The following is a 66,678-nucleotide window of genomic DNA, read 5'->3' on the forward strand; positions in this document are numbered from 1 at the left end:
TTGGAGTTTAGTTTGAATTTTCATATAACTTGTGATATTTTTCGGGTATACAGCTGCCTTTTTCATGTACATATGTGCATGTCATATAAACTACATTCATATCAATTTCCGATTCAATGAATTTAACCGATAAAATTTATTTTCTTAAAATCTATATTCGTACATGCATATACATATGATAGCTAACTAAAAAACAAGTTAAGAATATTCTTAATACAATATTATTTTTTTTTTTTTTTTTTTTTTTTTTTTCCTTCTTCACTCCTAGGAGGAGTATAGGGCTAGTGCATGATATCTATCATGCCCTAGTTTCTATAGTCATAGAGAGTTGGCTAGGTAGGTGACTAGCCTGCCGTAGTTTTATTTATATTAATTATTTGAGGTTATTAATATTTACTGTTTATTTTTCTTAGTTTTTAGTATCGAATATTATGAATATTTGACTATTACTTGTTTAATATTTATTAGTATTGCATATTAAGTTATATAATATTGAATATAATTTTTATAGTGACCTGACCGGGGTTTGAACCCGAGACCCTTCGGTTAAAGGGCCGGTGCCATAACCACTGCACCAATGATCAGATAATACAATATTATAAGTATGCTAAATATTTATATAACACTTATATGTTACCGGTAACAATAAAAAATGAAAGTAAAAAATACCTATTCACTATATATGTTATGTATGTATGAAACCTCAAAAATAAAATACATACAAACCCATATTATTATGTCTGACTAAGAACAACTTTTAAGTAAAGTTTTTATTTTATTATCATTTTATATACAAAAGTCAAACACCATATTTGTTTTTTTTTTTTCATGAAGGAAAAGAAAAGACAAAAAAATAAAATTCTTATTTTATTCCCCCTTTATTTATATTAAAATTTACCGTTATGTTCTCAACCTTCAACTTTTTTTTTTTTCAAAACATCTGTATACGTCATATATGTATATATTCCTGAATGAATTTTACCTATACATAAAAATGTATAGATACCACAACAATATTTATACTATATTGGTTAGTAAAAACGTCGTGAATTCACAATAATAATAAAAACATTTATAACAGCAACAAAATAAAGAAACAGGAGAAAGAAGAAGAATGACCTAGTTCTTATATTACAGAAATTCTATATACAAACATTCGTACATATACATGCTAATAAAATATACTTATAGTTTAACATTTTATACAATTCACAATAATATTAAACTTGTTCGTCATGTAGGTATTCTATACAGGTGGCAATTTCATACTTTCATACACAGGTGAGAAAAATTATGCATATAAATATAGGTACTATATAATAAGGTAATTCTGTGTTTTTTTGCAACAAAAATTATTGTCTTTATTTTTATAATATTCAATGTAAATGTGTTAAGGTTTTACACTTTTAATTTTAATATTATGAAAAAAAAACTCGTAAAAAAAAGTAACTTAACTTGTAAGAAAGCACACAAAATAAAAAAATTAAAAAATAGTATAGTGAAAGAATGTTCACAATTTCACATAAACATTCACAGATAGCACAGAAGTGAAAAGAAGATAACAAAAGAGAGTAAAGTTGCAAAACAAGTTTTTTTACTAATTTTTTGTGATTTTCGTTTCATTTTTTTTTTTCTAATTAATTTTTTTTTTGTTTGTTAACATTTTTTGTTTTTGTGAATTTTTTTTTGTTACACTTCCGTTATTTTATAAGGTGAATGATTTTTTTATGTAAATTGTAAAAGAAAGGACAGAATTGTAATGGGTAAATGTGTAAAAACAAAGTACATAGGTATAAGCTAACAAGAAATTTATTTTTAGATTGAACCTAGCAGTGTTTTGGGGTTTCAATAAAATTTAATTAATTATTTGCAAGTGTATTGATATAAAAATTTTTAAATTCATTTCAAAATTGTTACTCCACCAAAAACTAATACCATTAACACGAGACTTGTCGAAATTGTTCAAAAAATTGGGTATTTCAAAATTTTCAGGTGCATTGATTTCAAAATTTAGACTAATTTTTTAGAAAAACTCTCAGTATTTTGATCTTTTATACATAATTTTGGTACTGAGTAAGGCATATATTAATCAAATGTAGACGGGACCCATATAAAATTATGTAGAATTTCTATTAGAATTATAATTTTTGAAAAAATGTTTCAAATCAGCTCAACAAATTAAATTTGACGTTCGGTTTTAAATAAAAAATTAATTATTAAAATTATAAATGTTAACATTTTCACCCATAACTTCGCAATTAGTTAAGATATATTAATAAAATTTTGCCAGAATATAGATAATATCGTATAGAATTCGAATTTTAGAAAAACTCAAAAGCTACAAAAATTTGACTTAGCCGGTTATTTGTTTACGTTCATAAAATTCATACAAATTAAACGTAATTATTCCACTAAACAAATGGAATATCATAAGACATATTTCAAAAATTAATGAATCATTTTTTTCTCAAATTTTTCAAAAATATTGTTCTCTCGTTTTAGGAACGAAAATCTTAAATAAAATCTCTAACAGATGTTGTTGCAATTGTAAAAGTATAAATATTACTTAAAATATTTGTATGTGGTTTTGCGTATTTCCTCAAGTCTAGAATTCTTTGAGTATTTCCTCAAGTCTAGAATTTAGATTACATATTATCAAAAAATATAATTCAGTTAGGACCACGCAGTACCCGTCCTCGCATATAAATTTTGTAATTTTGTCTATTATATGCGCATTCATTTATATTCTGAAAGTACCTGTCGTACAATACTGTGAATATACATACATATAGATGTAAAGTATCATTTATATTTTTATTTTTTTGTAATTTTGGTAATTTTATACAATACAATGTATCAATTTTTTCTTTTCTATAACAATTCTTCTTATATTAAATTTAATTTTATACTTATTTTTCCCTTTTATAGTAAATTTATATAATTTCACTTGCTTCTTATTGTCTTATTTTTTAATACCATATACTGCACAAAACATACGTATATAACACACTGAAGAAAAAACTATTAAAAGAAATTTTTTATTCAACAAAACAAAAAGATAATAAATAAGAAGGAGTAGAGAGAGTGACAAGGAGATGGAGAAGAAAAGAAGAACAACGCTCTATATCACGAATTGCATTTCATTTTTGTGTTTTTTTATGGTAAATACTTGATTTTTTTTTTTTGTTTTGAAACATGGAAATATTTACCTTATAGTAGAACGTATAATATAAAATACATTAATAATATAAACATTGCCTAGATAAACTACCAAAGTATTATTGTGTATAGAAAGAAAGAAAGTTTATTATTATTTTTTATTTTAAATCACACAATTTTATATTAATTTCATACTGTAATTTCATATTATTGTTTATAAAATGTCATACGAATAAGATGCGAATTTAACAATAGATTTATTGTAAATTTGGAATGGCATTTATAATGTGCATACAATTATTATATGTGTATGTATGTATATGTGACATACAATATTATTAATATTTCTAACAACTTTTACTCCGTTATTACTTAAATTATTTCTGCGATAATTTAAAATATACTGTTAGAAATAATTTGAATCAAAAGACGGCAATTAATTGTATTATTTGGTTTGTTTTTAGTGAAATTCTCTTGTTCTTGATTGTATAAGATTTCTAACTGTTATACAAACTTTACTAATAGGAAAATTATTAAAATTAAATTCGTGAATTGCAAAAACAATAAGAATGAAAAATAATTGCTATCTTAATCAAAATGAAATTTGTAAATCTCTTCCATTTATAGCATTTTAAATTTAGGAAGAAACAAAAATAGCAGAATATTTAATTTTGTTATTAGCATATTTAATTTTATCAATAGTAAAAATTAAGAAAAAGAGTGTTTTGCTTAAATAGATTGCATGCTTTTTTTATAATAGACCTGTCAATATACCATAATCTGATATACAAGTATAAATATGAAATAATAAAAGTTTAATTACATTTTAACTAATTGCTATACAAAGATGAAAATATTTACGGTACTCGTACAATACCTATACAGTACTAAATTATTTAAAGTAAAATGTATTACAGAAATAACATACATCTAGGGGCACCCACTTAAATATACGCCTTCATTTTTGCATACAAAAATTATTCAACTTTCCATTTAAAATAAATTATTTAAATTTAAAATTTAATTTTAAAAAGTGAGAGTGAAATGTTGCAATTAATTTTATACCAAACAAATTATGTACATATTTTTATAATACACAATTTAACTTCGAATTGCATACTTCTAGGGGTCTTTATCATAATAACAAAATATTATCTTAAAATTAAGTTTAATTAATTTTCGATTTAATTTAAATAGATATTTTTTTTTGCATTTATCTCTTACTATTGATTTCTTACTGTTTCTCTTCTGTATAACTAATTAAAATAATTACATTATGTTGCTTAGGTTCATTTAAAAAAAAAAACTAGCGTAAATCCGCTGACAAAATGATATATGGAATACTATAACCACTATCCATGTAAAAACTATGTGAAATTAGTGAAATTTAACGATAACAACTATAGAAAGACAACAGAACAAAAAAAAATTAAGTAGAATTGCAAAAACAAAAAACTAGCCTTATCTATATTATAGATAAAAACTCAATTGTAATATGGGATTTAATTGAAAATATCAAAACAGCAATTAAAACAGAAAACAGTCAAGTTATTGTAGACAAATAATAGAATTAAATTTAGGTAAAATTAGATAAAAAAATTTTTAAAGCATAAAATAAGTTATGGTATATACGCTTTATATACAAAATGACTTAAAAAATGATTTTAGAGGTGCACACCAATTACACATATTATATGAGATGGAATTACAAACATTTTACTTTCACTATATTTTTTTTTTTTGAATTTTTAACATGAGCGTTTTAATCATACTATTCGCACATTCAGAGGCATATACTTTTTTCTACTTAAAAATAATACAGAAGTACTCGAATATTATAGTGCTCGTGTTAAGTTAAAAAAAAAATGTAATTTTTATCAAAAGTAATTAACAAAAAATAAAAGAAAAAATGTATAAAATTATTTTTATTTTCTTTTACTTTACATATGTATGTAGTTTTAATTTAACTGGGGTAAACAAAGTTATTTATAAAAGTTTTATAATCAAAAAAGCGGGTAAAATTTACTATTAAGAAATTCGTCAGCAAATATATATATATATATATTATACTATGTATGTGGATTATAGTATGAATGCATGTAAATTAATAAACATTATTATTACAATTTTTTAAAATTTAATTGCATAAAATGGAGATATATCCACATATACAAGATGTCCCATTCAAAACATACAAAGTTAAACATACGCAATATACGCAACGAAATATACGCAAGGTAAACAAAAATTTATTTCTATTAAATATCAAAAAACTTAGATAAAATCATGAGTTCGGAAATTTTCATTCAATAAACTGTAAAATATTTTTTTTTTACTTTATTCTCTTAATATCACTTAATATGGCATCTTATTGCATAAGTATAGGATGATAAGATAAATTAAGAAAGAATTTTACATAATGAGTGGCTTTGTCTCTTTTAGATATCGACAGCTTATTCCTTTGAAACTTAAAAACCTTTCCAAATTTCCATAAAATTAAAAAATTAATTAACGGTATCACACTTTTCTAACACCATTTTTCTATTATAAAATGCAAAACTTTATTAACAAATTGCATCATTTTATTCTAGTTCTTATTAGTATAAGCATTTAATATATAGTAGAATAAAATCATTAAGTCTGTAATAAAATACAATTATCTATTACTATAACTAAAATTATCATGATATTATTTTATTAAAGGTTGCTACAAACATAGTATGCGAGTATACAATTTGTTTTCATAAACAAACACTTATTAATATTTTCCTTAAAAGTCAACAAATTTAATTTATTTTCGCTCAACATTCGCGTTAATATTTAGGACTACAGTTGACACTAGTGTCATAATTCTATTGAAACTCAATCATTCAGAGATTCGACATCCCATTTCCCAACGAAATTGTCCTGATCGTGTGTCGTGGTTGTGAATACAATGAACGATATTTTTACGATATAATAAACGTTATAGGCTGATTCTAACTGAAATTTAATAAACAAGAATATAAAAAACGAATACAGCCTCAAGTGATACACTCAGAACTAACAATGTTTAAAATATAAAAGACAAAAAAATTTAAAAGAAATAAAGGCTTACGATAAAGGTCTAAAATGTACATTTAAAATAAAAGTAAATAAAATCACTTTCTTTTACTTTAAAAAAATTACGAAAAAAAAAATAAAAACAATAACAATATCATTATAATAATGGTACTTAAAGGTATATATGAATGTTATAATGAAAGAAAGAGCATAACATAATGGTTGAATAAAGGTAGAAAATTGGTTATTTTTTTTTTACCATTATATTTTTGGTTTTTGCTCATTTTTTTTTTTTACTTTTAACTTTAAGTTCAATGATCATATGATTTCCTTTTATATACATATACTAGATATGTACATTATGTATGTATGCATGTATGTATGTACATTATATTATTGGAAAATAATCTTTAGAGCATAAAGTACTTTACTTTTAATTTTATTTTCAAATATCATTTTTTTTTTTTGCTTTTAAATAAAAAGCTAAAGGAAATTTTTAAATAATTTCAAAATAAAAGGTGTACCGTAAAATGCACACTTACATACATACACAAATATATGTGCGTACATTAGTAAATTGTTAAAAGTCTAAATGACTTGCATAAATTTTTATTTTATTGTTTTATTTTTATGCTTTTGCATGGTATGCGCCTTTGTTGAAAACTCCATTGAACTAATTTTGGCATCTAAATTAAAAAAAAAATAAAAACTAAAAACAAAAATTCGCAATATTGAAAGTGAAACTTGTTTCCTTTTTTGTTGTTACTTTTTAATTTTTTTTTTGTTTTTTTTTTTTTGTTTTGTGAGAAATTTATATAAAAGGGAGTAGTATACCGTATAATTGGGAATGAAGAGAAAAAATTATTACTAAAAACAAAAAAAATTGAGTACACGAAAATATTTTTTTCTTATAATTTCGTGTATTTAAACTAGAAAAGACAATAAAATTAAAAATTTATATAACTTCAAAGTTTTGTAATCTATACCCTCAATATAAGTAAATTGAAGAACGAAAAAGTATCAGAAAGAGAGAACTTCAGAAATACATTGTGTCAGTTAGAAAGTACTTCATTATTAAAGTACATTCTTATATATACTTGAAGAGAGAACTGAGAGAGAGAAAAAGGGAAAATTTTAACTAAGTAAACAAAACTCGTAACCTAATGGCTATTTAGGATACCTTCCGGATTTATTACTTTCAAGCGATGTCGTTATTGGACCCCATTGTATGGTTTATATTGGTAGCTTGGTACTATTATTTTTATTAAAGACTTTTCAAAAATCTAGGTTCGTGTCATTCATATAAAATTTTTCAATTTAAAAACAATATGCTAAAAATATATTAACTTTCGAAAATCGAAGATAGAATTAAATTTCGAAATTTGTAAGTAGAATTAAATTTCGAAAACACTAAGATTAAGTTATTTTGTAGAAGTAATCACTAATTCAAATCCTTGTAAGAATAATTTTCTTAATATTAATTTTAAAATTAATTTTCGTGGCAATTTTCCAACCATGTTAATTAAAGTTCGAAATCATAAAATTTTAATTTCAATAATTCAATAATTCAAAATATTCAATTATTTTAAAATATTTAAAGAATAACTAAATTATTAAACACAGAAGTGAAACGATTTAATTACCGATTTAAGGATCAGTTTTTTTTTTCTATCCTAGAATCTAATAGGTAAGGCACTATTTTCTTTTTTTTTGTTTTCAATTCAAACCAATTGGGAAAAATAAGAGAAAACTATATTAATTAAGGATTATTAAATTTATTACAGGATCATTATTAAATTTAAAATTATTAGTCTTGAAAATTATAAGACATAATAGTATTCGTCTACATAAATCATTGGTTGCGTGAAAGGGTTAAAATTTAAATTGAAATATTTAAAAATATATATATACATGTAGGTAGTAAAATAAAAAATTTCATATATATATTTACCAATTTAAGAAAATCCTTTATAATGATAATTAATCCGGATATAATTGTAAATTTCGCTTTCAATATATACAATATAGATATATATATATATATTTATATTTATATATGTATATTGTTTCGTTTCGAAATTTTAATATTAGTTCAAAACAAAATTAAGATTATCCAATAGAGAGAGTGTATTTTATTGATATAATATTGTTTTTTTTTGTCCGAAATTCGAACAATATATTTAAATATCCTTGCAACTTTTAATGGCACAAACACACAATATATTATTCAATGAAAAATATTTTATATAATTAGAATTTATTATTTCGAAAAATTTAAATCGTATGTACTTAATATCCTTAATAAGTTTTCGATAAATCAATTTGATCTTCTCAATATTATCAACTCAATAGTAATTTATATAATGTTTTATATTAGAAAAATTTATTGTTTTTTTTTTATTATTTTTTTTTTTATTATATTTATAATTTATTATTGTATTTCTTGTGAAAATTGATTTGTTCTAATTTAGATATTTCACCTGTTTTCAATTCAATTAACTGGTTTTATTCTCTCTTTTTTATTTTTATTTATTTTTTGTTCAGCTTCTTCTTTTAAAGTTGATTTGTTTCTTTTATTGTGTTTTTCTTTTATATTCTTTATAGATTTTCTTTAAACGTAAATATGAAAATTTTATTATATAAAAATTTCAATTAAATTTAAAATTTTTCTAATATATTTTGTAATTCAGTATTATAACAGTATAATATTTATTAATTATCACTATAATTAATATTTCGACTTTTTTCGATTATTATTTCGAATTTTCGAATTTATATTTAAATATTAATTTAATAAATAATTTTTAATATTATGCGTTCACAATAATATATTTTTTTGCTTTATTATAAAATTCACAAACAGGATATTCTAAATATACACTTCACTACTAATACAACTACGTATACATATATTTATACTATATTTCACTGTATATATAGTTGAGTATAGAAAAAAACAGTCAATTAAAAGATTGTAAAATGAAAGCTTGATTTATTTTTAATTTGAAAAAATAACGGAATATTCGTAAATTAATTGTATATGTATTTTTGTTTTTCTTGTTTTTTTTTGTTTTACTTTCCTTAATCCTTTTTGTTTTTGTTGTTTGTTATTTGCTTTTTCTTATTATTTTCACAAAAATTTTATTTTATTACTGTAAAATTAATATACAGAGAAAAAAAAAAATATTTTTCTTCTCGTTTTTGTTTTTTTTTTTTTTTTTGTTGTTTTCAGTGTATATTTTTCTCCTATATATTTACTCTCTTGTGAATGTGCAAGCGAACAGCGCTATAGTCTACATAGAAATGCGGCAATCTTCAATATGTAACAAGATTTTTATATCGCGTGAAAGTTTTGACCCCTTTCTCCACTTTGCAATGAATATAATAATAAATATATGTTTGGATGTTTGTATATATTATATCAAAAGTAATATAAATATATATTCAATATAAGAAGTAGTAGAAGAAGAAGAAGAAGAAAAAACGAAAAATGAACAATTTGGGGGGAAAAAAGAGATAGATGGATAAGAAATGAAGAAAATTTTTAAACAAGAAAAAAAAATTTATTTTTTTAAATAATAATAAACAGGTATATTTAATGTACAAATATATGTATACATATGTATTCATAAAACAAAAAAAAAAACAGCACAATATTTTATATGTTAACTTGCTGCTTTTATAAAATTACAATAAAAACAAAATACGCTATACTGCAAGAAGAGTTAAGCTATCCATCCATTCAAATAGAAAGATTTGCTTGAATGGTTTAAATGTTTTTTTTTTTGCATGTACGTACATTTGTATATATACAAGTATAAATGAAATATATATATAAATATTTTAGAGGTGGAAAATATAGAGACGCGCGCATAAATTTTACGCGAATATATATTGGATATTTAGTAAAAGATAAAAAGAAAATAGAAAAAAGAAAGAACAAAAAAAAAACGGTTGATATTTTATTTGTTTTTCTCATTATTCTAATAAGTTTTTACTGTTTTTAGTACATACATATATATATGTAAATATAGTCATAATGCACTTAAAAAATTGTATAATTAAATAAGAAAAGACATACGGCAAGAAAAAGTTAGATTATTATGATCGGTTCTTTTGACTTACGGATTGATGAAAAGTTTTGTCTGAAACTTTAAATTGAAGACTTGCAAATTGATGAAGATTGTTTCCTTCAAAGCTCAATAATATCAACTGTTTATACTGCAATTAAAGTTTACAAATTCAAAATAAGTTTGGCGTGAATCAATTTTGGACGATTACGTCACTGTTTATATCTTTATTCGGGCAGTTTTCGAAAAGTCACATGCACATCATTCTTAACTTGGAAATGAAATTTTTTAAAAATATATAGTTATACTACACAAAATTAAAGTGAAACTAGGTTGCGTTTATCAAGAGCCACAAAAAATCTTGAAAGAACTGCAGTTTAGTCATTCTCTGTTCTACACTAAGCCAAATTTAAAATTTAATAATATTTCATTCATTACATAATTTAAGGCGAATTCTGAAATATTGCAATTCAAGATGATATATGTATAAAATTTTTTATAGTTCACAATAGGGAACTTTTTAGCTATACAATTTCAAGATCGCGTCACAAATTTTCCAACTACTTTCATGACATGCTACTTTCATACATATTAACGAATTAAAAATATAAAACGAAGAATCCTCAATTTCAGCTGCCCTGGAAGATATATATTAAAAGGGTAGAATATAGATAGAAAAACAAATACAATGTATAACAGTTAAATTAATTAACCATCGTTTATTAGTCATTCACTATCTAACTTGACTTAAACCTTAAAATTTTGGGAGAATTTTTTTCTAATTTTTATTATTTTGCTTTTTATACTATACGCAAAAATATTTCAAGTTATTTGATCACAATTTCTTTTACTTATGTATGCATATGTATCAACTTAAACAAATTCGTACATTATGTTTTAATGCAATAATTGTATACTGGAGCTGTCATCATTGTTATAACTTACTGTAATACTTAGTAAAAAATTATTTTTAATCTTGATTTTCGTTTTTGCCATGTTGTTTTGTATATACACATACGAGTTTACCTATTATACTCGTATATTATGTATATCAGTATATGTGTACGTATTGTATTTTTAAAAAATATTTGTGTAAGTACACAATTTTAATACAGTTAAGTCTCACTTTCATTATAACTGCGTGATTAAAATCCTTGACATATTATTGACATATACACATGCATAATAATAATAGGATTTTGTTACACGGTTTACGCAATAATTTTTTAGGTTTTTTTTGGAAATCCTATACTTTTATGACTAATCATATTATTTCGAGATGTTTACCACAATTTTAATGTAAAAATTAAATATTATTCAAAAGTGGTAGCAATATTTTAAAGAGAATCAGTGAATAAGCTCTGGAAAACTCTTGAATATAGTTATATACATATATATATATATATATATATAGTTAACAAAAAGTGACATCTGCAATTTTTTATAGTATATGCAAATTATCGTTACTTTTATGGTTTATTTACACATATATGTATATATGTGTATATTCAAAAAATTTTGTTAATGACATTTTTTTGTATATATACATATGAAAGTTAGTCATATAAAAAAGGAAATAAAATTTTATAGCTATTCATACATATTTATGGTATTAATAGTTATAAAATTCCAAAATAGTTTGTAAACCGGATTTATTTTTCAAAAAAAAAATATTCTCGAAATTTACTCGTATATATAATAGGTATAATAAAATAATCGAAATTCCGCTAGATTTATACTAGCTTTGTCCTGTGTTTGTGTCGAAATCAGACATTCCCAAAATTATACATTCGGTTTGCACTTACTCATACGAGGAAAATTTTTGATATATGCGTATTTATATTTTTTAAAAATATATGTATATATATACATAAAAAAACATCCTCAAATATTTTTAAATGACAATATACTATAGCTCACTTTCGATGACGACGCAGTGAATTTTTGAATTTAATTTCGATTTAAACTTGTTAATACAATTCGAGCTCGATTTAAATCTGTTTATCTTAAAGAAGACGAAGCAGTAAATCCAGGTTTAAATTATTATGAGCGTAAAATACAAGTTAATCTTGTCTTCTCTCGACAAGAATTCTTAAACAATATCATACTGTAGAAAATCCACGTGCCATAACTCGACTTGGAAATTTAAGTTTGAGGTAATTTTAAAAGTGAAATATTGTACCGTGTCGAAGACCGAAATTAGCTTTCCATTTATGCCTATAAATTTACATGCATATGTATATGCATCCGTAAATGTTTAGTTGCTATTTTAAGTATGAGTTTTGCTTCTTAGCGTCCTGCTTATATACGTGTTCAACTGCTTGTTCGATTAATTTTCTATATTCCAGAATAAAAAAATTTGATGTGAAATATAAAAGCTGAATATTTCTTTACGTTTATATCTTATTTGACACCCTAAACTGAAGCTCTTGCTTTCAATACATTCCTTATTGGCTCCTTCAATATAGAAATTAAATTAGACTGTCAAATAAATTGCATTAAACTATATAAGTATTTCGAAAAATATCAAAATTTAAATATACATACATAAAAATCCTTACATCCTGTTATAATAAATATAACAAAATTTTCTCTATATACCATTTATAACAATATTGTTAGTCATACCTTTAAATTCACTATTATTTTTTAATTTTTTTATTTTATTATAAAATTTTCCATTTAAATTTCATAATCCTACGTAATATAGATAAATCTTAAACTTCAATTTATTTAATAGTCTTTATTAATTATTTTTACATTCCAAAAAAAAAATTAATGTTGAAGAAATATTTTATAAATATTTACAATATTTTTGACGCAAATTTAAACCTTAACCTATTATAATTCGAAAAAAATATGATAAATAAAGAAAAAACAATATATATAAACTCTCTTTTCAAAATCTTAAATTTGCATAAATATATGTATAAAATTTATGCACAATACATCATTATACTTACATATATACATACACTATATATTTAAAACTAAAAATATCACAGATGTATAATATTTATGACAAAGAAAATTTTAGAAATTTCATTCCACCGTTATTATTAATTTGAAACCAATCTTTTCAACATTTCTATTCCCCTACATTAGTACGTGCACACGGTATACACACCTAATATTATATACACAAAAAGGTACATTATAGGTTCAAAATTTTAATATGTAATAAGGAGAAAAAAAAACATAAAAACACAAAACAAATTAAATTTACAATCGTTGTGTAACACTGGTAAGAAATTCCCCACAAAAATTCACGTTGAATCATACTGTCATACATGTACACCAACCTAATGGAAAAAAAAAATTCACAAAAACCAAAAAAATGTAAATTTTCTGTAACATTTTTTTTTTTTTGTATTTTTTTTTTGTTCACTTTTCTTTTCACGAAATATAATTTTCAGTGTTTAGTTCCGGATGTTTGGCAAAAAAAAATAAATAATAAAACTTAGTTTCATTGTATGACGTATACGTCAGACAGCTTTTATACTCTATATATATGTATATATGTATATACACAAACATCTTACCTTTACATTGTACAAATCTGAATGTATAAATAATTTTTGGTGAAATAAATAACAAAAGATTTTTAAAATATTGCGAAAAACAAATTTGAATAAAAAATTTTTTTTTATTATGAAAACAAAAGTGAATCAATGAATAATAACGATTCGTATTTATATGTACGTATATACAGTATATATGTATATACTCATACCACACTTATCTAAATTCAGTATTTCGATATTACCATATTCCTCTGGCAATACTATTATGAAAATATTGTATTATTAAGTTCAATCACTATCCGCAAAATGAATATTAAATATAGTGAGTGAAAAAAAAAAAAATTTATGATATTTATTCCTAAAATTAAATAGGTAAATATGTATGCGATATAAAAATAATTTCTGACTTTAAAAGATTTTGTTTTTTTTTTTTTAATAAAAATAAAGAATGATAATAAAGATTTACGGCAACAGATTCTGGATGAAACGTTTACATTATACTTCTATTCAACAAAGTAAATTGTTTTTAATTAAGATATTATTAATAATATAGTTAATTATTTAATGATAATGCTCAAAATTTCTCTGTTCTAGGGTCGAAACTACTTTGCGGAGCCAAGCCACATATTCCTCACAGAGATTTAACCCAAAGAAGCACAATGTAAAAATTTATTAGATTGGGAAAATATGTAATTGGAAATTACAAAATTATGATCGTATACACGAAAATTTTTTTAAAGAGATTGGGAAGATCTCAATATAAGTATGTATCTTCTAGGAGAAAATTTAGGTTCCCATTCAAGTAAGAAAATCGAAATGATATATGGCCTTAATAATACATTCATGACTATGGAATATACAAATTTCTGCCGTGCCTATAAAATTATTCAGATGTTTGGACTTTGTAGGAATGTCATAATATAGGAATGTCTCATACTTAAACCGGATTATAATAGATCCTTAGCGGCAATCGTAATGCATTGATATATAATATATGAGTACCACAATTTGAGCTTTCGTTTTTAACATAAAAATTTTCGTATTACAATCGTAATAAGAAATATTATAACAGTGATTTTTTGAACATGCCAAATAGAAAAATACGTGTGGGTTATAAAAATAAAAAAAAGGTAAGTAAATTTTAACAATAGCAGTTAAAAAAAATAAAATGGAATTCATTTTCTTCGGACAAAATTTATTGCATCTTGTGAGTCATTTATGTATGTATGTATGAACTTTGCCATATATTTTTTTTTTACCATTATAATATTAACGTGTTTTCACTTTCACTTAAAAATAACAAAAAAAATAAAAGAAAAAAAGAAGCATGAAATCACAAAATATTCATCATACCGGTATTTTTTTAATATGCGCAAAAATATATACATATTTAGGTACAGTTAAACGACAATAGTTATTGTATGTAATGGCGTAATTTAAATTTTGATATTGTACTAAATATACAATTATTTATTTATTTATTTTCATTTAACGTACTCATTATTTTTTATTTTTTTAAATTTATATATGTACAATTTACCTACTTACTGAAAAATTAAAATTCTTTATCATTTTTATTATGCGTGTACATGATTTGAATTAAAAAAATTTTATAATTTTTTTTATTTATAATAAGTAAAACAATGAAAGCAATTTAATTAATATTAAATTATAAATTTGTAATTATATAATAGTAGGTTATAAAAGGGATGGGGAACGTTTAAAATTTTTTAATATTAAATTATATAATTTATGTGTATAGCTTAGTATTTTTTTTTTCTTCTTCACTTTCTTTTCTAAGAGAGCATAGGGCTAAGAGCATAGCATAAGCCATACCCAAATTTCGTAGTTGATCGAGTTTACAACTAAGAATAGTTTAATTAAATTTCAAAATTAATTTTGAAAATTGAGAAAGTAAATTGAATTAAACAAGGAATTTTAAGGTATAATTAGTAGATTTTACAAGTTTTTAATTTTAATATCACCATATTTCTATTTTAATATTTCATTTACTAAATACGTATCTATATAATTCATTCATTCATTTAAAATTAACTTTAAATTAACTTTAAATTTATAAAAAAAAAAAACAAATTAACTTAGATTCTGAATGGTTTATTTTGACAATGACATAAACCTTTTTCAATTAAAACTAGCTACTCGTAATATTGTTTTAAGTTTAAAATAATCAAAAATTCGGTTAACTAGTAATTTGCTTTATGAAACATTTAGTTTCCTATTCGACAATATATGTAAGTATGTAATATATGTAAATATATATATATGTATATATATTTCAATTATTAATATTATCTAATTTTTATAATAATATTATTAATAATATTATTAATGTTATTAAATAAAAATAAAAGAGTATTGAATAGACTCTAAGTCACTTTCAAAATAAACCATCCAATATTTTATTGCGTGGCAGAAATTTCTTTTAATTTCCTAATTTGATCCTCTGAAATTGAATCTTTTGAGCTTTTTAATTAGAAATATGAAAGTATTTGTTTTTGGTTAGTAAAATCATTCTGCATCTTTAAACCGTATTTTTATGAGGAGCGTTATACATAATTTTATCTCTGTATTCTCTTTTCCTGTAAAGTTTTTGCATGTCCCCATAATTCTACAGATTGGAACATATGAAGCGAAACATAAAATATATTACTAATAAGGGTTATTCTAAATAATTAGATGAAAAAATAAGTCATTATGCCCCTGAAGTTTTTAAATGAAAAAATTTAACGTAGTGATGATTTTATTTTCAAATTTGCACTATAAAATTCAGATTCTTGTAAGTAGATCTAAGTGTTTGTTTCTAAAATACATAAATAAAATAATTTTTTTAGCGTTTTATGGTAAAAAAAGTCAATAGATCAAAATTCCAATTACATTCTTATACACAAAACATTGATTCATTTTGAATAAGCGAATAAAGTTTACATAATAAAAAGATAATAAGGCTTACAATAAAAATGATAATTAAGCAGCGATAAAAACTCTAGATATAATTACAATGATGCCTTAAAATTTGAAAAAGCAACACATGTATTTTATTGTAATTTATTTAAGAATTTGGGGCTGGCAAAAGAAAAACGAGTGCAAAACTTTTGCACATAAATGTAAAATCATAGAATATTTCATACTTTACATAATTTAGAAAGAAATTTATAGTAGAAATGAACTTGCAATTTACATATTTGATTTAATATATTTTTAACAAAATTTGTTTTTTTTTTTTAAATGTATATTATAAAAACATAATAAATTAATAAGTTATTTTATTTTTAATAGGTTCAAAATATTATGCTGAAATAAGTTTTGCAAACTCTAGCTATTGCTTAAAAAAAATTTGAAACTAATTTTATTCGTTTGTTTTTTAATCTTGCGATTTATTTGTATTAAACAATTCTAAATTTGTAATTTAGACAAACGTAATATCGCCATACAAGGCTATTGAATTCGCGTTTTTCAGATATCTCAAAAAGTTTCAACGACAAAAGGTATTTTATTTACAATATCAAAACAAATATATTCCAATACATAATATTATTAAATCATATTATTACAATAGCACAAGGCATATTCTTCTTTGAATGAGCTTAATCAAAACAGACCTATTTAATTAAAATAGACTAAAAATATACAACTTTTTATATGTTTGTCAATCTTATCACATTGATTTTAATAATATTATTGACGATGTTATGAATATTTACATACATTTTGTGTTTTGTAATACATACAAACTTATTTGTTAGATAAGAACAAGATAACGATAACTGCAAAATAGTTACTTACTGAAACGTTTTGCAATAGAAGTAATCGATTTTCAATATGTATTCTGATATCAATAGAAAAAAAACGCATGCATTTAAATATCGCCTTTTAAGTTTTCCTAATGCTTTACAAAAATTAAAATAAAATTTTTTTAAAATTCGAATAAATTTAAACATTGAAAAATACTATTAATAAGTATTGATAAATAATCAATCAAAATTGCAACTATTTATTTGTTGTCTGTTGATAACATTGTTCGTATACTAAGGCCTTGAATTACCTTGAAAATTTAATAAAAATAAGGAAGTTTTATAAAATTTTATATTTAGTTTCAAAATTGCATTTATGCGTATAAAAATAAATTTACATAGATCTAATTTATTAAAAAAAAACTATATAAACAACAATTTTATAATCTAATAATTGAACTATAGAATTTTTATATTTCGGTATATTATGTAGACCTTAAGTTATTGGAAAAAAAATAAATCAATTTTTGAAACTTAACAGGATATATTTTTTTAAACTATAGGTTTGTTTTATTTGTTTTCTAATAATTTCATTTGATATACCCTATTCATATTATACACTAAAAGTAAATATTATGTTTCTCTTGCATCATTTACTGTAGCTGGTACATTTACTTCCAAACCATTCATGTCTTTTGTTAAATTTATTTGACAGCCTAATCTTGAAGTATCAGTTAATTCATAAGCTAAATCCAACATATCTAATTCTTCATCTCCTGGTTTATCAGGTAATTTATCATAATCTGCTTTCTTAAATATAAGATGACAAGTCGAACATGTAAGTGTTCCTTCACATGCACCAAAACCATCCAAATCTAAATTATTATTAACAACGACATCCAATAAAGAGTCTCCTTCTTTTCCTTTCGCTTTAATACGTTCTCCACTTGCACGTACAAAAGTAACTTCAATGCTAAAATTTTAAAACATAAAATTAATGATAAAACAAATATTAAATAATGCAAAATTGTTAAAATTAAATAAAGATCACCAAATATCAAAACAATAGAAAAAGCTTTTTTTTCTTTGGAGATTTAAACATTGTTTAGCCTGAATTGAAATAATAAAACGAGATTTTATGCTTGAAATGTACACATTCAAATAGGAAGATAGAATTTAAATTATAATTTATCTCGAAAAGCTTTGACTGAAAATAAAAAATGACTTTTAACTTTTTGTTTTTTCATCATTTCAAAAAATATAATTCAAATTAAAATGAATGTAATTATTCCACTTATTCAACAAATTCGTATAAATAGGAGTATACCTATACAATTAGATAAATCAGCATTTTAGTATTCAAGGTATGAATTTACCTAAAAATAAAATATTAATAAAAGGCAATGATTAAATCATATTTAGAAAGCATAACATCCAAAAAATTATATAAGATAGAAGATAAGTACAAAGGTACCTACTACATACATACTACATCCACATGTGCACATCTACATAACATTATATGTATGTATATATGATATCATTAAGGAACTAATTTGTGACTATGTAATTATATTACTTAAGTATTATTAATTTTTAATAAAATTTTAATTGGGTATATGCACAAATTTATCAAAAATTTGGTCATTCATAAATCTTACTAACAAATTTTATTGAATTATTTTTATTTTTTTTAAATTCTGAAGACCAATTTTGAAATATGTAAATAGGAATATTGTTTACTTACTCTGCAGCCTTATTTAATTGAGGTAGTCCAATTGATAAACACCTTGTTGAATTTATATATTCCAATGAGTTACCAAATACATTTTTAGCAATTTTACCATATCGTATTAGACCACTAATTTTCGTAAGACTTGAATACATCTTTAATACTTATTGAAACACGTACATAAAAAATAAAGACTCAATATTGCGACGTCCAATTGAAGACTATATGTACTATATTATGATGATATACTACTTTTTGATTATCTTGGCATTGAATTTTTTTTTAATTTACAATGATATGTTTCTGAAAAGCGAAATATATCGCGATCTTATAATGCATGTGTAATATAAAAAAAAGAGAAACAAAATTTTCAATTTTCTCTATTATTGTCAAATGACGTAACTGATTCATATGACTTTGAAAGTTAATGAGATAAAATTCATTTGACAGGTAGTAACAGGGCTTAACTACTGTAAAATAATTTAAGTAGATACCATTAAATTTTGCATTTATTCTACATACAAGATAATATACCATTTTTTATTTAAGTCATTCCATTTAATATTAAGGGCCTTATCGTCTCTCTCGCTATTTTACTCAGAAAGTGAGAAGAAAGTGAGTAACTATCATATATTTGTATAATGTAACTTTCGAGTGAGAAGAATTATTCGGCATTGCGTATATCATTTTTTTCTAGAATGCATACAAAATTTATTCACTTTGTTTTTGAAACTGAGACAGTTCAATCGATAATTTAAGAAAAAATGCAAAAGTTCAATTAAAAAAATAAGTAATCTTATTGAAAAAGTTAAATATCCATTAGAGTTAGAATTTTGATTCGAAAGTGAACAAAACATGGGGAAAAAAACGAGATACACGATCAGGCCGTTAATTTTTAATAACTTCGAAGACGTATTTATTTTTTTTTATTTAATATTATTTATCATTAATTATTTTTTTTGTGTATGTTTAGTGAAATCAAATTTTTATTCGATATTTATTAAAATAATAATTTTGCCCGTATACCCGGACATTGAAACCCAGACAGTTGAAAACTGTCAGACCAAAATTTTCAAATTTGTAATAAAATGTTTTGATTGCTAAATTATGACTTTTGCCGTTACGTAGGTGTAATTATTCAAAAAATTAATTTGCTAGATCGTACGGAATTAGAATATTTCTGATTTTCGTTATGAATTATTTGTTTTCACTTTCTCTTTTTCTTTTCGATTTTATTAGATTTGACACTTATTTTTCTTTGACAATATTAACAAAACCAACGTCTTCCCATTTTGATGATGTAACATTGTAACCAGTATAAAATGTTGAAAAAATAATGTAGCAATTATTGTGGGAATGCCATTTTAAAAAGTACTAACATTGTACTATTAAAAATAAATTGTACTATTAAAAAATTTTTGATATTTGACAGATTGTATAGTGGCGGTAAGGTTGAGGTATTTGTTTTTTGTTTACAAATTTCATTGAAACTTTAAATCAAATTATTATAGATTATTGTAATTGTTATAATATAAATAGGTCATATTCTTATAAAAAGTTAAGTAATTTAAAACATAAAATAGTGTAATTTAGAATTATATAATTTTGGAGCCGAGATGTCCTTACGACCATCGCAAAAAAAACAATCTTCACTTCTTGGGTTCTTTCCAAAAAGTAAAGAAGAAGAAAAGTAAGTTGCTATAAAAAAAAACATGAATATTCAAAATAACACTTTTTTAAATGTTTTGCAGTTTAAATAAAAACTTAACAAATAGTGATAAAACTAACAAAATAAAACGGAAGAAGTCGGTAAGAAAAAGCTAAAATTTACACACTGGTTACTATAATCTATGCCTTTTTAATATAAAAGCTTATTTTGCTTTGTTTTTAGTCGAGTGTAATATATTTAGATTCAACAGACTCAGAAGATGATGATTATGAAGATTTTGCAGTACCTCCTCCTAATAAAAAACAAAGTCCCCCGTCTAAGATATTAAAAACCAAGGAATTTGATATTACTAATTCGCCAATAAGCAAATCTAAATTAGATGAAAATGATTTATCAATTAACATAGATAATATATTAAATCAGGATAAAAAATATCAATCAGAATTATCAAAACTCGAAGAAAATTTGAAAAAAATTCAAGATTTTAATGCTAGCCCTCAAAAAAATTCATTTTTGGAATCATCATTATTTTTAGAAAATTCTCTTAAAAATTGTACATCTGATTATGAAGAAAAAAAGTCAAATTTAAGAACAGAAACAATTAACAAAAATTATAATTCACCAACTATTACTGAAATATCTACAATTTCCTTAAGTGATTCTTTAAATTCAATCAAATCAATAAAATCAAGCACACCTTCGTTATTAAGGAGTATTAATCAAAATAAACCAAAAAATATTTACAACAAAATTGATGAGAATGATAGTACAAAAAATAATAAGAACAAACTAAATAAAGAAAACAATACGAAAACAGTTATTACATCTTTAGGCAAAAATTGTCCAATACTCACTGAAGACTTGATACAATCACCTAAATCAAATGAAGAAAAGTTCTCGCAAAACAACTTATGTGATAAACCAAATGAGAAGTATACCGTTAACAAAAATAATATCGCGTCGACGCCAGATAGATCCGAAAGCCATTCTTCACAAGCAATTTCTGAACCTGATCCACTTTTAAAGGATACCAAAAATATTGACTCGAAAATATCAGTTAAATTTGATGAAAAGTTAAATGATTTTATGTGTGATTTAATTAAATCTGATGAATATACAAATAAAAATGAGGTAAAGTTAATAGAAATAGTAATTTACTTTTACATAAAATTTTTATTTATTTTAGACTGAAGTAACTGTTCTTAAAAAACAATTGAAATTTTTTCAAAATAATTATACATCTCTTCTCGAAAAATATTGTTCTATTATCGATCAAATTCCATCTGAATTTTTCAAACAAATAAGTGGCTTCGAAACGAACATTTTCTTGAAACTTAAAGTTCTGAAGCAAAAATTCCGTGCAAAAACTAAACTAACTCAAAATCAAATATCGAGAGTGGAAAGAAATAGAGAAGAACAAATGCAATGTGATATTCCATCTTATGAAGAAGAGCAGGAAATTTATGCGGAAATTAAGAACACAGAAAGTCACAATAAAATTAATACTAATGTTTTCTCAAAACCTTCAATTAACACAAATTCTATTCATCAAAATGATATTCCTTCGTATGATGAACAACTTGGCCTAATTGAAAAGTTTAACTCAAATAAAGAATCTAATTTAAAAAGTAATACTCAAATACATTTTAATCCTAATAATTATATTAATGAAGCGACAAAAGTACAAAGCCCAAGCAACTTTCAAACATTAAAAAACTTCAATAAAGTTGTCAATAGCACTATATTGGATATCAGTGACGAGGAAGAATACAACAAAAACAACTCAACGATAAATTCTAAAAGAAAAACCTACAACGGTAATGATGAGAATGACGACATCGAATACATTTTGAATAATGTACGTGATGAAGAATTAAGTCTCAAGGGTAAAAAATCAGATTATAATGATTTATACTATGGTGCTTTGGATCAAGAAAATTCTAACACAAAATATCAGTCACTGAAACCAAGAATTTCGTTTGCAAGTTCTAATATTAACGATACATCTCAAAGTATAGTTGAAATTGAAAGCCAAGTTCCAACAGATGAGGACGGATGGCAACAGTATAATATTGATGATTTTACAGAACCCGTCATATCTAAAATTCTACCCACTTCCTCCAAAAAAGTTAATCCTAGTGCAACGTCCACTATTTGTCAAAAGGTTACTGGAAATTTCCATTCAAACGTACAAAACGATGGAATCACAGGAGAATTCGACGGTCTCAACTATGAATTTTCAGAACGGCTTAAAGATGCATTTTCATTTTATTTTGGTCTTAAAAGTTTTCGTCCTAATCAATTGCAAGTAATAAATGCAGCACTTTTAAATAATGATTGTTTTGTTTTGATGCCAACTGGTGGTGGCAAATCACTGTGTTATCAATTACCAGCATTGATAACAGAAGGTGTAACCATTGTTATTAGCCCTTTAAAATCTTTAATTTTAGATCAAGTTAACAAACTTTCCTCACTGGATGTTAGTAAAAATATTATTAAATATTAGCTAAATATAAAAGTAATTTATTTTTTTCTAATACAGATTTACGCAAAAAACTTATCTGGAGATCAAACTATGGACGAAGCAAGAGGAGTTTATGTGGACCTTGAAATGTCTCCACCAAAAATCAGGGTGCTATATGTGACACCAGAAAAAATTGCAAGTTCACCTAAATTTCAGGTATATACTATAATTTATCGCTTTTGAGTACCTTTAATCAATATTATGTTTAGGACATGTTGGACAAATTATACAGTAGGAATTTCATTAGCAGATTTGTTGTAGATGAAGCTCATTGTGTATCACAATGGGGTCATGATTTTCGACCAGATTACAAAAAATTAGCTGTGCTCAGGCAAAGATTTCCTACAGTGCCAATTATGGCGTTGACAGCAACCGCAACACCTAGAGTACGTCTAGATATCTTACAACAATTAGGATTAAAGAAATGCAAATGGTTCTTATCAAGCTTTAATCGTGTTAATCTTAAATATTCAGTCCTTCCTAAAAAAGGAGCATCCACTATAGAAGATATGATAAAATTGATAAAAATGAAATTTCCACACGAAACTGGAATTATTTATTGTTTATCAAGAAAGGAGTGTGATACTGTAGCCACAACTTTATTTAAATCAGGTATTAAAGCGTCAAGTTATCACGCTGGTTTAACTGATTCACAACGTGAGTCAATTCAAAAAGATTGGATCACAAATAAATTTAAAGTTATATGCGCTACTATTGCTTTTGGAATGGGAATAGATAAACCGGATGTACGATATGTTCTCCATTATAGTATTCCCAAGTCAATTGAGGGTTATTATCAGGAATCAGGAAGAGCTGGACGAGATGGAGAATTATCACATTGCATTTTATATTATAATTATTGTGACATGCAAAGATTTAAGAAAATGATTGACGGTGCGTTACAAATAGTGTTTTATGTTGGAATTTCTGATTTTCTATTTATTTGTTTTTTTCAGGTGAACGAAATGTTAACTACGAAACAAAACAAATTCATCATCAAAATTTAAAAAGAATAGTTGGTTATTGTGAAAATATAACAGATTGTAGGAGAAGTCAACAATTAGAATATTTTGCAGAATATTTTACCAGTGAGCAATGTCTTGAAAATATTGAAACGGCTTGTGATAATTGTTTAAATAAAGGAGAATATCAGGTATAATATATAAAAATAATTTTGAACTATGTTGTGCTATATTACAAAGGTTAATATTCTCTTTAAATTTTCATTTTTTGAAGAAAATAAACGCTACTGATCATTGTAAGGTTATAGCCAAGGCAGTTAAGGATATTTGTTCAAAAGGGTCATTTACATTACTTCACATAGGTATTTAAAATTTCAATGCAAATTTTTCTATTTGTTACATGTATTTATAAAATTTTTAGCGGACGTATTGAAAGGATCGCAAATTAAAAAAATTGTAGACAATCATCATGATAAATTATCGTACTGGGGTCATTTTAAAAATTGGGAAAAGCTTGATATCCAAAGATTAATGAGACAAATGACCATTGACGAATTTTTACAAGAACATATGATTTTTATACGTGACATACCACAGTCATATATAAAAATTGGTCCTAAAATCGGAAAACTCATGAACAATCAAGTGCAAGTTGATTTCGTTATCAAATCAAATAAGAAAAAACTCGATATAACAAAAGATAAACCAAGCTCATCTAAACCAGAATCTTCTTCAAAAACTAATGCCAGTATCAAAAATCATCCTCAACTTAAAGAAATTTACGAAAAATGTTATTATGAATTACTGGAATTGTGTCGAGAAATTGCTGCTCAAAAAAATATTAATATTGCTAGTGTGATGAATATGCAAGCATTGAAAGCTATGTCAGAATTGTTACCTGAATCAGAGAAGGATATGCTATCAATTCAACATGTTACTAAAGCAAACTTTGATAAATATGGAGCCAAATTACTTGAAATAACTACAAAATATGCAGCAGAAAAAATTTGTATTTTGATTGAGTTAGAAGAACAAGAAAGTGCTAAGCGTACACCTAATATTAATAGCACTAATTTTGATAACGATTATGATGACGGAACTGACTGGGATGCCTTAGGTATTAATTCATCGCAAACTTCGGAATCTCGTGGAACAAAACGGAGACGGGGTTGGGGCGGTGCTGCAGTTGCAAAAAGATATCGAGGAAGAAAAAAGTACAGTCCCAAAAAGAAAGCCATAAAGAAACAATTTGCAAACTCCACAAGCACTTCGACTTCGGCCCCAACTAGAAATTACAAACCTAAATCAAACACTACCAAATCAAAGAATACAAATTCTACTGGTAAATAATAATTTTTCAAAATATTCTCTTATTCAAAAAAATAATAAATGCTTTATTCTTGTAATATTTCAGCTTCTACAAGCAGAAGTCGGAATTTTCAATTTTTACCAATACCTGCCAAAATAATGAAAAGCTGAATATTAAAGTGTATACATATAAATACATCCCAATATACATGTTTATAATTTTTTTAATGTAACTATTTAAGTATCTCATAAATTATTAAATATATTTTACGTTTTTACTATAAAAGAGTTAATCTAAAAAGCTATAAACACCCATTGACCATAAAATAGTTTCGTCTGTATTCACTTCTACTAAGTCTCTTGCATAAGTATTTGAAGTACTAACCATTCCTCCGAATTGTGTTAAGCTATTTTCTGGAAATGGATTTTTTTTTTTATAGAATTCAATGTCCTACAAAACTGAATGAACATTTAAATTTAATATTACCTAAATTCCATTTTAAACCATCAGTAGTTACTGTACATTGGTTTTTAATTGGAATCAAGCAACACCAACGTTGTCCCGATACTAAATCCGCCGGTATTTCAATGGAATGTTTTCCAGGTTTTAAAAGCCATGACAATGAGTTACTACTCAATAAAAATACTTTTGATGGCAGGATTTCTTTAGCTTTGAATAATGTATTTAAATTAGCCATAATTTGATCAAAACGACCAGCATTTTCCTGTATTACTATTATATCAGGTACCTAGAATAAATTAAAATTATTTTTAGGTTAATAACAATAAAATAATATGAAATCATAACAGAATTTATAAAACAAAAAAAAAATTTTTTTTTTTTGCCGCATAAAAATATTATTATTTGTCACGCTATCTTATTTTGAATTATTTTAAGTACTTACGCCATCCGTTTCTTTTTGTAATACCCGTAAACTTTTTGTAAAATCTGTTTCATTTTGATTTGGTGTGTGCATTTTTAAACTATTGTAAAAAAAATCCAATGTATCTTTTTCAACTGAATCAAAATCTCCAGTAATAAAATCTGGCGGTTTCATTTCTATATCTTGACAGAAATTTTTAAGAAAATATAGCCACCTGTTTGTTCCACCATCAACAGTGATCCGTACTTTAGCTACAAACATAAATAGAAAATTTACATTCATATATGTAATTAAATTGTTACTAAACAATATTATTTTACCATTATTCCAAAGACTTCTTGTTATTTCTGGTGGAACTTTTAATTCAGTATTCAAAATTATAATTGCATAATTAAACAAATTTTTTGATTCTAATATATTTATTGGGAGCCATCTAATTTCATTCTTTTTATTTCTGCGCTCGACCGTTGTCATTTTTATAATCTAGAAAACTAATCATGTTACTAAAAATTGCGGGCATTTTATTATAAAAGAAAGAATTATGAAATATTTATCGATCAAACGTAATACGTATGCCAATTTGATTTTTTATTAATATTTAATTATAGAAATTTATTTATTTAGCCATGAATTTCCAATTTCAATAAAAAAATGATGTTAAAAAATTTATTAGAAAACTTTTACCTGTTGTTGAGGTATACCAATTTTGTGATGAGTTTGCTTTATTAAAAAAAAAACAAATTTTTAAACTACTTTTTATTAACAAAAATAAGAGCAACCAATATAATACAAATACATAACTTTTCGACACGCAAAAACCCTATTTATAAAAATATCGAAAATTAATTAATTAATATTAATTGTTTTGGTCATGTTTCAATTTCAATAAAAATTTCGTTGCACAACACGAACATAAATTTTTTTTCGAACGTCAAAATCAGATGTAAAAATATCAAAATTGATAACAAAAATAAATTATCATATGTTTTTAATCAACAGGTTGGGTGGTATGACGTAAAATAAGTCCATGTGCTCTATTTTTAATAACAATTTGTAATCGATAATCGAATTAACTAATAACAATTCTCATTTTCGTTTCCCTGGGTTACAAGACGAAAAGCATTTAGAAAACTTATAATTACTTCTATTTCTTATTGTACATTTTTATTTTCTAATACATATTTATTTATACTAAATCTAAACAATATTAATTTTTATATTTAAAAACAATATTATTATTCCAAATCAAAATCCATAACATTATCAATAAAATCTTGTCTCTCTTTTGCAGATTTTATTTCACTAACAACTTGATTCAAATAATTCCTTTGATATTTAATAATAAACTTGTTACATTGCATTATTGTTGCTCCAATATAAAGTATACTAAATTTTGCTCGATGATTTCCAAACTAAAATAAGATAACTTAAGTAAACCATAACTTTGCTTAATTAAAATAATAGCCAATGCCAGTTTTTAAAATTGTACACATACCACCAACATTAATGGTAGAATACTTGTAACAAATCTATGTGGACCATGTCTACATCTTATTATAACTATTCTTGTTTCATCATTACAATATTTAATTCTGAAACCATTTTCTAATGCTGATTTTCCAAAGATTCCATAATTTTTTTCTACTTGACTTAATACATTTTGTGTAATTAAATTTTCATTAAATGAAACTGATTTCTCATCTTTCTCAGGAATAATTTTTCCAACTATATACCTACAAAAAGTATACTTTTAATTCCACATAAGTTGTTTGGTTATGTTTAAAAATATTTCTTTACCTATTTTTTAAACGAACCATGTTTTGCTCTGATTTATTTATTAACGAATTTCATAAATGGTTTTTATTCAATTCTCCTAGACAACAAATGGAGCAGTAGTATGCACTTGCATAAAGATTACTTTTACAGGTTTATATTTAGGTATAGAAATTTCGGTTTAATAAGTTTTAATAAATAATAAATGTAATGTATACAAACAAACAAAACTTCACGTGAGTTACTGTTTTATTGATTTGACATTTTTCACAAAACAACAATGCTGCCATAGCAATTAAAATTAATATTCAGTGACTCTCAAAGTTAAAAAGGAAAATTGTTTAAATGTTGCAGTTTATGTTCGTTTTCATTTATTATTTTGTTTTTAAATGCATATTAAACTAGTTCAAACACCAGAATCAAGAGGCAATCCAAATAAGTTAATAAATTAAATATGGGAATTAAGGAATTGTGGCCATTATTAACACCATATTGTGAAAGAAAACCAATTAGTGTTTTACGTGGTAAAATTGTTGCAATAGATCTTGCAGGATGGGTATGTGAGAGTTTAAATGTCGTGGACTATTTTATACATCCTAAACATTATTTAAAGTAAATTTTATATTCAAAATTTAAAAATATGTACATATTAAAATGTAATAACAAAATTTCAATTAATTTTTTAATGATTTTAGGAACCTATTTTTTCGTACATGTTATATGTTATTGGAGGATATAATTCCTGTTTTTATACTTGAAGGAAAGGCACCCGAACTTAAAGCCAAGGCTATGAAACAAAGAAATGAAATTCAATTTCGTGGAGTTAAGCCAAAAGATAAAAACGAAAACTTAGAAAATCGAAAAAGAAATACAAGAAACGACGAATTTAAAGGAAGAACTCAATTTAATTATGTCTTAAAAAATTGTGAATCCCTTTTAAATTGTATGGGTATAGTTTGCGTTCAAGCACCTGGGGAAGCTGAAGCATACGCAGCATTTTTAAATAAAAAGGGTGTAAGAAAATTATAGATTTCATTTGTACTTTAATTTAATTAAATTAATTGTAATATATTAAGTTAGTTGAAGGTATTATTAGTCAAGATTCGGATTGTTTTGCATATGGGGCCACAAAAGTATACAGAAATTTTTCGGTCTCTACTCAAGGAGCTACTTCAACTCAAGGGGGATCTGTTGATATTTATGATATGGAAATAATATGTTCTAAAATTGGTGAATATTACTTTTTTCATTTTGAAATCCCTAACTATCAAATTACAAAGACAAAAATCTCTAGATTTTGGACAAGAAAAAGTTATTGCAATGGCGTTATTCTGTGGCTGCGATTATACTGATGGAATAAACGGTGTTGGAAAATATTCTGTACTAAAACTGTTCAAAAAATATCCAAATCGTGAAGTACTGGATAGGTTTTAACTTTATCATTTTCATATAAATAAATTATATTAATTATTGTTAATTTTTATTTAGAATAAAATCGTGGCGTTTTAATAATACAAGCTATTCGGAAATGGAAATTAGAGTAAATGATAAAAATATATGCTCAAATTGTGGTCATATAGGTAAAACAATTACACATTCAAAAAGTGGGTGTTCAATTTGTATGACTTTAAAAGGATGTAGGGAAACGAATTGGAAGTAAGTTTAACAATTTTGCTTATGTATGAATAAAAATTAAACAGCTTTTTTTTATTACGTTTATAAAAATCATTTTTAAATTTTTAGGGAAGAGAAATTAATTATTAAAGCGGAATTAACATTGAGACAGAAAGCATTACAATATCCTGATTTTCCATCACTTGAAATAATAAATGAGTTTTTGTCAACACCTAACGTTATTCCTAATTTAAATTTAAAATGGTGTAAACCAAATTTAATAAAATTTATAAAAACTTCAGGAAAATTATTACAATGGACTGAAATATACTGTTTTCAAAAGTTTTTACCTATTCTAACACGTTGGCAAATACAAGAAATGAAAAAGAATTCTGAATTCAAGGATCAAATATTATTACCCGATTTTATAGTCAAAAAACGGGTTATTAAAGGTTTGAAACATTATTGATATGTAGTAGTTTAAAGTAAAAATTATTTCTATGTATATGTAATTGCAGGTCAACCAGGTTATGAAATTGTTTGGAAAGATATACAACAATTATTTGAAGGTCTTATACCCGAAGATCAAATTTTATCATATTGTGTTGAAAATCCTCAAGGAATGCAAGCAGTATGGACAACTATAGAACCTGCAGATTTATTAAGTACCGTGTATCCGGAAATTATAGATGTTTTTTTAAAATCAAAAGAAAAACCAAAAAAACCGCCAACCACTCGAGTAAATCGGAAAAAGAAAAACGCAGATAAAAATCTAATGGATATGAGCCAATTGGCTGAAATTACAGACCAGATTAAATTTAAAACAAAACGTACCACTAATAAACGAAAAGGACTTCAGTTAATTGACAAATTTTTTCATAAAACCAGCGTATCGGACCCACTTGAAAGTAAAAACTCGAATAGTATTAATTGTTCTACACCGAAAAAAAAATTATCGTTAATGGATTTAGAATATGAATGTTCTTACGGCGAAAATGATATATCCGACATAATTAAAAATATTATCTCTCACCCATATGATAAACAACATGCTTTGCAGAATTACAATAGAAACAATCTTATTTACGAAAAAATAAATTTTGATTATTCTCATAATATGAGCAAGGATGATTTACATATTTTACCTACAAAAATCATGAGGAAAAATGATAGTCTTAGCAAAAATTGTTTAACCAAATCATTTTCATTAGATGATATGTCGATTATTGAAATTTCTTATAATAATCAAGATTTATCTAATAAGACAAATCCAGTAAATGAAATCAGTTATTTCTTTGAACAAATTGATACTAACATTGATGAATTTGAAAAATCCCTTGCGAATATTGAATAGAAAATATAATATCTAAGCATATTACTTTTCGGACTTTCATTTTATTTAACGAAAGTTATAAATTATTTAATTAGATAAAACAAATATGAAAACATACAGAAATTTTACATTCCATATCTTGTGTCTATCTTTGTTTTTGTTAAAAGACCAGTATCTCCCATATCTTCGTTATATCCGTAAATATACTTCATTCCCGGAGCACTAAACCATACATCTTTGAATTTTTTTGAAGAATCAGCATCACGTAATAACTCTGGGACATCGAAACGTGGTATATTAAAGTAATTCATTAAAACATGTTTATCATTGCCATATTTAATTCGACGTTCACACCAATCCCATTCTAATGGTAAACGCCAGTCCTTCATTTTCTTATTATGACGATCTTTTTCAAATTGATTAAAATCAATTCGTTCAATATCTTCGACTACAACCTAAAAAAAAAATTAAATCTTTCTTGATAATCACTTTTGATATAATTTAATTTTACCTCGGTTTCACCACCATTTGACCAATCGTAGACTAACAACTCTGCATGAACGCTGATTTCTTTCAAATGATTTAATTTATAATTTAATTCCATATCTTTTAAAAATTCATCAGTAAATACTTTGGAATTAACTTCATGTGGTAGATTGCGTGCTTTAATTTTTTCCTTAACAGCACTAACCGAATTATCAAGATAAATCACCAAATGTGGTTTCATTAATTCGCTAATAGTATTGTGTCGAATATCGTGATAAACACTTCGCGCACCTTTCGAAATATAGCCATGTTTGTATAAGGTTTCAGCAAAAACTACATCTGAAAATGGTGATCTTTCTATAACAACACCTTGACCGGTTGAAAGAACATGTGCTAAAGCATCAATATAACGCGAATATCTCAACATATACATTCTAATTTGTAATTGAGCTACTAGTGGATGATTTGGATTAGCACAAAAATTCTTCTCATCAAAACTACGGGTTGATTCCGGGAGTTGGGGATCTAATTTTCGCATATCGTATCCATAAGGATTAATATATATCATATCCATGTTTGCATCTTGCATATGTAACATTTCCAATTCATCAGCCAATTCTTTAGCAAATTGTGTTTTGCCTGCTGCAATTGGTCCTTCAACACAAATAATTTTTGAATTTTCATCTAATCTTTTGCTAGTTTTATCAAACATTGCTTGTAAAAGCCCGTAACCTTTTTCTTTATATGGCCAAGGTTTTGGTTTTGATACTTTAACTGAACCCCTCATTGTCTTTCCAGAAATTTTACACTTTTGTGACAATGCTGCTGGTAAAGCATTTTGGACGTTTAAGAATTTTGAATTAGGTCCAATTGCTTTTACAAATGCAACCCGAACAATCCCGGCCATATCTTTTATATTGAATTTGAAACTCGTTTTATGTAACCAACTTCAAATTATAGGTACATCGAAAAAAATTTACTTGACACTGACGTTGTTTTCTTTTCTATTGACAATTAAAGTATTAAATCAGCTGTTGCGTAGCCACATACATATTTACAAATCTAAATGTCAGATATGATGCTATCGAACATTCACAATTTTACTTAATGTCATTTTTGTTTAGAATTCAATATAAACAACATGCTTTAATTTGTGTACAAAATTTTATATTATCATTTTCATCATGGAATATCTCTGGAATAATATTGAATTGCCTATGCCTCCTTTAAAAACTGTTGCAGTAAAAAGAATAAAATTCGGTATGTGTACTTTCAAATAGTATTAGAAGCACACTATTAGATTATTAATAATTTAATCTGCTAGGTTAATTAAAAATTGAATTACTTTTATATTTTAGATTTAATAAAGTTGAGAAAAATTCTTCAAGATGCTATAGACTTCTTTGAATGCCAGATAAATTTTAATGAAAATGCTTTGTTATGTACTAAACTTATTATGAAGAGAAAAAATTCTTTTAAGCATTTCAAAGGCTTTCAGGATATGAGCAAAGTAAAAGCAACATTAAATAAATTAGAAAAAATTAATCTTCCAAATGTGTTGAAAAATTTTATTGGATTACTACCCGAATCAATATTTTCATTGGAGCTACCACCTAAAGCGAATTTAGACTATGTACTATTACGAATAATCGGTTATTACAACGTTTTAAATAGAGCCACCAATTGCTGTAAAAATGCTGTTGCATATTTTGTAAAAATCTTTCAAAAATATTTTTTTTTCGAGACACTGTCATTATTTTTATCTGTTTTGTCTAAAATTTGGTATGATGGAAATCTAATATTAAAGTTCACTTCAAAACTATACATTGATTTGAAAAATTTTCTTCAATATCTGCCACCTAACAATATAAAATATAATTTCGATGATTTTATATTTCCTAAAAGGCTTGGTGATATTGAAGATACGATAAGTTTAAATGAAGAAAATTTTGGGAAAAAAGATGAAATAAATAATATCCAAAAATTAACTCTGATTATGAAACAAAAGCCGGTTGATAATATTAATTCAATTATAACTGATCAGAGTTGTACTGATATTGGCGAAGTAATATGTAGAGAAGATATTGTAATTACAAATAATATTGAAAGCAGAAATAAAAAAGTAGTTTCAAAACCAAAGAATTTAAATTCTTTAAGCAAAAGTTCAACAGAAAAACTTATAAAATCAAATAAAGTTTCGAAAACTAAGTCACAAAATAATGAGAACTTGTTATGTGTAAAAGAAACACCAACAAATAATTCCGTCATTTCAAAAGAGTCAAAGAAGAAAAAAGAAAAGCATAAAATGAAGATTGTAAAAAGTTCTGATAACTCAATTAAGATTGAAGAGGATTCTTGTATGGATGAAATATTAAAACGAATTAATCAAATAAAAACCATCAGTGAAATAAAAACATTTTTTACTGATGAAAGTTTAAGAAGGAAACAATCAAAAAATACCTTATCAACTACGAACATTTCAAACAAAGAATGGTCCAAATTTAAAAAAGTAATTCTTCAAAAAGCAAAATGTGAAAAAGAAAAGCGTTGTGTTAAAATTTTCAAAAAATTTTTAAATAAAAGAATGTTGAGCTAGAAACAATTTGATTTTTTATTTAAAGCTTTTCTTAGCAGAATCTATAGACTGAATACATAAAGACCTTTACGAGACAGAATTAAATTTTAACTGCCTGACATAAAGTTATATAATAAAGGGAAATAATTATGGGACCATTCTTTTGCTATTTCTTTACTCCTTTTAATATCCCATTGTTGATTAATTATGTGAGTTTAATTCATTAAAAATGATGAACGGTTCGGTGAAAATAGCACCGCTTCTTCAAGGGTTCAGGTTCAAATCCCGGTCAGATTACATATTTAATATTATTCAACAAGGCATTTTTACAAAAATCTTTAAGAACTATTACGGTATGATAAGAAAACAATCAAAATGCAGTCAAAACAAATATGAATAAATTAAAAAATTAAAAATGTAAAATTTTTTGGTGAAAAAAAAACTGTTCAGGAGGAAAAAACCTTATTGCTTGTTATTTCAAAAAAAACTGAGTTAAAATTGAATACGGTCTCGGGAAGAGACACATTAACCGTTTATATTTAATATTTTCATAATGAAAAATTATGTTGACCAAACTTAACAGTTAAAAAAACGCTCCGGACTATTCGCGATTGTCACGTTTGAATTACTGTATAGTTAATGTATTAAAATAAAAACAAAAAGGCAACATTGATATTTCATTTTGTATTTGACATCTCTGATCTATCAAGTGTCAAGTAAATTTTTTACAATCAACTTTTATATTGCAAGAAAAAAAAAAAAAAGAAATTTTGCAAATTTTGAATTAATTAAAATTACTTTAAAATATTTTAATTTGTGAATAACTGCAAAAAATTATGGGATATGATTTAAATAGGTTTCAAGGAACAGTCGATGAAGAACTACAATGCCCAATATGCTCTGGAGTCTTAGAGGAACCTCTACAGGTTTTCAATTAATTACATGCTTAAATTTTATGTTATTGTATTAATTCAATCAACAGAATCAATAATTAATTAATTGAATTTTAAGTTTTTTACTTCAAAATTAGTTTTATGTAAAACTATATCACAAAGTTTATAAAAATTAAATTTTCGACTTGTTTTGCAAAAAAATTTAAAGTATGTGAATGTAATTTTTAAATATTTTTGCAGGCTGCTATGTGTGAACATGCATTTTGTAAAGCATGTATATCAGAATGGTTATCAAGGCAGCCTACCTGTCCAGTTGATCGTAATACTCTAACTATGGCAAATTTACGTGCTGTTCCTCGAATTTTAAGAAATCTTTTATCACGTTTATCAATATCATGCGATAATGCAATATACGGATGTAATTTAATATTAAAATTAGACGCTCTTAATTCTCATTTAGATGACTGTGAACATAATCCAAAAAGACCATTACCATGTGAAAAAGGTTGTGGATTTGTAATACCTAAAGATGAATTTAAAGATCATAATTGTGTACGTGAATTAAAAACATTGATAACAACTCAACAACAAAAATTAACTGAATTAAAAACAGAAATAGCCGATCAAAATTTAACAATTAATGAATTAAAACGTGAATTGCAATTATTCAAAGATTTTATGAGAGCGATGAGAGTATCAAATCCAGCAATGCGAGCTATAGCTGATCAAATGGAACGTGATGAAGTAATTAGATGGAGTAGCACATTAGCTCGAGCGCGGGTTACTCGTTGGGGTGGTATGATATCAACGCCAGATGATGCTTTACAAGTAAAGTATTTATTTATCATTTAAAATTTTATATCTCTTGTTTTTCTCATATTATAGATGATGATTAAACGAGCTCTATCAGAATCAGGATGTCCTCCACATATTTTGGATGATTTAATGGAAAATTGTCATGAAAGAAGATGGCCTCGAGGTTTAAGCTCTTTAGAAACTCGTCAGAATAATAGAAGAATATATGATAATTATGTATGCAGAAGAATTCCAGGTTTGTAAATACATGCTCATAAAATGTAATTGATTTCTCAATTAAAATTCTCCAATTAAAATTTTTTTAGGGAAACAAGCTGTGTTAGTATTAAGTTGCGATAACGCACATATGGCAGAAGATGTAATGGTAGATCCTGGTTTAGTAATGATTTTTGCTCATGGAATAGAATGAAACTTTTTTCATTAAAATTTTTAAATAGTAATGAAATTGGATCAGACTAAATAAATAAAATTTTCAATATTGAAAATCATGTACTTATTAAGGAGTATGGATCTCACAGAAATTGTATTAATAATAATATTCAATGCATATTGTTCAAAACATATTTTTTCACCATTATTATTTTTATTTTTCTGAATTATAAATATCAACATATATATATTATTAAATATTGATATTTCTAATAAAAACATTCGAATAGATAGAATTATATAAGATTTTTTCCTAAATGAATAATTGAAAAAGTAATTGTTTTATAAAATACTATTATTAAATCTATATCTAAATATGATTTTACAAAATATTGAATTTTTATCGAGACTGAAAATGAATTTTGCGCACATCATTTTAAAATTTGAATCGTATTATTTTAATGTATTTTTGAGCTAATAAAAAGACATAATATTTTATCTTCTAAATATAAATATTTAATGATCCTACTCATTCTAATTACAAAATGTATTAATAAAAAAAAAAAAAATTATTGCTGTTAAAATTCAGCTTTTCATTCTTTTTATAAAAACGTTTAATGAATTTCACTTTTCAGAAAATAAGATAGACCATAAGAAAAATAAATTTATTCATAAATTAATATTTTTATTTAATCTCAAAGTAATTAAATTTGAATTCATTAAATAATTTTATATTTCGTTATCACATTTCAGTTTAGCTAACCTTTGCAAAGATTTAACTGCAGCCGTGTGAATGTTCTGATCTAGTTTATCTGAAATATTTTTATAAATAGGTCAATAAGTACAGGCAATTGTAAAATTCGATATATTTAACTCACAAATTTTATGTTGCCCTTTAATAGGAAATTTGATAGGTAATTCCTGCGGGTTTGTACAAATAAAAACATAAGGCGAATCAGATTCTCCATCAGGATAACTTTTTCGATATTCTTCTTGTGGTAAACAATCCTTAATTAATTGAAAAATTTGGGTTTAAAATTTTTTGCTAACCAAATTCTAATTTATACATACTTGAACTGAAACACATCCTAGCAGTACACCAGAGGGGTATTGCGTTGGAAAAATTATATTGTCATCTAAATTATACGTAATAAGTTAAAAAAATTAAAAACTAATGGTATTATAACATAGTTTACCATTATAAATTACTCTATAAAAATGTTCCATACGTTTTACTTCTTCAATATCTACTTGTTTTGCTGTTGAAGCAATCCATAAACGTCCTCTATGAGATGTATACCAGGGTCTACCTTCATGCCTAAAAATAATTTGTTTTATGCAAAGTAATGATAAACTTAAAATATTTAAAAAATAACAAACTTTTTTATGCCCATTACAAGAAGACTTGCCCATGGTTGATGCATTGAAAGGCAGTTTCTCATATCTTGTATTTCTAATAGCTCTTTATCTTGGACTCGATTGTAAACTCCATCAAAACCATAAGTTCTTTCCGTGTCTTTTTCTAAACTTTTAGAATTATTTGTGGGAACATATATAGGAAGTGGAGCATTTAAAAACGGATGTACATCATGTGACATGTCTTCATTTTTATATTTTTTATTTGATACATTTGAATATGGATCATTCCCACAAGATTTAGCTATTTGTTTTAATACTTCATCCTCATATTCTGTAGTAATGGTTGGTTCTTCAATTATTTCTCTCCCAGCAAAATCTATTGTAATTTTTTTTGAAAGTCGACTTGCATGTTTTTTAGCTCGCATTTCTTCTTCTAATCGGGCGAGTTTTTTTTTCTCAGACTCAGAAAGCCAAACGGAGTTTGTCTGTGAAGTAAAACTTTTATAAAATTTTAAAATTATCTATGTAGATAGATTACCTACCTTAAAATAATCTGATTCATCATCTATAACTGTAGTACGTTTTTCACTTGTTCTATCATATTCTAATAAACGATTTCTTTGAGCTAATGCTTCTTCCCAACCTTTTGGACGATTTTGTTCTATTAAACTTTTTTTCAAGTTATCTCCCTTTTTTGAAGAAGTTTTAATTAGTTTTAATTCTTCTTCTGAACAAACCAAATTTCCACAAAATAAACAAGGACCGCTTCCCTCTTGAAAGCACACTATTCTACCACATCTTCCGCAATTATTAATTAATTTATGTTTGCTTGCTTGACAATCACAATGATGTCGGCCAGGAATTAACGTTGTAGTAACTTGACCGTCTTGATTATATAAATTTGTATATTTTGTTTTTTTCTTGCTAAGAGCAATATTATCCTATTAGAAAAAAAAAAGGGGATGTTATAAAAATTTTTTGAAAAACATAATTTCTAGATTAATTTTGAAACCTTTTGAAAATCACTTTTTTTATCATCTTTGTTTGATGTTTTGCTCACTGATTTGTTAAAATTTGACTTGGGATTTTTTGTTTTATTAGTAAATTTTCTTTGCTTGAAATCATTTAAAAAAATTTTGTGATCTTCCACATCATAATTGAGTAACGTTTCGAAATATTCATCCACTTCATCTGTTGTTTTCAATGACAAAATATATCTAAAATATTTTTAGATCATAAAATTATTATGTTCTGAAAGCTCATCAATTTACCGTATCATATCCTCTGGGATCTCAAAGTTTAAACATTTTGATAAACGAGTTTTTAACCAATCTTCCATTTTAATAGCAAATATTTAACAAAAAAACTTAAAGTCCGGAATTTTTAAATCCAACACGTTATCTACTATTTGCTTTGCAATTTTTATTTAAGCCAATTGTCAATTCACAGTAGACTGTCACAGTATTTTTAACACACTAGAAAACTGTCACAGTATTTTTGAAAGTTTACCAATGTACAAATCTCATTAAAATTTTTGTCACAAAAAAAAACGTAAAAATTGGAAAAATCAAGACAACGCCTGAAAAAACATGGAATTTAACACTGTAGATACGAGTACACGTTATTATGATAGAACTTGATACTTTTTTACTTTAATTAATTTTATGATGCATAAGCGATGATCGCCGAAATTCATGTCAAGCACTATCTGACAAATACGTTTCAATCTTTGCTTTTTTGGCTTAAGTTATTTTAAGTTTAACATAACTCTTTAGTTCGAACTAAATTCACCGTAAGCTATATTAAAATTGCGCTAAAAACACCAAGATAAGTTTTTAAGCAATTAATGTTATAGAATCGTAGTCATGATTTTTAATTTATGAAAATGGTTTATATTGACATGTAAGTTGTAAACGAAAGAACTGAAATTTATTTTAAAACTTTTTATTTCTCTGAAAATCAATTTAATTAATGAATGGTAATAACACAGGCAACAATAACGTCAAAATAGAAATAGTGAAATGAAATTAATTAATACTACTTTTTTGTCCGTAAGAGGGCTTGAGCTATCGCCTTGCAAATAAACAAAATAGTAACAATACGCTTTGTCAAACAAAGGAGAACGAAAATCAAAATAAATAATTAAATCACAAAAAAGTGTACATAAGTGGATACTAAAATAATATTGATTATAAATTTATATATTAAATAAAAATGGAAAGAAATCATATTCAGAATCTAATACAAGAATATTTGACAACATCAAATAAAGTAAAAAAATTTGATAGAGTAATATTTAAACGTTTAGCACCAAATGTCGCAGAAGTCTCAGAAGAATTTCATAGTTTGGCTATAAAATTTGAAGAATGTGGTTTATATCAATATTCTGGGATGTGTTTCCTTGGGGCTGCAAAATGTCAGAAATCTTTAGCAAATGATGTATGCGAGATTGATTATTATTTAAAATCCGCCAGAGCATTTGTAAAAGCAAATGAAGAAGAAAAAAGTTTGGAACTCAAATCTAATCAAAATGAATACCTAGAAGTAAAAGATTTTATTAATATTATGCAAATTAAATTTGTTAATTAATTTTATTTAATTTTTTTTTTTAAGGGTGCAATGAAATCTTACAATAATGCATTAGCTAAATTAAGTGAAAATTCAGTAATGAAAGCAGCAATAATTCGTGAAATGAAAACACTATTTCCAACATATGAAGATATAAGTAATTTTTCATCACCATGTCATAGATTTCATGATTTAGAAACATCTGCATCAGAATGTATTAAGAATTATAATTATTTATTAGCATTAGAAAAATTAACAGATATATTTGATAATATAAATGAACGGAAAAAGGAGCATTTATATGAAGAACTTTTGTCACGTATTGAAGTTTCACGATTATTATTATTAATTATATTAAATTTACCACCTGCTAGGCAATCACCATCACATATTAAAATATTAGAAAAATTTGTTTCAATTAATACATTAGATCAGCAAACATATTTGAATATTCCAGATAAAATATATAAAATAATGAAGAATTTAGTATTATCTTGGTCTGAAAATAATATGGAATGTATGTTAGTTGCCTTAAATGAACTTTCAAATTGCATATGGATAACACTGGATCATAGGATGTTAATTGATTATTTAATTGAGAAATGCAGTTTTTAAGTTATACTAACAACAGAATATAAAAGCTTTAATTTTATATTAATAATAACTTAGTAATCTATTTCCATACAGGAATCTATTGAAGAAATTTAACTTAAGACACCTGTTTTATTGTTTAAAAATTCATTCTATTAAAATAAATTATTGAATATTTTTATATTAGTTTTTATATTTGATTTTAACTTGTTATCAATTTACATAATTAAAAGCAATAATTAAATTTGATAAAATTCTAAGAATAGATAAAATTCTCATAATTATTTGTAAACAATCATTAAAAGTGCATTACAAATTTATTTTGTACTGTAAAGTTTGACAGTAGCCAAGACAATATGTTTGTGTGTAAAAAAAAATGTAAACAAAAAATAGTATAAAAGAGAATGATTCTAGAAGTGGATGACCTTATCATGACATTGAGTGGTTATTTTAGAAAAGTATAGAGATAGAAAAAGGAAATTTGTAGCTGATAGCGGTTGGTCGTCGAGGTGAAAAGTTGTTGATTGTATTATTAAATTTTAATATTTTATTGAGAGCGAAAATTTTTTCAATATTAATTTTCAATTAAAATGGCAATAACAGTCAAAACTGTACAAACAACACCTTTTGAGGGACAAAAACCTGGTACAAGTGGTCTTCGTAAAAAAGTAAAAAAAAAAATTTTTCATATAATAAATAAAAAAATTTAATATTTATTTATAAATTTGTATTCATTATATTAAGGTAAAAGTATTTTTGGAAAAAAATTATACCGAAAACTTTGTTCAATGTATCTTAAATGCGAATGGAAGTGAAATTTCTGGTTCCTTATTGGTTCTTGGCGGTGATGGACGCTTTTATTGTAAAGAAGCATCTGAATTAATTGTGAAAATTTGCGCTGCCAATGGGGTAACTATAATTAATCCTATCCTACCTAATATTTTTCAAATTTAATTTTTGATAATTTTTAGTTAATTGAATTCATACTCAGGTCTTTGAATATAATCAAAAGCAATTTTTAAATTAATCTTGAATCGAGACATTGAAAATTAAAGAAAAGTTGATATCATTCATTATATAATAAACCTTGATAATTAATAACTTAAAATTAAATTTTTAGTCACAGTAATTGAGATAACTCCGAAAACACCTTAGGCTTTTAACTATTATAATTACCATGACTTACTTAATAAACCACCTACCAGATATGCAATTCTCATATTACACATTAGTGAATTTATCGATAAACGCGGATATTTATATATTCATATACGTATATACTTATGTATTTTAATATATTAATAATCACATCATAGGTATATACATATATGCCTATGTGTATAGTGAAAGATAAAGATGTAGGAGCCAAATATTTTAATTGCTTTTTTAAAATTTAATATTTTAATTGCTTTTAATTGCGTTAATTGTATCATAATAAAATTAAAAAATAATTTTTTTTAAGGTTTCAAAAGTTTTAGTTGGACAAAATGGTATTTTGTCAACGCCAGCCGTGTCCAGTTTGATAAGGCACAATAATGCTTTAGGTAGGTTTAATTAATTTTAATTCTTACTAGATTCAAAAATATAACTCTTGCTATATTCTTATTACAAATATACTATGTATGTAGGTGGGATTGTGTTAACAGCTTCACATAATCCGGGTGGTCCAGATAATGATTTCGGCATTAAGTTTAATTGTAGAAATGGTGGTCCAGCACCCGATGAAGTTACTAATGAAATTTATAAATTATCAACGCAAATAAAAGAATATAAAATAGTTGATGGTTTAACAATAGACCTAGGTAAACTAGGTGTGAATAATTTTGAAGTTGAAGGAAAACCATTTGTTGTAGAAGTAATTGATTCGGTGGCAAATTATGTTAATCATATGAAGGAAATATTTGATTTTGCAAAATTAAAAGATTTTGTTAGCGGAGCATCAAATGGAAAACCCTTAAAGATGCGAATTGATTCAATGAATGGTGTAACAGGTCCATATGTCAATGATATATTTGTTAATTGTTTGGGAGCATCTAAAGATTTTGTTGTTCATACTACACCGTTATCTGATTTTGGTGGCTTACATCCAGATCCAAATTTAACTTATGCTAAAGATTTAGTAGATACTGTAGCAAAAGGTGATTATGATATTGGAGCCGCTTTTGATGGAGATGGCGTAAGTTTTTATTGTTATTAAGTTTTCTGTAGTAAAAAATATAATTTATATTTATATAATAGGATCGTAATATGATTATTGGACGCAGTGCATTCTTTGTAACTCCAAGCGATTCTTTGGCTGTAATTGCTCATTATTTGGAATGTATACCATATTTCAAAAAAAATGGTATTACTGGATATGCACGTAGTATGCCAACTGCTTCTGCTGTAGATTTGGTTGCCAAAAAATTAGGCAAAGAAATTTTTGAAGTACCAACTGGTTGGAAATATTTCGGAAATTTAATGGATGCAAATCGTTTGTGTTTATGCGGTGAAGAAAGTTTTGGAACTGGCTCTAACCATATTCGTGAAAAAGATGGTATTTGGGCTGTATTGGCATGGCTTTCAATTATGCAGCACACAGGAAAGAGTATAGAAGATATATTAAAAGCTCATTGGGCGGCATATGGGCGCAATTACTTCACTCGTTATGATTATGAGGAATGTGATTTAGATCCATGCAATGAAATGATGGCAACTATGGAAAAATTAATAACTAGCAGTGAATTTGTAGGGAAGGAATATTCAAGTGGTGGAAAAACTTATAAAGTAAAAGTTGCTGATAACTTTAGTTATACCGATCCAGTTGTAAATACGGTTTCTACAAAACAAGGTTTGAGAATTGTATTTGAAGATGGAAGCCGCATTGTAATGCGTTTGAGTGGCACCGGCAGTTCTGGCGCTACAGTCCGATTATATATTGATTCCTATGAAAAAGACAATGTTTTGGGTAAAGCAAGTGAAATGTTAAAACCGCTAATTGATATTGCTCTTGAAATATCTCAACTGCCAAAATATACCGGCCGTAATGCACCCACCGTTATTACATAAATATAGACAAGTTATAAATTTACTGTTCATTAATTTTTAAAAAAAATAATTTATAAAGCTAAATATGTAAAAGGGATAAAAATTTAGACTATTTTAAAGCATTTCAAAAATACTTTTGCTGGAAATAAAAAGTACCTAATTCATATTATATTGGTTTTACTAAAAGCGCAAATACGAATAGTTAACTGAATAGTTTTCTTATTGATTATAAATTCTACTAGACTAGATCATACGAATAGAATTTTAAAATATGTATGCTAAATTTATTATATAAACAACAGTATTAAATTAGTAATTATTCCAATTACTGTAACACTTTAAAAATAGAAAATGAAACTACTAACTAGAGCTACTGCTATCTGAGTCAGAGTATGCTGATATAAGTGATAGGCCAGTTGTTTTAGGTTTCGTGGCGTTGTCCGATTTTTCAGTTTCAACTTTTTCTTTAGAAACTGGTAACGATTTTTCTGTGTTATTAACGACTGAAGGTTTTCTGACGATATTCTTAAGCAGATTTTTGCTTGAAAAACCACCAACACTTTTTAAAGTCTCCGTAGAAGATGGTGCAATAGTCGATAATTTCGCCTTTTTTTCAGAAGGTTCAAAACTTTCATAATTTTCATCTAATATATGCTCTTCTGCAATAATTTTAGTTGTGGAAGATGCAGAAGGACGCTTAAATTTAACAGACCTAAAATAAAATATAACTTAAAAACATATTTAAATGATTAACCATATAGATTGAAATTACTTAATCATCTCTTCATCTTCCTTTTCCTGCCTCTCTAAGATTTGTTTAAGTGTCTCGGTATTATCATATGCTTGTAACATTGTTTCATAATCAACATTTTGATGACGTCTATTCAAATCTTTAAGTTCTTCTAATGACTCTAAAAGCTCAATCTCATTTTTTGATTGCTCTGTACGATTTTCCAAAAGTTTCATAGGGTTATTTGCTTCTTCTTCCTTCAATTCTTCATCTTCCCTTCGAGCTTGCTCTTCTGCTAATTTTAAAGCCATAAAATTACGTGTTGCACCAGCTTCTATTTCGTAATCTGTATTTTTAGGATCTGTTTTAAAGGATATTTCCTGTAAACATCGTGTACATTTTATATAAAATCTATATATCCTTATGCCCAAATAAGTTTCATTCTCTACATCTTCTTTTCTCGCATTAAATTTTTTTCCTTTGTAGATATATTCCCCACAAGTTTTACATCGCATATTAAATGGAGCCATCAAACGTACAGTGTATTGGCGATTTTTCGCCAATTTCATACGCGGAATTTTTGAGGGATCGAAATCCGGTGGATAGTATTTCTAAAAATAATTGTGGAAAACCAATTAAATTATACATGGAAAATATTTTCGATATTTATTTAAAATACTCACATTTAAAACTTTTCTTTCAGACATTGTTTTTTTCGAACTTTAAGAAGATAATATTAAAAATTAAAACTTAAACGATTCCTTGGATTTATATTTCTGTTTATGTACGCACTGACCCGTCAGATTTTTTAAAGTAAATAAATTTAATTTGACAGCACTTTGACATACCAAATACATGAGGTACAAATAGCAACGTAAATGGCATTTTGACATGTGGATGTAAAATTTAAAATTTAATAACAAAGTCTTTTAGTTCCGCCTGCAATATTGTTTTGAATTCTTAATGGACCTTACAAGAGCATTTTACGATTTTTGTATTCCTCTTCAAAATGATAAAATTAAATTAATATCAATTTTAAAAGAGGCATTAAAATTAGGATACAGAACGGTTGCAATAGAAGAAATTTATGATCATAGCCAGAAAGAAAATAAAAAATCTAGCGACATATTTCCATCACCGGTAGAATTAGATTTTCTGGAAGAGTTTAATGGCAGACTAAGAATTTTAAGACGTTTAACAATAATATATTCCGATGTTAATATCTCACATCCAATGGTTTATATCCTCTGATTTCCAGTATACATTTTATTTTAATATTTTTTATTTTAGAGTAATTCATTAAATCTTAAAAAATATGATCTAATAGCAGGATTACCAAAAAATGACAACGCCTTAAATGTAAATTAAATATTTCAAAATTTTTATTTTTATATAAAACATTTAATTAAAAAGCTTTCAGCATTGTTACACAAGTTTTGCTGGTGACTTAATATGTTTTAATCCAGATGCATCAAATTTATTTATTCAAAGAAAACCTTATCAAGTAGCTGTTGCACGTGGAATGTTTATTGAAATTAAGTATTCGGATGCAATTCAAAATTCGACATATAGAAAAGATATAATTAAAATTGCTCATAATTATCATGTTAAAGGGAAATCAAAAAATATAATTATATCTAGTGGTGCAAAAAGTGTTTTTGAATTGCGAGGTCCTTATGATATCGCTAACTTGTGAGTAGAGTAACTACATACAATAGAAATTTATTTGAATATGAATGATCAAATTCAACAATAAATTTTTAAATTTCAGAGCTTTAATCTTTGGTTTATCAGAAGAACAAGGTAAAAGTTCTATATCAAGTTTGTGTAGGATGTTATTTTTGAAAGCTGGTATAATTTTCGTATAAAAGTTTTGTTTTCTCTTAATAATTATATTTTTTATTGTAGAAGGAAGAAGATTAGGCAAAACCAACACCATAGCTAAACTTAAAGATATTGAAGAAAATGATAGTAGTGAAAATGAAGATATGGAAATGGATAACATATTTGAAGCTGATTTTAGTGAACAACCATTTAAAAAGAAAAAAATAAGTTGATTTTTTAAAAAAAAAAAGAAAATCCATAATAAAAATTAAATAAATGAAATATAAATTTTATTTTTAAAAATACAATTAATGCATAATCAATTCAATTTTATTCGCAGAACACAAATCATGTGTAACATTTTCCTGATAAACATCTATTTTTATCATTATAAATTTTTTAGAAGTTAAATAAAAACTATTTTGAAATATTTTCTCGGCTGAATCCTTATCAACTTGAATTGAAAGTGTTATAAATGGTTTATAAATTTCTAAATCATAAATTTTTTCAAGAAATCCAATAATCTCTTCATGCGACTTATATAATGGAAATCTATGTTCTAAATTTATTTTACTAATATTATTTGAATTTCTAATGAAATTAACAATTGATTCTGAATTAAATGCAAATTTAATATCATGATTAATAATATTTAATACTTCAAATTTACTATTTTTATCTAATATATCTAAAAAATTCCAAAATATATTTTTAGAATTAATAAAACCAATTAAATTTAAAATTTTTAAATTTTTCATTTTTGAAATTAATAAAAATTTATCAAATATTAAATTTCTTGTTTGATATGGATGAAAATTAATTGATAATATTTCAAGTTTATCACTTAATTGTAAAAACATATTACCAATTAAAGAGCGATATTTATCAATTGATGTGCTATTACGTGGTGATAAAATATTTTCCCAAAATGTAAAATTTTTTAAATTACTTAAATTACCAATTTCTTCAAAACCATGAAATTTTTTCTTATTATCAAAATTACAAATAAAATATATTCTTAAATTTTTAAGATTTTTACAATTTTTAATTAATTCTTTAGCACAAATATTATTAAATTTTCTACAACCTAATATATCTAAATATTTTAAATTTTTATTTAATTGAAATATTTTTAAAAAAAATTTTATTTTAAAATTTTTACATTGATTTAATATTAATATTTCTAATTTATTAAATTTATCGAAATATTTACCAGTTATATGTTCATTTTTTGTAAAATTAATTGAAATTAAATTATTTAATATTGATATTAATTTTAAATCATTATCAATTAAATTACAATTAATTAATTCAATACTTTGTAAATTAAAAAGTTTATAACCAATTAATTCAAAATTATTAAAACGACTATTTAATCGCGGTATATTATTAATATGTAATATTGTAAGATTATAACATGTATTTAAAATTATATCAATTATATCATCAAAATCTGTAAGACCATCAACAATTTTTAATTTTTGAATTTCATTACCACAAATTAAAAATGTTCTTTCAATTTCATATAATGTCCATAATTCAGATTGGAAATTAATTGTAAATCTTTTTCGTATTTGAAAAAATAATGGTAAAACTTTTGAAAATATATAACTAGCACGAGCCATATTTATTATTTCTTGAAAAGATAAAAATTTAAAGATACTTATTAAACAGTCATCATTTAATTCTTCTATATTATATTTATATATATGATTTATTTCATTTTTCAGATTGGTTTCCATTTTTCTAAAATTATAAAGAAAAGAAAAAAATATAAAATTTAGAAAATTTATCATTTTTGAATTTGCACATTAATTATAATTTATTAAATGAAATAGAAAGATTTGTTATTATTAATTATAAATTTCTTGTTCCTAAATATTCTGTCTGAATCTGATTAGAAAAATATGAACACTAGTTTTTCTTTTAAATAAATTTTATTTTTTGGAATAAACTTCATAATTAAAACTTTAAAAATTTTAATATATACAATATATTTTTCGAGTAATTTTCATTAATAATTGAAATCTTGAATATTATTTATTCATTTTAGTTTAATGAATTACATTTTTGTAATCTTTTTTTTATTTTAGAAATTTTTATATCCACATCTGAACTAAATATTATTTGAGCTTTTCCTAGTGATTTTCTTCTTTCAAAAGCTTCTGGTGAATAATGTTCATTATCAATTAATAAATTTTCATTTGTGTAATCATTTAAATTATTTTGATTATAATTTTCATTTTCTGCCATAAACCTTCGTACTGGAGTTGGTGATGTTGAATCCATATTATATTGTTGAACTTCTAATAATTCTTGATTTCTTTCTGGAATACTTTGTCTTCTATTTATTAGTAATGGATTTAAATCAGTTAAATAAATTTCATTATCATGATATTTTTTACTATTATAATATTCAAAATAATTTTCTTCCAATATAATATTAAAGATTTTTAGTGCTTCATTAAAAATTTTCTCCTAAAAAGAAAAGTATATTATTTTTTAAAATAATTTTCAAATAATTTTCAAAATTTTCAATGAATATTTTAAAAATTTAAGGAATTATTTTACAAAACTTAAAATTAATGTTAAATTTGAATAATTTAACTTACATTTTTTATGTCATTTTCATGTTGACGTTCAACAACAGCCCATAGAGTAAAATAATTGTCTTGTTTAAAATCTAAATCATAATCTTTATACAAATTAATTTGTTCAATCATTCTTTTCAAAAAATTCTTCGATATAATAATTTCTTCTTTAATTTCTAAATTAATTTTTAATGTTTTTCTTTTCTTATTTAATCTCATTAAAAATTGTACAAATTCTTTTATTGTAAAATTTTTTATATTATTTGTATAAGTTATATTTAATATTTTTATATCAGTTTTTAATATAAGAATTTCAAGTGATTGCCAAAATTTATCTTCACATTGAATATAACCATCAAGATGTAATAAATTTAATTTTTGAAAATTTTTTAATGCATCAAATCTTTTGTATGATTTTAAACCTTTATCATTATCATATTGTGGAAAATATGTTTTAAATTGTATTAATTGTTTTGATAATTTTTTTAAAATTTCATCAAATATTTTACGAAATCTTATGATTTCAGTTAATATACCACCACGTACTGTTTCAATAACTGTTAAATTTTTTAAATTTTCTAATTTATATAAATTTTGTAAATTTTGATAACCACCAATAAAATTAATATTTATTTTTAATATTTCTAATTCTTTACAATTATTTATTATTTCACCAATTTGATAATCATTTAATTGATAACAAAATTCTAAATCTAAATGTTTTAATTGTTTTAAATTTTGAAAAACATTTATTAAATTTTTACAACTGTAATCACAACATTTTGCTAATTTTAATGTTTTAAGATTTATAAAATTTTCTAAATATTTTCCAGTTATTTCTTTATGATTTGATATATCTAAATATTCTAATTTTAATTTTAATTTTGATTTTGATAATATTTCAATATCTGAATCTAATAATTGTAAATCATTTATTTTTAAATATTTTAAATTTAATAATTTATTTGAAATTAATTCAATATATTTATGAAAATCTGGTGTTTTTAATCTTAAATCTTGATATGTTTTTATTGAACGATTTTCAATTTCTAAACATTTTAATTGTAAACAATTATTTAAAACATATTGAAAACATTCATAAAACCAATGTAAATTTTTACCAATTAAATTTATTTTAAATTCTTCAATAATTGGTCCCATTATATTAAAAGCATATTTTAATTCATCTAATGATGGCCAATCTAAATCATTATATAAATCTATGGTAATATTTTTATTTGTTTTTAAATATTGAAAATAAATATTTTGTAATCTTTTACATAAAATTAAAAATTTTATTTGATCTTTAAAATTTGAATAATCTAATATTCTATATAAACAATAATCATTTAAATCAATTAATGATGGTGAATTATTATTTTCCATTATTTTATATTTTAAAAAATATTTTCTGCAAAAAAAAAAATTAGATTGTTTTTCTTTTAAGTAAAATGTTAAAATTGGTTTTATTATTTATTTATTTTTTTTAAATAATATTTTATTATTTATTGCACACATTATATAATTCGCACTTAAACATAATAACAGAAATGTAATTTTGGAAGAACCAGAATCCCAAATTGGTTGTTAAAATACATCTTCTAAGTATAGGACAACATTAAGGTTATTTCAATATTATTGCACTTAAATGGTGATTTTGTATTATTAAACTTGTAAAAGAAACCAGTGAATACTAAATAATTTTTTTTAAATTTTAGGGCTTTTAAATACTTTCAAAAATTTTGAATAGCGTCATCACTAACAGCTGGAAGCTGAAATGATTTACGAAGTTTTTTTTGGCAATTAAATTTTTAATTTGTATTTTTAACAGAACATTTATTATGTTCATGTACATGCTATATATTATAGTTTTATATAATTATAGAATTTTGCTATATAATTAATGAAATTGTAAAGAATTTATTTTCTGGAATAACGCCCTAGTAATAGAAATTTATTATTTATTTAGAAAGTTATAAATGTTAAGCATATTTCATGCTAAAATTAATCAAGCATATTATAAGAAATTTCAGTTCTGGAATATTTTTCCCAGTATATTTATATTTTATTATAGGCAATTACTGAAAAATAGTAAAAAATTAGAGTACTCAGAAATTATTATAACACCTATGTTAGAGATTTAAGTATGTTTGAAATTTACAAGTTTATATTGGCAATTCACTTTCATATTATAATTTAAATTAATTTACTTATGTTTGAATTGAATTATTGATTGTGAACATTAGGTACTTTCTGTCATTTATTAATTAAGAATTATTTCTTATTGTTCTTTTTATTCATTCTCTTATCAACCTTTGAAGGTAGCAGTTGTATTATTAATAAAATATTATAAAATATCAAAACCTGTTTGTTGCTATTCCATAACTTTAACAGGTTATGGGCCCAGGCACATGTTTTTTTTTTAAAAAAGTAAAATTGAATATAATTTGGCCTGAATAATTTAATATTATTATAAAGTAAAAAAAAAAAAAAAAATTTTTGAATTAATCAAAATGAATATTACAAGTAATTGTGTGGAGAAGTTGAATAATGATAATTATGAATCGTGGAGGTTACAAACCAGGAGTGTACTTGTATTTAACGATCTCTGGCAATATGTAAATGGAGATATTAAGTGTCCTACTGCTGAAGTAGAAAGAAAATTATGGGAATCTAAAGACGCAAAGGCTTTAGCATTGATGCTACTTTCATTAAAAGAGAATCAACTGCAACATGTCAAAAGGGCTACAACTTCAAATGAAGCATGGAATATTCTGGCAAAATTGTATACATCACGTGGACCTGCAAAGAAGGTGATGATATATAAAAAATTATTTTCGATGAAGAAAAATTTGGATCAAAGTATGACAGAGCATATAGCACATTTCTTGAATTTAGTGGATCAAATGGAGGAAATTGGCGTTATATTACCAAAAGATTTAGTTTCAATTATGTTATTAAATTCATTGCCGGATGATTTTGAAAACTTTATTGTTGCAATGGAAAGCAGAGATGAACTTCCTGAACCAAATGTGTTGAAAATTAAATTATTAGAGGAAGAAAATAGGAGACAAAATTCTGTTAATGTAAAAGATAACTTTAAGCAAAATATATTCTTATCGAAAAATGTAACAAAAGGTAATTTTAAAAGAGACTTTAAGAGTCAGTATTCTAATAATAGCAATAATTATAATTTCAAATATAATACTCAAACCAATCGTTTTTCTGGAACATGTTATTTTTGCGGCAAACGAGGACACAAATCAAGTGATTGCTATCAAAAAAAAAAAAAACAAGATTGTAAGAAGGATGATACGACAAAAACAAACGCTGTAATGACTACTGTATTGTGTGCTAAAAATAGTCAAGTTTATGCAAATTTACATCAATGGTATTTAGACAGCGGTGCAACTACTCATATGTGTAATAGAAAAGAATTATTTAGAAGTTGGGCTTCAAAATCAATTTCAATGATAGAAACAGCTGGTGGTCATAAATTAAAATCATATGGAGTAGGTAATGTAATAATTAATATAATAAATAATGAGAACACTGCTGAAATTACTCTAACAAATGTATCATACGTGCCAAATTTAAATTATAATTTGATATCTGTATCGGAAGCATCTGAAAAGAATTATAAAACTATATGTATTCAATAAAAATTATGCATACATAATGAATGACAATAATATGTGTGTTGTAAAAGCAAAACGAGAAGGTAACCTTTATGTAGTGAAGACAAAAAATAATGCAAATAATTTTTCTTTCATTTCGAATCATAAAAATAACAATGAAATAATTAAATGGCATCAACGTTACGGTCATCTAAATTTTAGAGATTTACGTAAATTAAAAGACAGAAATATAATACATACAGTTCCAAAAGATTTAAAATTTGAAAGTTTGAGATGCATTGTTTGTGAAAAATCAAAAATTCATCAAATGCCGTTTCAAAACTCAAAAACAAAACAAACCCAAGTCTTAGAAATTGTACATTCTGATATATGTGGCCCGTTAAGCACCAAATCTGTTGGAGGCGCACAATATTTTGTAACTTTTATAGACGGCAAGTCAAGATATGTTCACGTGGCTTTTTTGAAAAATAGAAGCGATGTTTTTGAAGCGTTTAAAAGTTATCAAAAGTATGTAGAACGAGAAACCGGAAGAAAAATAAAATGCCTAAGAACTGATAACGGACGGGAATATTTGTCAAAACAGTTTAGTGAATATTTAGAACAAAATGGAATTAAACGAGAACTTTCAGTACCATATACTCCCCAGCAGAATGGTATCGCTGAGCGAGCAAATCGCACTTTAATGGAGATGGCGCGTTGTATGTTATTGGATTCAGGACTTCCTATATCATTGTGGGGTGAAGCTATTAACACCGCTGCTTATGTCCGCAATAGATCACCTTCAAGCGCAAATGATAGCTTAACACCATACGAGTTATGGACTGGACGAAAACTAGAAATAAATCATTTTAGAACTTTTGGTAGCAAAGTTATTTCACTTCGTAAAGGCAAAAATTTTTCCAAATTGGAGCCTAAAGGTGAAGAATACACTTTTGTGGGTTATGATATTAATTCAAAAGCTTTTCGTTTGTGGGATGGAAGTCAAAATATTATTATAAGCAGAGATGTAAGTTTTTTTGAAAGAATAAATACAAATAATTATTTAGTTGTAGATGTGTTTAATCCCACTAATGATGAAAATGCTCTTCATGAAAGAAAAGTTGAACTTATTGATATATGCGACGATCGAATTAAAGAAACTAAATTACAAGAAACTAATGAAAACCCTGATGACGTTACGAAATCTGAAATAGTAAATGAAGGTATTGTAAGTCAACAAGGATCTACATCGAATAATATAAATAATGAAAGCAGTGATTCGTTTCAAACGGTAGATGATGATTCTTGTTCAAAATCTGAAGTGTCTGAAGTTGAAACTAGTGAAGAAACAAATGGAGTTTTTTTGGATAAATCTGTAAAGAAAAAGGGTAGAGGCAGACCGAAACTGATTAAAACTGGAATGAGAGGTAGACCTAAGAAATCGTATTCAGAAAAAGCAAATTTAACATCAGATATATCATTTGAAACTCCAAGTACATTTAATGAAGCTTTGCAAAGTTGTAATAGTGAAAAATGGAAGAAAGCCATGATTGAAGAATTAAATTCATTGAAACAAAATGAAACCTGGACATTAGTAGATCGGCCAAAAGATAAAAAGGTTTTAAGCAACAGATGGGTCTATTGTATAAAAGATAATTTTGGTGATATTATATTTAAAGCCAGACTTGTTGTCCGAGGATGTGAGCAGGAAAGCGGTATAGATTATAAAGAAGTATATGCTCCAGTAGCAAGATTTGAGTCATTAAGAACACTATTAGCTCTGTGTGCACAATATGAATTACATTTGCATCAAATGGATGTTAAAACTGCGTTTGTACAAGGCGATTTAGAAGACGTAATTTTTATGGAACAACCATTAAACCCTGGGACAAAATTTAATAAAAATATTGTTTGTAAATTAAGCAAACCGCTTTACGGTCTAAAGCAAGCGAGCCATCAATGGCACAAAAAGTTAGACAGTTTTTTGAAATCTATAAAAATGAAGCAAACTTCAACCGATCAGTGTCTGTATGTGAAACACGAAAATGATGAATTGATTATTATGTTAATATACGTAGACGATATTTTATTGGCATCTAATTCAATATCACTTCTAAATAATACCAAGAAATTACTTTCAGCTAAATTTGATATGAAGGATATTGGTGAAGTAAAAAAGATTTTGGGAATTAATGTGAAAAGGTCTTCAAATTGCGGAAGCATTGAAATATCTCAAGAAAAATATATCGACGATTTACTTAAAAGATACAAAATGGAAGATGCCAATCCAGTTTCTACACCACTGGAAACTAATTTAAAACTATTTCAACCGAACGATGAAATTTCAACAGATGAAAAAAATATGATGGAAAATAAACCATATCGGGAACTGATAGGTAGTTTAATGTATCTGGCGAATACTGTAAGACCAGATATATCATTTGCAGTTAATTTTCTAGCAAGATTTACGTCAAAACCAAGGTTAGTTCATTGGACTGCGGCAAAAAGAATATTGAAATATTTGAAATCAACCAGAAATTATAAAATTAAATATGAAAAATCAACAAATGAATTAATTGGATATAGTGATGCCGATTGGGCAAATGATATGAAAGAAAGAAAGTCATGTTCGGGTCATGTGATTATGATGTCAGGCGGAGCTATTTGTTGGAAGTCACGCAAACAACGATCAATTGCCTTATCAACTATGGAATCCGAGTATATAGCAATGTCTGAAGCCACTAAGGATATTATGTTTTTACGCAGCCTATTAAATGAATTAAAATTCTTCAAGTACACAGAAAAACCAACGAATTTGTTTTGTGATAACAACAGTGCAATCAACTTATGTAATAGTAACACAAATCACGATAAGTCAAAGCATGTTGACATAAGATACCACTACAGTAAAGATATGCAAAATGCAGGTAATATTAGGGTCCAACACATACCAGGTGCAAATATGCCAGCTGATATTTTAACGAAAGGTTTAAGTAAAGCTAAACACGAAGGTTGTGTTGAATTATTGAAACTCAACCATTAATTTTTATAAATTTAATATGTGATATTAATTTTTTATTTGAATTAAATTTTGTTTGCAAATTTTGTTTTTTGAATTTTTATGATTATGGAAAAGTGAATTGAGGCGGAGTGTTAGAGATTTAAGTATGTTTGAAATTTACAAGTTTATATTGGCAATTCACTTTCATATTATAATTTAAATTAATTTACTTATGTTTGAATTGAATTATTGATTGTGAACGGCAGGTACTTTCTGTCATTTATTAATTAAGAATTATTTCTTATTGTTCTTTTTATTCATTCTCTTATCAACCTTTGAAGGTAGCAGTTGTATTATTAATAAAATATTATAAAATATCAAAACCTGTTTGTTGCTATTCCATAACTTTAACAACCTAAATTGAAATCATTTAAAAAAATACTCATTTTTTTATTGAAAGTTGAACGATTTATTAATTATTATTTGTAGCACAAATTATGAAGGAGTACAGATAGGAATAGTCACAAATAGCCACAATACCGTAGACATAATTCTATATCACAAAATCTATAAGTTTTACATTCTTTTTAACGGTATGCAAATACAAGTAAACAACATAAGATTTTGAACATATATAACCACAGCCTTTACATTATAAGAGTAATTTAGACGCCACTGAGATACACAATTGTACACACATTTATTCCTTAAGAGGTTAATAGCTCTCAGGATCTTCACTATCCCATTCAACTAGTATATTGAAATACATAATGTTTTTTAAATTTTAAAATTTCAATATAACAGTTGAGGTTCTATTTTAATATTCTTAAATAAAATATGAAAATTCTTCCCTTTCACTTTACTCAACTATAATATTTGGATTTGATATCGTATTCAATAGTTATTTTACGATATATTAAAGATATAATATGATATTAAAGAAATTTATAACAGTTTTGCCTTTTTTCTTAAAAAGAAAATTCATCTATATTAATTATTATTGTCATATACATGTGTACATAAGTATACACGGATGTTCATTATAGAAAAATCTCCTTTTTGAAATATGTTAAACACAATATTGATATACAATATACATACTCACTTTTATATATAATATGTATGTTTGTATGTATTGAAAAACAATCATATACATAAGTTTAATCAAAAACAATAAAAAATCTTATAATAAGAGAAAATAAGAGAAATTATCTACTGTATGACGCTTTCTATATACTTTACTAATAATTATCATATAATATAATAAAAACAAAAGAAACCATTATAAATTAAAAAAAAAAACAAATACTTTTAAAATCAATAGGAAATAATCGGTATTCTATACATACCTATGTAGATATAAATATTTGTATATGTTTATTTACCTTTAAAATTTTATTGTTGTTATACAATAATTTATTCAAAATTTTATATTTTATATTATAAAATTTAATAAGTTTTAATACAATATTACTATTGTAATAATAATTTAAAAAATTATTTAAAATTTTAAAAGAAAAGTTGAAAAAAATTCTTTTTAAATAATTTATAAGAAAATTTTCACTATTAATTTCAGGACAAATCCGATATATCAATTTAATATCAACGAAGGTTATACTGAAACTAAATTCTCTTTTTTGCGTCAGATTTAAAAGTTTCGAAAATTACATATTTAAAATTTCCTATATCTTTAAAGATTGTACATTACTATTATAAGATTTAATGTTCTTTCTTCAAACATATTTTACAAAACTGTTATACAAAACTTTTCAATATTTTGAGTGCTTCTGGTGAATGGTAAAAGGTAAGCGATCTCAAATATATGTAGATTCACAAGCATATTATTGTATCACAAAACATTTAAATGTTGTATAACACTTTTGTTCAAACATTTTGTATAGAATTCCAATTACAACAAAATAAATTGATTAAATCAAAATAATTAAACTTAAACTCATAAAAAATAATGTTCTAACAATAACAATAAAAAAATTCATTCTGATTTTATTCACAATCAAGTGTTCAAAATTTCTGGACCAAATTACTTACCATCTCCCATTAAGATTCGTATTTTTAACTTAAATAATTTTGATTAAGTTAATCTACACCTAAATTGTAGATATAAATAAAATTATACTATAATTTTATGAGAAATGAGTTGTAACGATATCAGTTTGAAGCCCAGTTATTTGGAATAACTTTTGATATACATATACTTAATCGCATATAGGTCCTACATATTCAACATTATGAATGAAAATTTTACTTGCAAGCACACTTTTTATTTGGTGTGATATTAATAGATTTTAACATTATATTATTATAAAATTAAATTATAAAAGAGATTAAATGAAAAACAAAAAAAACATTAAGAAATTTTAAAAATAGTATTTTTGATCTTTGTGTACACATACTAAGTATGCATACACTATACTCATACCTATATATGTAGGTATGCATGCATATTTTTGGTACAATCGTCAAAATGTTTATTTTGAATTTTCATTGAAAAAGAAAAAATAAAACAATAATATTAAAATTTGTATAATAGTTTACTAGCGCAATGTACCCTGAGATTTATAAATGAAATGAACTTTTATATAATTTACTACAATATTAAATATACATACATAATATTGATTTTCTTTTCATTAATTTTATTTAAAGTTGAATAATTTATTAATTTCAATTTTTTAGTGCAATAATATTATATGAAATATGGCAGAGATTTTTATTATGCAAATAATGACGCAAAAATAAAAGAAGAAATAAGAGTTCATTGCTCTATAAATTTAAATTTCATATATACACAGTATTAAATTGGATGATCTATACATTATGACTAGAATTGAACCTGTTAAATCTATGGAGCTTATTCGGAAGCATATCCAAACAAAATGTATACAGTAGTACAAAATGTCCAAATAAGGGAAATCCAATGGAATGATGCAATTGTAATGAATCAATCATCAATTGGACCTTATATCAAAACGGTGCCATCAAACTTCATACTTACATATAGTTACATAAATAAAAACGTACCAATTTAACAAAATGTCATCATTCATAGAAAAGGGAAAAAGGAATAGCAATTTTCATTTGTAGAAAATGGAATTAGGAATAAGAAGAGGAAAATGAATACTTAAGAACAGAAAAAAAAACATAGATTACTGGGACAGGAAGAAATTTACAAATAATAAATTTTAAATCATAATCAATAATAAATTCAAATTCCTTGAAAATCCAGCCAAAAAATAGTGATCAGTATTTATGCTGAAATCTAAAACTATAAAATTTGAATCAGAGCGACATCCATGTGACAGGATACTTTACTTCCCAGAAATAATTAACTACATTAATTATTATGCCTTAACCAAGCACATTATTTTTTCAAATAAAAAATTAAAAATATAATATTGTAAAACAACTTTCCTTTTAGATTTTTATTATACGTACTTTAATATAAATTTTACAATATTTTGTTTATAATTAAAAATTTAACAAAAATAATTTTATAAAGCACTTAATGTAAAAAAATTATCAATATAATAATTAATATTTTGATCTTTATATAAATTTAATTCATTTATAAATTTCTTTAAAAAATTCTCTTTAATTATAATTTCTTCATTTAATTCTAAATTGATTTTTGTTATTTGTTCATTATTACGTAATCTTATTAACAAATTAACAAATTCTTTTAAATTAAATTCTTTAAAATCATTTTTATATGTTATTATTAAATATTTTAAATTTGTTTGTATTATTAATTGTTCTAATAAATACCAAAATTTTTCATCACATTTTATATAACCATCAAAATGTAATAAATATAATTTTTCAAAAGTTTTTAATATATTAAATCTTTTATGAAAATTATAATGTTTATCATAATCATATAATGAAAAATACATTTTAAATTGTATTAATTGTTTTGTAAAATTTTTTAATATATTATCAAATATTAAACGAAAATCAATACAACGACCACTTTCAATTACTGTTAAACTTTTTAAATTTTCTAATTTATATAAATATTGTAAATTTTCATAACCACCAATAAATGTAACATTAAATTTTAATATTACTAAATTTTTACAATAATTAATTATTTCACCAATTTGTGTATCATTTAATTGATAACAATATTCTAAATCTAAATGTTTTAAATTAATTAAATATTTAAATAAATTTAATAAATTTTTACAACCATTATTACAACATTTTGCTAATTTTAATGTATTTAAATTTATAAAATTTTCTAAATATTTTCCAGTTATATTTTTATTATATGATATATCTAAATATTTTAATTGTAATTTAATTTTTGATTTTGATAATATTTCAATATCCGAATCTAATAAATTTAAATCATTTATTTTTAAATATGTTAAATTTAATAATTTTTCTGTAATTAATATTGTAAATTTATTAAAATTAATTATATCAATTTTAATATCATGAAAATTTTTTATATAATAATTTTGTATTTCTAATTTTTTTAATTTAATACAATTATTTAATATATATTCAAAACATTCATAAAACCAATGTAAATTTTTACCACTTAAATAAACAATAAATTCTTCAATTGTTGGACCCATTATATTTAATGCATATTTTAATTCATCAAATGTTGGCCAATCTAAATTATTATATAATTCTAATATTATACATCGATTACCTTTTAAATATTCTATATAAACATTTTGTAGTCTTTCACATAAAATTAAAAATTTTATTTGATCTTTAAAATTTAAATAATCTAATATTTTATATAAACAATAATCATTTAATATTAATAAAGATGTTGATGATTTATTTTGCATTTTATTATTATCTATTGAAAAATATTTATGATAAAAATATTATATTTTATATTAAATATGTATAAGTAATTATAATTTATAATTTTTAAATTAATTAAAAAAAAAAAAGAGTATATTAATTTGTATTTTAAATTATGCAAATGTAACAATTAATTAACATTAATAATTATTAATTAATAATGTGGTCAATTGGTTCGTTTAAATATAAAAATTAATTTAATTAAGAAAATATTCACTTTAAAAGTAAATTTTAATTATTTATCAATTTCATTATGTAATAATTAATAATAATTGTCTATTTAATAATGAAATTTTTATTATTTTTTTAAATTATATTTCATTATTTATATGTAAAAAATTTTGAATTTTTTTAAATTACTCTTAGCCGTAAACTTATTTAAATTTCTTAAGGCAATATAAATGAATGTATTCTCGGTATCACAGAATAAAACTAAATTAAATTTTTAATTAATATATTTATTTATAAATAAATTTAATTGAATTCTTTTTCTATCATTAGATAAAATTTTCTCATTTTTTAAATTACTTTCATACTTAAAAAATAATAGCAACAAAAGAATTAAAATCAATTAAAAAATGAGATCTTTTGCATTTTAATTGTTTTTTTTTTTTATTGGAATATGTGCCAATCTTATTTGATTGCAATTGAAAATGACCTGTGATACTATTTTAAGTATATAGGGTTACTTAATTTGAAATAAATAAAAAAAATTAGATATTATTATTCTAAATAATAATAATATTAATAATATTAAAATTGAATGCATAAATGTTAAACTCAATTACTTCTATTTAATTACTTTTAGTTTATTTTAATAAATAGTTATTTGTAAGATTTGTTAGATTAGGCCGTAAATAATAGGGGCCGTATTGCACCAACCACTTTTACTTTTAACTTTTAAAAAAAGAATTTTTTTACTAGTGTAGTTTATTAGTATTTGACTCTTTTTGAAACACGAGTTGTCCTAATTAAAGAGAATAAAAAGTGGTTGGTTCAACAGGGCTTAAGTTTATATTATATGCTTCTTCAAAGCTTTTATGCCTATTTTAATTAATTTTTACAAAAAAAAATATCATTTTCTATTAAAAATATTTTAAAAAACATATTAGAAAGCACCTAGTAATTATTTTAAAATTGAGAAGAAAAAAATTAATAGTTTTGGCTGCAATTTGAGTCTCTTACTTTTTTTTATTTAACTAATTTATTATTTTATTTGAACATTATGCTTTAAAGAATAAAAAATAAATCGTCGAAATAGTGATTGACAAATAAACGAACCTTGAAAATAAATTGATAAATTTCAAAAAGAAGGGACAGAAAACAAAAATATAAATAAAAATCTTGTAAATCCTTGGACAGGTATATTTGAAATTAAAGTTTATTAAAGAAAATATGTAATTAATTTATTCGAATCAAACATTATTTTAAAAACATAGAATTTATATGTTTTTTTTTTTTATGAAACAATACCATTAATACCAAATATTTTTTTATTTATTCAAATTTTGTTAGACGAACTGTTACAGATTATAGATAAACTATGTATTGAATTTTAAGTGTAATTAAGGAAACTCAAAATAAAATTTAAATGAAAGACAAATAGAAAATACATAATTTGTTTTAAAACTGAACTTTATTATTTAGGAAATTTCGGTATTCCCGAAAATCTGAAATTACAAATACATTATTTTTAATACTTTCAGCAAATAAAGTACATATATATGTATCGTTTTATAAAGATTATTTTCTTAAAAAAAATTTATATAATATTTGAATTTAAAGTAATTCGGATTTCTCCACATCTTGATTCATCTCGTACTGATTCAAATTCATTGATTTCTTCATCTTCTTCGTATATCATATATCGAAAATGATCATCATATGAAGATCGTACAGTTTTCATAATTAAATTTGATAAATCCTTTGCATTAACATATTTTGGATTCTAAAAAAAAAATTAATTTGTAAATTTGAATATTTCATTATAATTACCAATAATATTTATACATAATTATATTCTTACATTTAATATATCATTTTCAACTTTAGGATTTACTTTAATTTTCATTTTAATCATTGGTTTTGTATTTCCTTTACCATCTAATGTTTCATAGAAATTTTCTAAAAATTCTGGATGTGAAAATCTACCAGAATATTTTAAATTAATTTCATCCAATTTTTTTGCATTTATACAACTTAATATAAAATTATTAAAATCATTTGATGCAAAACCTAAAGCAAAATTTGAATATGTTATATTTAATATTTTTAAATTAGAATTTTCAACAAAATGACGTAATGTATGCCAATCGATAACATAACAACTCAAATATCCAACAAAATGTAATTCTTTTAAATTTTTCATTGTATAAATTGATTCAAATCTAGCCCAGTTTAATCCTTTATCATGATCAAATTGTAAAAAATGAATTTTTAATGATGTCAATTGATTTGATAACATTTTTAATAGATCATTAACAATATTACGTAAACGTCTTGTATCATCAACTGAATTACCACAACTCCAACCTTCTTCTATATGAAGTTCTTTTAATTTTTTCAATTCTGATATCCTTTTTAAACTTTCAGTAGCATAACGTACATAAATTTTTAATGTTTCGATTTCTCCACATGAATCAACTAAAGCGAATATTGCTACAATTTTTAAAAAAAAGTATGTATTTAAAGAATTTGTTTAATTTAAAATGAAATTTATTTTCTAATTTTGTAATTAATCTTATTAAATTACATTTTTATACTTAAATAATGTTCAAATTTACCTGTATGATTGATTTCTGAACAATGTTGTGTATCTAAATGTTTAAGAGATTTCATATTATTAAATATTGCAATAAAATATTTCTCCTTTATTTGATTACATTCGGCAACTTTAAGAGTTTGTAAATTTACAAAATTCTCAATATATTTTCCAGTTAATTTTTGATTTTTTGATATATCTAAATGTTGAATATTTTTTAAATTATTTAATAATTTTATGTCAATATCAATTAGAGAACAAAATTTTAATTCTAAATATACAATATTCTTTAACATTTGTGACATCTGATTTATGTATTTATTAACCGATTGTATACATTCCAATCTTAATTCATATAAATTACAACAATATTCGAGTACAAAATCAATACATAAATAAACTCTTGATAAATTTTCATTATTTTTTGTTATTTGAAAACTTTTTGTTATTGGTCCAATTAATTGAAAAGCATTATATAAATCAGATAAAGACCAATATTTATAATTTAAATCCAATGTATACATTTTGTCATTTTTAAATTGAGTAAATAATATTGTTCTAAAACGTCGATTTAATGATGCAAATAAAATTTGATCACGAAATGTTAAATAATTAAAAATTTTAATTAATGAATATTCATCTAAATCATTTATGGTTGTTTCATTTTCCAATTCATTTAAACTAAGATCATTGTTATCCGTTGCTGACGGATCCATTTGGTTATTTTCACTCATTTTGTATAATTTTTCAATTTATATAATTAATATCAAAAACTGTGCGTAATTCTTTTCTAAAATTAAAAAAAAAAAGGTAATTTATTTATAATAATTTGGAGCAATTTCAGTAGAAAGTTTATTAATTGAAGAAAAATTAAATGGATTTTATTGAATTACCTGCAAATATTTAAAAAAAAAATTCTAAATGACCAAATCTAATTAAGTGGCAGCAAGCTCACCTACAGACCATTTTATCTAGTAATGGTCTGTATGTGGGCTTGGTATTACTGCCTCTTAAGTTATGGAGGCTAACTATATCTATTAATATTTATCAATAATTTTTAATTTTGAGTAACTACGTACACTTAAACCTACCCAAAAAATAATTAAAATAAATTCAAAACTTACATTTTTAAATTTGAATTTTCAATTTGTGGCGCTAATACAAAAATTTTGTGCATTTGGACCGCTGGTTCATATTTTTCTTCTTTGATTGGCTTTGTTTTGTTCGATATTAAATTTAATTTTGTAAATATTTTATATTCTTTAAATATTTTATAGTTCCAATGTTTTTTATCAGTTCTATTTGAACATTAAATTAAAACTGAAAGTTTTAAATTATTTTTGAATTCCTTTCAACAAAATAAACTTTTTTGTTGTTCAAGGACATTATCTAAAAATTTTTTTTCAACGATCAATATTAAGCAATTGACACAATTAAATCAGCTGTTATTGTTTATGTTTTTTTTTATATAGAATAAAAACAAATTAGAAACAAATACGTCTATCAGCTGTTGACAATATGCCAAAAATTTATCATATGTAAAATTGAAATTGTTTACAATACAAATTTACGCAAATTGAGAATTAATTTCAAAAATTCAAAATATAAAAATTCACAATATGAATTATTGTTTAATAAATGCATTTTTCATAGTATTTTATGAAAAAAAAATTTTCACAAAATCTTCATAAAGAAACTTTAAAACAGCTTTTTACAAAAAATTTCTATGTAAATTTTTTAGAAGTAAGATGTACACATTGAGTGCTTTTAGTTGTAAAATCCTGAAACCTTTCTCATTTTCGTTCGTAGTTTTTCGTTTCTCCCATATTGAAAACTTCTGTAACATTTTAACAAAAAAAATTGTAACAATTGGTAATACGTTTATACAATTATACAGAATATAATATAATAATAATACAGAATATACATAATTATACAGAATCTCTATATTTAATTATACAGAATATACATAATAAATCATTTTTTAATAACTTAATTTCTCATTTCTATATAAACTCAACCTCAATTTATAAAACACAATTTTGAAAATTGTAAATAGCTAATAAAGTCAACAAAATTGCTTTCAACCCAATAAACATAAATCGAATTTGGCACTTCTCTCGTTTGTTTTGACACTTGAACGACAGAATTGTAAAATTTGTAATATAATTACGTATTTTGTTTTTATTATTTATTCTGTGAAAAATACATAATTGTTTTAATGAATTTAATCAAATTTTTATTTAAAAAATAATTTTATAAGGGTTTTATTTTAAAGATATTTAAATATTCTATACATATGTACAAATAATTCTTTAATGAAATAGAAGTGGCGTAAATGATCCACGTATGTTAAGTACCCTGCATGCCTTATAAGCTTAAAAGTTTGTATAAAAAAATAATATTTGATTTTACTCATTTAATATTTATTTTAGGATATAAAAATTGATTGACATAATGGAAAACCAACTCGTAGAAAATAGTCCAAATAAATTGCTATTACCTGATCAACTTGAAAATTCAGAAGTTCAAGAAATTTTAAAAACTGGAACCGAATTAAGACAATATGCAAGAGAAATAGAAAGAGAATTTAAAAATATTGAAAATAAATCAATTGATGATTATTTAAAAGAAAGTGAAAATATAGCATCATTACATAACCAGATTGGAGAATGTGATTCAATATTAGAACGTATGGAATCGATGTTACAAAATTTTGAAAATGTTTTAAGTAATATAAGCAGTGAAATAACAACATTACAAAAACGTTCAGTTTCAATGTCAGTTCAATTAGCAAATCGGCAATCTGTTAAATCACAGCTTTCTCAATTCATAGAGGATATGGCTGTATCCGACGAAATGATTAATATTATAATGGAAACTTCAGTTACCGAAAAAGATTTCCTTTTACAATTAAACATTTTAAATCATAAATTAAATTTAATAAAAGAATTAAATTTTAAAGAATCAAAAGCATCAAATGACGTTAATCATGTTTTAGAAAAATTAAAAATTAAATCAATTGCAAAAATTCGTCATTATCTACTGGAACAAATTTATAAATTTCGTAAGCCGATGACGAATTATCAAATTCCACAAAATGCCATGCTAAAACATAAATTCTTTTTTGAATTTATTTTATCAAACGAGAGACATGTAGCACAGGAAATATGCAATGAATATATTGATACAATGAGTAAAATTTATTATAGCTATTTTAAGGTTTGTACAATAAAATAAATAATCACCATTTAAATCAGGCAAATCAGTAATAAA

At 24.2% G+C, this 66,678-nt stretch overlaps 16 protein-coding genes across 18 annotated transcripts in view; 8 read left to right on the forward strand and 8 right to left on the reverse strand.

Moving 5' to 3' along the window:
- Positions 1 to 17,761: 17,761 nt before the first annotated feature.
- LOC129612849 (adrenodoxin-like protein 2, mitochondrial) lies at positions 17,762 to 19,634 on the reverse strand. The gene is made up of 2 exons (XM_055526634.1): positions 19,295 to 19,634; positions 17,762 to 18,520 (listed from the first exon to the last, which is right to left on the reverse strand). The coding sequence occupies exons 1-2, from the start codon at positions 19,432 to 19,434 to the stop codon at positions 18,181 to 18,183; spliced, it is 480 nt and encodes a 159-aa protein (XP_055382609.1). The 5' UTR covers positions 19,435 to 19,634; the 3' UTR covers positions 17,762 to 18,180.
- Positions 19,635 to 20,645: 1,011 nt separating this feature from the next.
- LOC129612777 (recQ-like DNA helicase Blm) lies at positions 20,646 to 25,982 on the forward strand. Of its 2 annotated transcripts, XM_055526539.1 has the most exons (11): positions 20,646 to 20,736; positions 20,791 to 20,969; positions 21,031 to 21,088; positions 21,171 to 22,079; positions 22,135 to 23,427; positions 23,491 to 23,628; positions 23,682 to 24,366; positions 24,429 to 24,625; positions 24,709 to 24,796; positions 24,856 to 25,776; positions 25,849 to 25,982. In XM_055526539.1, the coding sequence occupies exons 2-11, from the start codon at positions 20,896 to 20,898 to the stop codon at positions 25,911 to 25,913; spliced, it is 4,428 nt and encodes a 1,475-aa protein (XP_055382514.1). In that variant the 5' UTR covers positions 20,646 to 20,736; positions 20,791 to 20,895; the 3' UTR covers positions 25,914 to 25,982. The 2 variants fall into 2 exon arrangements, with proteins under 2 accessions (XP_055382514.1, XP_055382513.1); XM_055526538.1 differs by lacking the exon at positions 20,646 to 20,736 and having other exon boundaries at positions 20,738 to 20,969.
- On the reverse strand, positions 25,899 to 27,528 carry LOC129612778 (thiamin pyrophosphokinase 1). The gene is made up of 5 exons (XM_055526540.1): positions 27,311 to 27,528; positions 26,947 to 27,109; positions 26,648 to 26,877; positions 26,230 to 26,491; positions 25,899 to 26,156 (listed from the first exon to the last, which is right to left on the reverse strand). Exons 2-5 carry the CDS (start codon positions 27,098 to 27,100, stop codon positions 26,032 to 26,034), a joined length of 771 nt encoding a protein of 256 aa, XP_055382515.1. The 5' UTR covers positions 27,101 to 27,109; positions 27,311 to 27,528; the 3' UTR covers positions 25,899 to 26,031.
- A 267-nt stretch (positions 27,529 to 27,795) lies between these two features.
- Positions 27,796 to 28,628, reverse strand: LOC129612887 (ribonuclease P/MRP protein subunit POP5). Its single transcript, XM_055526695.1, has 3 exons — positions 28,424 to 28,628; positions 28,122 to 28,359; positions 27,796 to 28,038 (listed from the first exon to the last, which is right to left on the reverse strand). Exons 1-3 carry the CDS (start codon positions 28,441 to 28,443, stop codon positions 27,862 to 27,864), a joined length of 435 nt encoding a protein of 144 aa, XP_055382670.1. The 5' UTR covers positions 28,444 to 28,628; the 3' UTR covers positions 27,796 to 27,861.
- A 186-nt stretch (positions 28,629 to 28,814) lies between these two features.
- LOC129612808 (flap endonuclease GEN) lies at positions 28,815 to 31,367 on the forward strand. Its single transcript, XM_055526585.1, has 7 exons — positions 28,815 to 29,011; positions 29,095 to 29,413; positions 29,476 to 29,629; positions 29,694 to 29,826; positions 29,888 to 30,055; positions 30,143 to 30,465; positions 30,532 to 31,367. Exons 1-7 carry the CDS (start codon positions 28,854 to 28,856, stop codon positions 31,365 to 31,367), a joined length of 2,091 nt encoding a protein of 696 aa, XP_055382560.1. The 5' UTR covers positions 28,815 to 28,853.
- Positions 31,368 to 31,388: 21 nt separating this feature from the next.
- On the reverse strand, positions 31,389 to 32,824 carry LOC129612810 (NADH dehydrogenase [ubiquinone] 1 alpha subcomplex subunit 10, mitochondrial). The gene is made up of 2 exons (XM_055526586.1): positions 31,858 to 32,824; positions 31,389 to 31,801 (listed from the first exon to the last, which is right to left on the reverse strand). Exons 1-2 carry the CDS (start codon positions 32,737 to 32,739, stop codon positions 31,472 to 31,474), a joined length of 1,212 nt encoding a protein of 403 aa, XP_055382561.1. The 5' UTR covers positions 32,740 to 32,824; the 3' UTR covers positions 31,389 to 31,471.
- A 133-nt stretch (positions 32,825 to 32,957) lies between these two features.
- Positions 32,958 to 34,428, forward strand: LOC129612742 (nucleolus and neural progenitor protein). Its single transcript, XM_055526502.1, has 2 exons — positions 32,958 to 33,092; positions 33,191 to 34,428. The coding sequence occupies exons 1-2, from the start codon at positions 33,017 to 33,019 to the stop codon at positions 34,426 to 34,428; spliced, it is 1,314 nt and encodes a 437-aa protein (XP_055382477.1). The 5' UTR covers positions 32,958 to 33,016.
- A 699-nt stretch (positions 34,429 to 35,127) lies between these two features.
- On the forward strand, positions 35,128 to 36,690 carry LOC129612773 (E3 ubiquitin-protein ligase NRDP1). Its single transcript, XM_055526534.1, has 4 exons — positions 35,128 to 35,333; positions 35,541 to 36,128; positions 36,186 to 36,351; positions 36,422 to 36,690. The coding sequence occupies exons 1-4, from the start codon at positions 35,244 to 35,246 to the stop codon at positions 36,523 to 36,525; spliced, it is 948 nt and encodes a 315-aa protein (XP_055382509.1). The 5' UTR covers positions 35,128 to 35,243; the 3' UTR covers positions 36,526 to 36,690.
- Positions 36,691 to 37,077: 387 nt separating this feature from the next.
- LOC129612772 (activating signal cointegrator 1) lies at positions 37,078 to 39,255 on the reverse strand. Its single transcript, XM_055526533.1, has 8 exons — positions 39,116 to 39,255; positions 38,857 to 39,061; positions 38,387 to 38,785; positions 37,866 to 38,329; positions 37,682 to 37,803; positions 37,557 to 37,621; positions 37,364 to 37,493; positions 37,078 to 37,297 (listed from the first exon to the last, which is right to left on the reverse strand). The coding sequence occupies exons 1-8, from the start codon at positions 39,181 to 39,183 to the stop codon at positions 37,215 to 37,217; spliced, it is 1,536 nt and encodes a 511-aa protein (XP_055382508.1). The 5' UTR covers positions 39,184 to 39,255; the 3' UTR covers positions 37,078 to 37,214.
- Positions 39,256 to 39,949: 694 nt separating this feature from the next.
- On the forward strand, positions 39,950 to 41,163 carry LOC129612774 (uncharacterized). Its single transcript, XM_055526535.1, has 2 exons — positions 39,950 to 40,388; positions 40,458 to 41,163. Exons 1-2 carry the CDS (start codon positions 40,059 to 40,061, stop codon positions 41,025 to 41,027), a joined length of 900 nt encoding a protein of 299 aa, XP_055382510.1. The 5' UTR covers positions 39,950 to 40,058; the 3' UTR covers positions 41,028 to 41,163.
- A 293-nt stretch (positions 41,164 to 41,456) lies between these two features.
- Positions 41,457 to 44,196, forward strand: LOC129612771 (phosphoglucomutase). The gene is made up of 5 exons (XM_055526532.1): positions 41,457 to 41,671; positions 41,748 to 41,912; positions 42,466 to 42,547; positions 42,632 to 43,179; positions 43,242 to 44,196. The coding sequence occupies exons 1-5, from the start codon at positions 41,594 to 41,596 to the stop codon at positions 44,049 to 44,051; spliced, it is 1,683 nt and encodes a 560-aa protein (XP_055382507.1). The 5' UTR covers positions 41,457 to 41,593; the 3' UTR covers positions 44,052 to 44,196.
- Positions 44,197 to 44,299: 103 nt separating this feature from the next.
- LOC129612881 (splicing factor YJU2) lies at positions 44,300 to 45,569 on the reverse strand. The gene is made up of 3 exons (XM_055526688.1): positions 45,444 to 45,569; positions 44,803 to 45,371; positions 44,300 to 44,742 (listed from the first exon to the last, which is right to left on the reverse strand). Exons 1-3 carry the CDS (start codon positions 45,465 to 45,467, stop codon positions 44,391 to 44,393), a joined length of 945 nt encoding a protein of 314 aa, XP_055382663.1. The 5' UTR covers positions 45,468 to 45,569; the 3' UTR covers positions 44,300 to 44,390.
- A 131-nt stretch (positions 45,570 to 45,700) lies between these two features.
- Positions 45,701 to 46,892, forward strand: LOC129612886 (ribonuclease P protein subunit p30). The gene is made up of 5 exons (XM_055526694.1): positions 45,701 to 45,996; positions 46,051 to 46,119; positions 46,181 to 46,452; positions 46,532 to 46,611; positions 46,669 to 46,892. The coding sequence occupies exons 1-5, from the start codon at positions 45,724 to 45,726 to the stop codon at positions 46,815 to 46,817; spliced, it is 843 nt and encodes a 280-aa protein (XP_055382669.1). The 5' UTR covers positions 45,701 to 45,723; the 3' UTR covers positions 46,818 to 46,892.
- Positions 46,893 to 48,594: 1,702 nt separating this feature from the next.
- Positions 48,595 to 49,637, reverse strand: LOC129612892 (uncharacterized). Its single transcript, XM_055526708.1, has 2 exons — positions 49,197 to 49,637; positions 48,595 to 49,062 (listed from the first exon to the last, which is right to left on the reverse strand). The coding sequence occupies exons 1-2, from the start codon at positions 49,392 to 49,394 to the stop codon at positions 48,634 to 48,636; spliced, it is 627 nt and encodes a 208-aa protein (XP_055382683.1). The 5' UTR covers positions 49,395 to 49,637; the 3' UTR covers positions 48,595 to 48,633.
- Positions 49,638 to 62,283: 12,646 nt separating this feature from the next.
- Positions 62,284 to 64,796, reverse strand: LOC129612883 (uncharacterized). The gene is made up of 4 exons (XM_055526690.1): positions 64,494 to 64,796; positions 63,425 to 64,192; positions 62,668 to 63,299; positions 62,284 to 62,589 (listed from the first exon to the last, which is right to left on the reverse strand). The coding sequence occupies exons 2-4, from the start codon at positions 64,134 to 64,136 to the stop codon at positions 62,404 to 62,406; spliced, it is 1,530 nt and encodes a 509-aa protein (XP_055382665.1). The 5' UTR covers positions 64,137 to 64,192; positions 64,494 to 64,796; the 3' UTR covers positions 62,284 to 62,403.
- A 758-nt stretch (positions 64,797 to 65,554) lies between these two features.
- Positions 65,555 to 66,678, forward strand: part of LOC129612853 (vacuolar protein sorting-associated protein 52 homolog) — a 2,706-nt gene continuing 1,582 nt past the window's right edge. The window contains exons 1-2 of one of the 2 annotated variants that reach the window (XM_055526640.1): positions 65,555 to 65,786; positions 65,838 to 66,624. In XM_055526640.1, the coding sequence (XP_055382615.1) occupies positions 65,860 to 66,624 (765 nt within the window). In that variant the 5' untranslated portion in view covers positions 65,555 to 65,786; positions 65,838 to 65,859. The remainder of the gene's footprint in view (positions 65,787 to 65,837; positions 66,625 to 66,678) is intronic. The other variant, XM_055526639.1, reaches the window with a different exon arrangement.

The sequence above is a fragment of the Condylostylus longicornis genome, unplaced genomic scaffold (genome assembly GCF_029603195.1).
Source record: "Condylostylus longicornis isolate FDR11 unplaced genomic scaffold, ASM2960319v2 ptg000077l, whole genome shotgun sequence".
Taxonomy (NCBI): Eukaryota; Metazoa; Arthropoda; class Insecta; order Diptera; family Dolichopodidae; genus Condylostylus; species Condylostylus longicornis.

What these genes read in the sequence shown, in the direction of transcription:
- LOC129612849 (XM_055526634.1), bottom strand. Translation starts at nt 19,434, where the DNA reads ATGTATTCAAGTCTTACGAAAATTAGTGGTCTAATACGATATGGTAAA. An exon ending in CAATTAAATAAGGCTGCAGA is followed by an intron (nt 18,521 to 19,294) that starts GTAAGTAAACAA and finishes TTAAAATTTTAG; the next exon opens with CATTGAAGTTACTTTTGTAC.
- LOC129612777 (XM_055526539.1), top strand. Translation starts at nt 20,896, where the DNA reads ATGTCCTTACGACCATCGCAAAAAAAACAATCTTCACTTCTTGGGTTC. An exon ending in AAATAAAACGGAAGAAGTCG is followed by an intron (nt 21,089 to 21,170) that starts GTAAGAAAAAGC and finishes CTTTGTTTTTAG; the next exon opens with TCGAGTGTAATATATTTAGA. An exon ending in ATTTAAGAAAATGATTGACG is followed by an intron (nt 24,367 to 24,428) that starts GTGCGTTACAAA and finishes TGTTTTTTTCAG; the next exon opens with GTGAACGAAATGTTAACTAC.
- LOC129612778 (XM_055526540.1), bottom strand. Translation starts at nt 27,100, where the DNA reads ATGACAACGGTCGAGCGCAGAAATAAAAAGAATGAAATTAGATGGCTC. An exon ending in AAGAAGTCTTTGGAATAATG is followed by an intron (nt 26,878 to 26,946) that starts GTAAAATAATAT and finishes TTATGTTTGTAG; the next exon opens with CTAAAGTACGGATCACTGTT. An exon ending in TGGTTTAAAATGGAATTTAG is followed by an intron (nt 26,157 to 26,229) that starts GTAATATTAAAT and finishes ATCCATTTCCAG; the next exon opens with AAAATAGCTTAACACAATTC.
- LOC129612887 (XM_055526695.1), bottom strand. Translation starts at nt 28,443, where the DNA reads ATGGTTCGTTTAAAAAATAG. An exon ending in ATGGTTCGTTTAAAAAATAG is followed by an intron (nt 28,360 to 28,423) that starts GTAAAGAAATAT and finishes TACTTTTTGTAG; the next exon opens with GTATATAGTTGGAAAAATTA. An exon ending in TTCTACCATTAATGTTGGTG is followed by an intron (nt 28,039 to 28,121) that starts GTATGTGTACAA and finishes ATCTTATTTTAG; the next exon opens with TTTGGAAATCATCGAGCAAA.
- LOC129612808 (XM_055526585.1), top strand. Translation starts at nt 28,854, where the DNA reads ATGGGAATTAAGGAATTGTGGCCATTATTAACACCATATTGTGAAAGA. An exon ending in CATTTTTAAATAAAAAGGGT is followed by an intron (nt 29,414 to 29,475) that starts GTAAGAAAATTA and finishes TAATATATTAAG; the next exon opens with TTAGTTGAAGGTATTATTAG. An exon ending in AATAATATGTTCTAAAATTG is followed by an intron (nt 29,630 to 29,693) that starts GTGAATATTACT and finishes AAAAATCTCTAG; the next exon opens with ATTTTGGACAAGAAAAAGTT.
- LOC129612810 (XM_055526586.1), bottom strand. Translation starts at nt 32,739, where the DNA reads ATGGCCGGGATTGTTCGGGTTGCATTTGTAAAAGCAATTGGACCTAAT. An exon ending in CAAATGGTGGTGAAACCGAG is followed by an intron (nt 31,802 to 31,857) that starts GTAAAATTAAAT and finishes TTTTTTTTTTAG; the next exon opens with GTTGTAGTCGAAGATATTGA.
- LOC129612742 (XM_055526502.1), top strand. Translation starts at nt 33,017, where the DNA reads ATGGAATATCTCTGGAATAATATTGAATTGCCTATGCCTCCTTTAAAA. An exon ending in AGTAAAAAGAATAAAATTCG is followed by an intron (nt 33,093 to 33,190) that starts GTATGTGTACTT and finishes TTTATATTTTAG; the next exon opens with ATTTAATAAAGTTGAGAAAA.
- LOC129612773 (XM_055526534.1), top strand. Translation starts at nt 35,244, where the DNA reads ATGGGATATGATTTAAATAGGTTTCAAGGAACAGTCGATGAAGAACTA. An exon ending in TCTTAGAGGAACCTCTACAG is followed by an intron (nt 35,334 to 35,540) that starts GTTTTCAATTAA and finishes ATATTTTTGCAG; the next exon opens with GCTGCTATGTGTGAACATGC. An exon ending in TGTATGCAGAAGAATTCCAG is followed by an intron (nt 36,352 to 36,421) that starts GTTTGTAAATAC and finishes AAATTTTTTTAG; the next exon opens with GGAAACAAGCTGTGTTAGTA.
- LOC129612772 (XM_055526533.1), bottom strand. Translation starts at nt 39,183, where the DNA reads ATGGAAGATTGGTTAAAAACTCGTTTATCAAAATGTTTAAACTTTGAG. An exon ending in ATGAATCAGATTATTTTAAG is followed by an intron (nt 38,330 to 38,386) that starts GTAGGTAATCTA and finishes TTTACTTCACAG; the next exon opens with ACAAACTCCGTTTGGCTTTC. An exon ending in TTATAGAGTAATTTATAATG is followed by an intron (nt 37,622 to 37,681) that starts GTAAACTATGTT and finishes CGTATAATTTAG; the next exon opens with ATGACAATATAATTTTTCCA.
- LOC129612774 (XM_055526535.1), top strand. Translation starts at nt 40,059, where the DNA reads ATGGAAAGAAATCATATTCAGAATCTAATACAAGAATATTTGACAACA. An exon ending in ATCAAAATGAATACCTAGAA is followed by an intron (nt 40,389 to 40,457) that starts GTAAAAGATTTT and finishes TTTTTTTTTAAG; the next exon opens with GGTGCAATGAAATCTTACAA.
- LOC129612771 (XM_055526532.1), top strand. Translation starts at nt 41,594, where the DNA reads ATGGCAATAACAGTCAAAACTGTACAAACAACACCTTTTGAGGGACAA. An exon ending in AAATTTGCGCTGCCAATGGG is followed by an intron (nt 41,913 to 42,465) that starts GTAACTATAATT and finishes ATTTTTTTTAAG; the next exon opens with GTTTCAAAAGTTTTAGTTGG. An exon ending in AAGGCACAATAATGCTTTAG is followed by an intron (nt 42,548 to 42,631) that starts GTAGGTTTAATT and finishes CTATGTATGTAG; the next exon opens with GTGGGATTGTGTTAACAGCT.
- LOC129612881 (XM_055526688.1), bottom strand. Translation starts at nt 45,467, where the DNA reads ATGTCTGAAAGAAAAGTTTTAAAT. An exon ending in CTGAAAGAAAAGTTTTAAAT is followed by an intron (nt 45,372 to 45,443) that starts GTGAGTATTTTA and finishes AATTATTTTTAG; the next exon opens with AAATACTATCCACCGGATTT. An exon ending in GAAGATGAAGAGATGATTAA is followed by an intron (nt 44,743 to 44,802) that starts GTAATTTCAATC and finishes ATTTTATTTTAG; the next exon opens with GTCTGTTAAATTTAAGCGTC.
- LOC129612886 (XM_055526694.1), top strand. Translation starts at nt 45,724, where the DNA reads ATGGACCTTACAAGAGCATTTTACGATTTTTGTATTCCTCTTCAAAAT. An exon ending in AAAATGACAACGCCTTAAAT is followed by an intron (nt 46,120 to 46,180) that starts GTAAATTAAATA and finishes AAAAGCTTTCAG; the next exon opens with CATTGTTACACAAGTTTTGC. An exon ending in GATGTTATTTTTGAAAGCTG is followed by an intron (nt 46,612 to 46,668) that starts GTATAATTTTCG and finishes TTTTTATTGTAG; the next exon opens with AAGGAAGAAGATTAGGCAAA.
- LOC129612892 (XM_055526708.1), bottom strand. Translation starts at nt 49,394, where the DNA reads ATGAGATTAAATAAGAAAAGAAAAACATTAAAAATTAATTTAGAAATT. An exon ending in ATGAAAATGACATAAAAAAT is followed by an intron (nt 49,063 to 49,196) that starts GTAAGTTAAATT and finishes TTTTCTTTTTAG; the next exon opens with GAGAAAATTTTTAATGAAGC.
- LOC129612883 (XM_055526690.1), bottom strand. Translation starts at nt 64,136, where the DNA reads ATGAGTGAAAATAACCAAATGGATCCGTCAGCAACGGATAACAATGAT. An exon ending in TTCAGAAATCAATCATACAG is followed by an intron (nt 63,300 to 63,424) that starts GTAAATTTGAAC and finishes TAAAAATTGTAG; the next exon opens with CAATATTCGCTTTAGTTGAT. An exon ending in TTGAAAATGATATATTAAAT is followed by an intron (nt 62,590 to 62,667) that starts GTAAGAATATAA and finishes TTTTTTTTTTAG; the next exon opens with AATCCAAAATATGTTAATGC.